We start from the raw sequence: 72,089 nt of genomic DNA on the forward strand, positions 1-72,089 counted from the left end.
TAAATAGAAAACTGTCCCGATATTTCACTCATTGTGCAACGGATTGTTGAATTTCAACTTTAAAAAGCAACTATCCTACGCGTTCACCTCCCCCGTTGGGCCTCTATCCATACACTTAGCAAACTAGAGGGAATAAGAGAATATTTTAGTCAAAAATGATATGTTATATCTGTCATTTGAATTCAAATATATTCAAAAGTTCCCTCATCCTCTTTAATTTACGTTTCCCCCGCTCGGTTCCTATCCACAGATTACGACTCGACATATTGGGGGATTGTTCGGAGTATTCCACAGAAGTGTGCATCAGATCGCTCTGTTTCTATTCTAAAATATTCGCAGTGTGGGAGCGATATACACCGCTAGAATGGATTATGCAGAGAAAGTCATCTGCTAGAAATGTCCCAAAATGAAAAGGTCATTATTGATTATTGTGACAATCAATATTGGAGGAATGCGTTTTTAAAGAGCTATCTCTATTCACCAAAAAGCACAATACCAATAAAATTATAATTAGCACTTAAGTTAGTATAATATATGCATGGTGTAGGGTGGCCCTTTTCATATCCTTTACACACTCTTCACTTTCAACTCTAATAACATTTGACGTGATAATGCTACTGCTTTGAAAGTTAGCATTAATTACGGACAGAATCCATTAATACGGCTTGCTAATTTCAGCATCACCTGATAATTCCTTTATTGATGATGCTCCAGGGGTTTACATCCTGCTTTTGGTCCCATTCATACTGCAGCTAGCACGGTTTAGTGAGGATAGATATCTTAAATAGACCCTGTACTTCAGAGCCTTTTTTCTCAGTTCAGAATTTGCAGAATGTTTGATTTCTTTCCATTTCTTACATAGGTTGGGAGAGTCCATCTGAAGTGAGTTGTACATCATTATTTTTAAAACTTTGAGTGTGCTCTTTCAGAATCTGTCAATAACTAAAAATTCATGTCCGGCGACTTTTTTGTTGGTTTTGTGGTGCAATGTCACATATGTACAGTGCTAATACAGTGTGTGTGCATGCACATAATAATTAAGGAAGTAAAAAACCAAATTAAAAAAAAACCCTCGCAGGTTACATATGTGTGACCCTGCACCTCAAAACAAACAAAAAGTCGCCAGACATGAATTTTTAGTTAAGACCATATTCTGTAAATGACTTTTGTTTTATTAATAATCAGCTAATCAGTGAAGTGAAGTTCTGGCCAAATCCTAGTTGCCTTACTCCAAAAATGAAGCCACCACTTCTTTTAAAAGGAAAGGCTCTTCCATTTGACACAGTGCATTGGCTACCATTATATTTTACTCTCGTGAACATTTGAAAATTCGTAGATAACGAAGTCTTGTCGCCCCTGACACGATGGTAGTTATCTCTCCCTCTCTCTCTCTCTCTCTCTCTCTCTCTCTATATATATATATATATATATATAGAGAGAGAGAGAGAGAGAGAGAGAGAGAGAGAGAGAGAGGAAGAATTTGTTTGCAAAAACCGATAAGTCCATATTTGTCAAGTGGAGATATTTGCGATTAAAGGTCGAGAAAAATAAAAAGAATAATAAGAACATTTTTGCTTCTTTTGACCATAACTTCAAAAATGTACCTTTATATGTAGTGACCAATATATCATTTTAAAGGTATTATTTTGTACTTTATGACAAATACCATACTTCAAAATCTTCAAAAATGGACTTATCGGTTTTTGCAAACAAACTCTTCATATATATGTAGATATATACATATAATAATTATACATACATAGATACATAGATGTATCGAGAGAGAGAGAGAGACGCATGTGTACGGGGTATTTGTGGTGTGTATGTGTAGGGGTTTACATGGCCTGTGGTATGTATGTGTGCGTGTTTGGTGGAGTCTTTGTGTTGATGGTAATGGTTCTTTCCCTCCCTCTCTCTCTCTCTCTCTCTCTCTCTCTCTCTCTCTATGCACGTGTTTACGTATGTTTGTATGTTAATATGTATGTTTGTATGCATGTATGTATGGATGAATGTATGTATGAAGGTATGCACACGTATGTGTGTGATTATGTATGCGTGTGCATCTTTTTGTTGGTGTTTTTTTTTTTTTAGCCCAAACGCCACAGGTGAGGGGAGAGTAAGGGATCTCCTGAGACGTTTTTCCATATACTGAGTCGTCGATCCGTCCGTTGTCTGTCCATGACGCTACAAAAACTTGAATAACTCTATACCCACCAAGGCTTCAATTTCAATTAATCTTAAAGGGCGATTATACAAGGTTTCACTTTTGATCAAACATAGAGGTCACACCAAGTCAAAGGTTACAGTTAAAATTTTCACATTTTTTTTTGGCTTATTGGGCGTTTCTATCATGACACATTACATAATACAGTCATCTCTCACGCACACATTCGGCCGATCCCATCCACACATCCACACACACACACACACACACACACACACATACACACACACACACACACACACACACACACACACACACACACACCGCCAGTCAAAAACCCACACCCTATCCATCCACTCCTCTCTTCTTCACGCGCACCTACACATACATACACGCCCACACAAACGGAAACTCAATTATCATGTGCGAGCGCAGATACACACTTCATCGAAAGACTTTTGACATGACTTGTTTGCATTGATGTAGTTGTATGAGTTATATGGTGGTATTATACGATCCCCGTATCAAAAATGATACTACCCACTAAATGTACTTCGAGGGCAGGTGAAAATTTGTGCCGCAACAACGGCTGATTAATTTGAAGAACTAGAGATTTTGATTTGATTTGGTTCGATTTGACTTGATTTATTGTTTCCTGCATCATTTCATCGCACAAGGGGATACATACACATGTGTAGACCTATATACATTGTTGTTGTCCTATATAATTATACATAATCAATAGTTGTAAACAAAATAAGTTCCTTCATTGCCTTTACATTATACAGCAAGCGACTTGACGACAAAACCTACAGCAACAAAAGGGTCACGTTAGCAATGCACGTACGTCAACATCTGATTTGCATACATTGCCATGGTAACGCTTACCTTGAAAAGAATAGCTTAAAAGGAATAGTTTCTAAGTGATCGCCACTTAAGCATGCGGTGCGTCTGTACCAGCTTTCACCCCAAGGCAAAATGAAACAAATCAGGACACCTTTTACGGAGAAGATTGAACAAAACGGAGGAAAAAATTGATAATTTCAAAGCTTATTTGTGACATGTGAACCGAGTTATACATCAGGTTAAAGCTAAGAGTCTGGCAATTCAGAATTTTTCCTTAACCTAAAAATTCATGTCTTGCGACTTTTTGTTGGTTTTGTGATACATGGTCGCATATATGTATGTTTCTAATACATGTAGTTATTACAATAGAGTAGAGCCATTATATACTACATAATATGAATATAAGGTGACAAATCAAGCTTCCTGAATACCGCAAGTCACATACTGTGAGGATAAGCAATTTGTCATGATCCACGAGACATGATTATTGAAAAATGGTGTCATCAGGCAACCGTGCTTCACAAAACCAACAAGAAGTCGCACCAATTGATATATTCTATAAGTATTCATTCTATACATGAATGATTGATCTCGTGTTGTCTGTCATTGTACTTTGTCACTGTGCGCTGCTGACGATACGTGTTTATACGTAGCGGCTAAAAATGCAAGTTATTACCATGAAACCTGGCACATGACTGCAAAGTGTGTGAAATGTTGTACCATGAAACAGGGCATATACCCTCAGAGTGTGTAAAGTATAACACCATACCATGAGACCGGGTATATACCAACGAAATGCCTGAGTGTTGTACCATAAAACCGTTTGTAGGGATATGCCTACAAACTGCATGTGAAGAATTATACTATGAACCCTGGCATATGCCCGCAAAATGTGCGATGCGTTGTGCCATGAAACCGGACATATGCCAACAAAATGTGTGAATGATGATACTATTTAAACCGACATTTACATGCCCACGAAATGTGGGAGTGTTAATGGCATGAATCCGGGTATATGCCAACAACATAATCCTGTTATACTATGAATCCGGGATATGCCTACAAAATGTGTAAGTATTAGTACCATGAAACCGGCACATGTCTACATAATGTGTGAGTATTATACCATGAAACCGGGCATATGCCTATCAATTGTACGTAATGTTATACCGTGCAGTCGGGCCAAGGCCAACAAAATGTATGTCGTGTTATCCACATGAAACCTAGCATTTCCTACACAATGTGTAAAATGCTTTGTTAAAGTCGAACGATCGTCAGTCCTAATGATGCGTTGTTTCGTAATCTCCCGAACCACCGAAGTTTGTGCATGCAATTCAGTGGATTCCAAATACGGTGCGCCACCTATCGGTTGTAGCGGACAGGCCGATTTTCAACTTTGGAGTCGACATCGCGCTATGCAGCTAGAGCTACGCTGCAGCGCAGTAGTCGGTAGCTGCATGCGCAATGCACTGTTTACTGTACAATAACTGTACTGGCCTAGCGCCTGGCGATCGGTATACGCGGTGACTAGAGGTACGCGTTACGGTCGCCACAAAGCACAGCGGACTTAAAAAAATGGCAGACCCCCAAGACCAAGCTGTCTTCCGGCGAATGCGTGTCGACGAACTGAAGAAATACCTGAATGATCGTGGCATACCTCCCGTGCAGTCAGGAGAGGCGGGCCAAGCCAGACCAGAAGGCCAAGAAGCACAAGGAGGCTTTGGCAGCCCTGGTTGAGTCTGTTTAGAACAGCAGCCAGGTAAGTAACAATTTGGCATGTGAGATGCCTTTTTTTCCAACCAGCTTTGGTGTCTTTTGCCAAAGAAATAAGTCACAAGCCAAGCCTGCATTTTGGAGTGTACATACGTCGTGTTGATCATGCAACACGGAAAAGCCAGTTTGCTGCTAATACCATACCGTATCGATCTATCTCTCGATCTCGCAATTGATATCCGGCCGGCCCAGCCCGGGCGCCCGCCCGCCCGGCGCGGCCGCGCCGGCTGAGCTGAGCTGCGCTGCTGCATGTGCATATAATGCGCGTAATTTTGATGTCGACTTTTTCCCATAAGGCACTGCGGATTTCGGCCTGTCCGCTACAACTGATAGGTGGCGCACCGTATATGGAATCCACCGAATTGCGCAATGCCAGACTCGGTGAGAAATATCCATAAACGTGTCGGACAATGCTGCCACTGAAACACGTGTGTGTGTGTGTTTACGTGTCATATACAAATATTGTGACCGCGAGCTGCGGTCATTAGAGGAGAGAGGCCAGAAGTTGGTGGCTCTTTTGGCCTCTCTTCATGCGCATGCGCATTGTGAGTGTGCTTCCATTCGGCAATGATCGGAAGCTCTCGTGGGTCGAACAGCCATTTTGGGTCAGGTGATTTAATAGACGCCCAGTGGTGTTCGCTGACCCATTGTCACGACATTTAATACAGAATAGGGGAAGCAGCGTGTTGCGTTCATCTCCGTGCCGCACAAACCACTTGCGACTGTAAGACTTTAATACATTATGTCCGGTTTCATCGAATAACGCTTCATAAAAAATGTGGGCATATGCCCTGTTTCACACAATATTCCTGATTTCATAGCCTACCTACCAGGACACATTTTTTGTATCCACAGTTACCTGTTTTTTTATAAAAAAATCTCAAATCTTAAATGATGACAATTTAGACAAAAACAAGCCATCATGGGTATCAGTGAACTATATAAAACATATTTTATCACATTGCTCCAAACTAATTAATTAGAATGTCCCCGTTTGAAGGTTAAAACAACATATCCCCGATTGAAAGTCCTTGCAAGAATGTGTGTGCGTGTTTGTGTGGGTGTGTGTGTGTATATATAATATGTGTGTGATTGTGTATGTGTGTGTGTGTGTGTGTGTGTGTGTCTTGTATAACGTATCTTCACCATTCCCTTTCCTTTAGTCCGCCTCGATCTCCCCTTCCCCAGATTTTCTTTTAGCGTTTGATGAAGTTCTGTGATCTGGCTAGCTTGGTTTCACTGTGATATTTGGTCTGCTTCAAGGAACACAACCGCATTTTCATCATCGTGCCCTGTGCCTCCAACTTCGTCCAGATGCACCCTCCCTGGTGAAAAAAAGAACAAAACCACAAATTAAAATCATTTATCACATGCGTATTAATACATATTCCGTTATATCATTCCATGTGTGACCCCGCATCACAAAACCAGCAAAAAGTCGCCAGACGTGGATTTTTAGTTTAGGGTAGATTCTGAAAGAGGACACTCTATGCTTTAAAATGATGTATAACTGAATTCAAATGAATTCCCCAAACCTACCTAAATACTGCGAAGAAAGCACACTCTCTGGAAAAAAAAAAATTGATCTGAGAAAAGAGGCTCTGAAGTACAGGGTTGCTGAGGGTTTTTGTTTTTTGTTTTTGTTTGTTTGTTTTTTGTTTGTTTTAACTGCGTGTATCACTCAAGATTAAGTATTTCTATTCAAGCTCATAATCTTCACCGAGCCGTGCTGACTGTGCAATGAAAGGGACAAAACACAGAATGTAAACCACCAGACAACAGTAATGAAGGGATTATCAGATGGAGGTAAATTGAGCATGCACTATTAATACATTATATCCATAATTAATGCCCAATTTCCAAGCAGTAGCTATATAATACACTTATATTCAAAATTTATTAGACTTGAAAGTGAAGAATGTAAAAAGAATTTCAAGACATTAACAGGGGTCCCTAAGACAAACCTGATAATTCTAGTCTTCCATACGAAAGGGTTGCAAAAAAAAAAAAACTGCTTAAAACGAATTTTCCCATTCATGTTATGCTCCCAGACTAAAGAATAATGAAAAAGACGAATAGGTTTTTCAGAACATGAAAAACACAAGATTGGCTTGGTTGAACCATTCCACCTTTTCTTGAGTCCTCATGGAAAAAGTAAGGGGGTGCGACGTTAATACGTGAAGAAGTAGTTCTCTCTAAACCACTTAAATCATGTGTTCTCCACCAGGTTTAAATTGATTCGGAGAGGCATATCGGTAATTTAAGGAAAAATCAGAAAAGGGGGAAAAATAACAAAACACTATCAAACGAATGTCTACATTTCTGTCGATTTGGCACGAGATATGGAACATGTTACTTCCATCAGCTAAACATTTTGCATTTTTATGGCCTGCAGTCCAAAAAGCTTCAGACGTTTTAATTGATGGTGCACTGCCTGATTAAATGGGCTGTGCAACTAATATCAGGAACGAATTGTATGCTTAACGGTGTTACACAATGTGCTTATATTGCTTTACCTACAATAACTGCGCCCTTCATGGCCATGATGATTTGTCTATGCATGCTATGAGAAATATATATTGCATAATTATAGTTATTTAAATGTATATAAGTATATGAAGAGTTTGTTCGCAAAAACCGATAAGTCCACTTTTGAAGATTTTGAATTACGACCTGTGTCATAAAGTACAAAATAATACCTTTTAAATGATATATTGGTCACTACATACAAAGGTACATTTTTGAAGTTATGGTCAAAAGAAGCAGAAATTTTCTTATTGTTCTCCTTATTTTTCGTGACCTTTAGTCGCAAATATCTCCATTTGGCAAATTATGGACTTATCGGTTTTTGCGAACAAACTCTTCATATATATATGTATATACATATATGTATATATATATATATATATATATATATATATATATATATGTATATATATACATTGTATATATATATATATATATATATATATATATGGGCCGTGACTCGAGAAAAGGGCCCTCAGCTCTGACGCGCACAAACGCCAGAAAACGGCGCGGAAGTTTGACAAATTAAGCAATACGCGCAATCCAAAAGATTTCAGCTCGTTGTTAAGGCCCCGTCACACTACAGTGTAAATCAGCGAATGCCTAGCGGATGGGCAAAATTCGGAAAATTTCAGATACGCTCGTATCCGCTCGAATTCGCAAGCAAAATGTGGTTTTCGAACGTTCGCCTGACGAATGATGAGCATAAGCTGACCGTGTAACGAGCAGATAGAGTAACAAATGAAAGCGAATGCGTACAGTCCACCCAACGGATGCTGAGCGGACGAAGCGAATGAGCAGCGAATGCCCAACATATGCAGAGCGATACTGCGGCAATTATGTGACGGATCTCGGATGACGCACACTTTACCAAATCATTTTGAGCAGTGACAGTGTCAAGTAATGTTGTCTCTCTAAAAAAAGAAGAGTGAAATTGTTCACTCATGAAGGAGTAAATAACAAAAAAGAGTGAGTTTCGAGTGAAATTGGAGTGACTTTGGAGTGAAAATGTTCATTTTCACTAATTTTGGAGTGACCTCAGGGATCACTCGAAGATTTTGGAGTGATCTTCTTTTTTTAGATAGTTGTGACTGTGAAAATGGCCCCCAAAAGAAGGAAGCCGAAGTAACCACCAAGTACTCCTAATGTCACTCATTCAAGATTCCCCTGAAAGTGTACTTCCTTCTGATGATCACGTGACGATGATGTTGGTAGTCCAACATCCTCCATTGCGTCTTGTGCCTCCAACTGGAGTCGAACTTTCACAATTCCCAATTTCCATTCAGAGATTCCCATTTACTACAGGTTGACTTTTATAGCAGTGGTTTAGAATAATGTTCTCTTATTAAATGTCAGAATACGTATTATGAAATGTCATGTGGGGGGCTGTGGCATAGTGGATCCGACTCCCGAACCGAGGACCCGGGTTCGAATCCCGCCCAGTGCTTACATCCTTGGACAAGATTTTTTTTTTCCCACGATGTCCTTCTCGACCCAGGTGTATAAATGGGTACCTGGCAACGCTGGGGTAATAATAATGGCAGGGCCCTCTGGTAGAGCAGTGACAACACAGAAGAGGCTACCCTGGGCACATAAGACCCTTTTTTCTTACTATTATAATTATTATTATTATTATTATTATATGTGCTATATATGAATATCTATTTTTTATCTACCTTTGATTAACGTGTGTTGCTGTGCACATTTGCTGTGCGAATTCTGACGATTTTTGACGAATTTTGACGAATAAGAAACGAATGCAGAGCGACCAAAACTTTCAATCAGCGGATGCTAAGCGAACACAGAGCGGATTGTCATTCCGTTCGTCATCCGCTCAAGATTTTGGACATGTCCAAAATCAAAATTTTGCTCCGGCGGATCTCTGCGAATCTCTGCGAACAGCTAGCGGATACAACGAACGTCAAGCGGGTCACGAACGACGAGCAACGGATGTGAGCGTATGTCCAAATTTTCGGATCCGCTGGGCATTCGTTGGGTCGATCCGCTCTAGTGTGACGGGGGCTTTACATGTTCACCTTTTGCTTCACGTGGAGTCAGCTCGAATCAACCTTATCAACCCGTCCACAACGTCTTTTTCTACGGCGCCTGCAGTATTTTGATTATCTAACTCAAGGGGAACATCAACATATTGGATCCCTAATGATGAAATGGTAAGAACATACACTGAATCTGATGTTAAATTAATGGAAAAAAAAATGTCTGAATTTCGTGCTCGGTCAGGCCTGTGCTCAGCGCAGTCCCAATCGTTCAATTTTTTTGTTGGGGATCTGCTGACGCTATCAAACGTTTCCGTAGTAGTGTTAGTAACGTGTTTAATAAGCCTACATTGTGTCTGACAATGCGTAGATGCATGACATTGTTACATTTATCTTAACTCTCCTTTCATAAAAAAAAAAAAAATGTCAACATAAGCTACTGCCAGTATTCACACTATCCTTAGCAATCATGTGTTTAAGCGGTGAGGATAATTTCGGAGTGCTTTAGTTCAGGCAACAACGTAAAACTGCATCATGCATGTGGTTCAGCTTATTTGTCTGACTTGTTCAAGTGTAACGTTGGGCATAATAAAAACTTGGCTGTGCTATTATTCCTGAACAAGCAGACAACCCTGGGCTGCACACAGAACTGGAACAGAACCATCAGATGGAGAAGAGACGTACTTGGCGTCTGGTAGATAAAGAATTTGGCAGGAGCAAACAACTACTTGCAGGGCTGTATTGTGCTGTGCATCAGCTAATTGCATTAATAGTATCGAATGTTGAGTTTAGTTACAACCTTATGACTGTAAAGTAGAACTATAACTATAATTTGAATTAAAAAAACAAGAAATCATTTGTTATCATGACCTATCCTTTTCATTTACTATGAATACCTGGATCTGTGAACCAAATCAGAAGACATAATCATACAGTCATAATGTATTTTTGGTAATTGCATAATATGCTTTGTATTAAGATGCATATTGCACTGGCTGATGAGGTATAGAACTAAACACTAAACAAAAAAATAAGTTTCCCCTAAAACAAACATCTATATATTTTTTTTGAATCAGGAACATTTGAGGAAATCTGAATACAGGATCATGTAGCTGTATATCTCGGCTACCTTTCATGTGAAATTCAGTGGATATCACTTGGTCACGCTTGAGTGAGCATGACTTAAAGTCAAAATGGTCACTTTTTGAAGTTCACAAGCCCAATTTTGCAACTTTGATTTGGTGATATCGGAACAAATTTCAATTTAGCAGGATAAAAAGGCATGCAACGGATAATTTATGTTCTTCCTTTCGTACCATGTGACTTGTGCACAAAATTTCATGGTTGAGTGAACACGGGGTGCAAATTACAAAAATGGCCGATTTGACATGTTTCTCGTGGTAATTTCTATCAATTGAGATTGAATTCGTGTGTTGAACAGTCTTTACACACAATTCACGTAATTTCACGGTTGAATGAGCACATTAAAAACAAAGAAAAATAACAATTTAAATTATGCAGTCAGAATTGCGATAATTTTGCGCACTGAAATCAACTGTATGATGCTTTTTTATATTTTGCTTATACCCAAACGCATATCAGTGACCACCTGACATTTCAGTCACGCTTCAATAAGCACGTGAGGCTGGAAACCCTTTTTTTTTAACCTACATAATGAAAAATTGGCAGTTTGGCCATAATCTCCATGGTAAGTTCATGTGAAGAGGAGGAATTTATGCCTTTGAAAGCTAACAATGGCTTTTGCATGCAATGTGGTTTATTTTATGGTTGGATGACCACATTATGAAACAATGATTTGTCTTATAAAAATCATCCAGCAGGTGTTGCATTTATCTTCTGCATTTAAAATCAACTGAAAAACATTTCATCATTGCGTTTACGATCGATATGTAAATGTCTCAGTGATCCTTGGCATTCCTTCAAAATTTTACACGTGAAAGGGTACATGGTGCCGGAAACCCTCCTTATAATCCATGGCTACCTTTGATTAAATATTGAAGTATTCGTGGGGAAATCGGTCTGCATTTAGTTTGATGAAATCCCCTTGTTGGAGCAGAGATGAGAAATTATGCAAATCAAATATTTGGGCCTTTGTTCCCGCTACTGAGTAGTAATTTTTGACATTAAGTTGTTGATCTTTGTAACGTTATGAAGTCATGCGATAACTCAAAGGGAAAATAAATGCAATTAATCATTGACATGATACCAAATTTCACTTTTGTTTAACATTATAAATATCCTCCCGTGCTGCACATATGCATGGAGAGTCTGGAGACAGATATTGATTGTGGTGAGATACATGTAGTGGCCTTTGTTGTTCATGTGGTGTTGATGATTGTGATGGTGATGATAGTTGCTTAAAATATTGGTTGACTATTATGCGATCGTTATAGCAATATAACACAGATTGGGGAGCATCTGCACTTACTTTTTAGGCTCTATCCACTAACACCGCTGAACACGTCTTCAAAACCAACCAAATGTAAATCTAATGGGAATTTCAGCCACGAAAATGGTTTTGACCTGCACACTTTGCTCATCTTATGTGCTCACTGAAGCATGTCACAATGTCATTTTTTATCGAAATGCTATTTTTTTATTGAAATCAGAGTAATTTCCCAACATTTCAACTAAAACATAAAAGCAATGAATATTTCTTATCATATAGAGTAAAAAAGGGTTTTCCAGACCCACATGCTCATTGAAGCATGACTAAGATGTCAGGTGATCACTGTATACCCAGTGGTATTAAACACAATACAAAAAGCATTAAAACAATTGATTTCAGTGCGCAAAACTATCGCAATTCTTACTGCACAATTTGATTTGCTATTTTTCTTTGTTTTTGATGTGCTCATTCAACCGTGAAATTACGTGAATTGTGTGTAAAAACTGTTCAACACACGAATGCAATCTCAATTGATAGAAATTACCACGAGAAACATGTCAAATCGGCCATTTTGGGGGTTTTCACCCCGTGTTCACTCAATCGTGAAATTTTGTGCACGAGTCACATGGTACGATAAGAAGCACATAAATTATACGTTGCATGCCTTTTTATCCCGGAAAATTGAAATTTGTTCCGATATCACCAAATCAAAGTTGCAAAATTGGGATTGTGAACTTCAAAAAATGACCATTTTGACTTTAAGTCATGCTCACTCAAGCATGACTAAGTGATATCCACTGAATTTCACATAAATGGTAGTCGAGAAATACAGCTACATGATCCTGTATTCAAATTTTCTCAGTGGTTCCCGATTCATAAATTACAGAGGTTTGTTTTAGGGGGAACTTACTTTTTGCTTAGTGTTTATTTCCTTGAGTTTACATTTCAAATCTAATTTAATCTGTTTTAATAATTATTCCATTTCTGTAATCTGCATGGTTCATTTTCTTCTGCAATGACACTCTAGTATTGAGTATGACCATAAACCTTGGAAGAAATAGAATAATATTAACATTCAAAATAATCATAATTGTCAGGTCTGACTGTGACAGCCTTGAGGAGTTTTCAACAGTTTCAAAAGTCGTGGACAAGTCGTCTTCCTTAACGATTCTGGTGGGGTTGGCAATTGTAAGACTGGAAAGCGTACCTGTCCCGTTTACAGGGAGCTGTCTGAGATCAGAAAGTTTTCGTACTTTCACTTCTACCATGTTCAGTCAGGAATTGTTTGTGTGAGGGAACACCTCTGGGATAACGGAAAAAAAAAGAAAAACTATAATTGGGTTTACTCAAGACAGTTGGAATGGTTCCTCAAAACAAGTAGTTACCCATCCAGGCTGATATCTACTGGATCAACACTGGGCAGAGCGCTATGAATATCTTCAAGCACATCAGACCTTTCCTTTTCCAAGATGTCACTTGCCCCCAGTCCGGGAGATTGAGGCCTCGTGATAGAGCTATGAAGTGTCATCCTGAACTTATTGGCATACTTCTCCACTTTATGTTTCCTACTGTATTTCACTCTTAGAGCAGATACTGGTATTGCCCTTTGGTTTGGAAACTTAGATCATGGATGACAATATGTTTCGCCCCATGCCTGTATGCAGCATATATACTGCACATTATCATAACCTACAAATGTACTTGAGTACAGCTGGTTTAGCCAAAACAAATCCACCCTATACTGAATGTCGTTGGCGAGAAGGCAGGTGTGATTATCATGCCCTCAAGACACTGTTAGCTGTGGAAAACTATCAATACTCTTGGCATATCAGTACTCTGCTATGAATTTACGGGTAACAATTTCAAATGCATCTTCAGATAACTTAACATTCTTAGGTTTTCTTCCAGTAGTTACAATATCCTTTATGTATTGTCTTTTGTTGACATGTGTTTATAAATGGCACTATGCAATTGCAAGTATTCACAGTTGACTTGTTCAAAAAAGTTATAAGCATAGAAGTTTCCTCTTCACTTACACTGTTTTGCTGTCAGCTTACCAATAATGTGCAAACGATATTGTGATTTAATTAGCTCATGTATTAGTAGACTGTGGTCGATATCAATGTGAAATTCAGTCTTTTTAGTGAGCCCAAGAGAGAAAAAACTTGTATGTAGCTATCCTCATCCTGAAGCAGTTGACATACATGTTTCTTCTTTTTTGTTTTTCTGTGTCTAATATCAGGGGGGAAAAAGGATACATATGATGACTATTCTTCACATGTAGCTGAGCTTGGGCTGATATTACTGTAACGTGATTACTGTAATTTCATCAGGGTATCGGAAGCATGGAAACCAACAGAAATCTCACTTAAAACTTTCCACTTGAGAATCACTGGATCTTTTTTTGTGAGTAGATGTTGTACTCTTTCTTAGGGGGTATGGCAACACGACATGATTAAGAGTTATATGTTTGTGTTTGTTTTTTTTTTCAGGGAACAGATGTTAACATTACCTCAGTTTTCATATAGCAATGGGAACAATTTGATTTGATTTGATTTGATTTATTTCTGCTTAATTCCGTTACATCAGATATGAGTATGTACATGTCATTTACAGTCATTTGAATATGACAAAACAGTATATCGACACATAGCTTTTAGTACAATTATACAAGACAATTAGGGTACATAGTTGAATTCCATTACTTTATCTATTGAATTTTACTTTTAGACTACTTCATTCTGTATCTGCTTTTGGTGGAAGTTGCATCCATCTTTCTGGAGTTCCATGTAAATTGTTCAGTGTGTAGGCATTCTCTTTTTTCTTTCTTCCATTTTTTCCATCTATTCTGTCACGTCGTGTCCCTTATTTGCAAATAAGTATTTCATAACATTTTTCTTTGAGTAGTTTACAATACACAAGCTTGCTTTTTAGTGGACCTCTCAATTTTTTTTTTCTCAGTTGAAACATAACTGTATTTTTTTTGCCAGTATGCATGCCTATATCTTTATCTGTATCAGTTATCCTCTGCGAAGCCGAATGTATCCGTTTATGATATAGTTCTTGATTTATTCTGTGTTGTGTTTTGTTGGAAAAAGAAGAATGAAGAAAAAGGAATTGAATTGAATTATCTACACTGCATCATGCATTGTATTTGATGGAGTTGATATCCATTAAGTGGTATAGGAGAAGAGATTAAAGTGTTGCAAGTGCAATAACTCTTTACTCCAACAAATTCCGTATGGAGCATGTGCCTACAATTCTTTATGTATTCTTTTTCATTTTCATTTTGATACTGTCTTGGAAGTATGTGTGAATATGTATGTTACAGTTTTGTTTGCATAGTGCATGCTGTGTACCGGTACTCCTTTGTACATAGGTGTGTATGCGTGTGTGTTTTTGCACATGTAGGCCTATGTTGAATGAATGAATGAATGAATGAATGTATAATTGGAGTACTCTTACCCCAGTGACATAATTCTAGTTTACTTTTGTAATGTAATTGTAAAAGAAGGGTTAAAATAGGCCATGATTAATTCCATCCTACATTGCAAGTATAAAATCCGCACATTTGCTACATCTAGATTGCATATTTTGCAAAAAAAAAACATTACATGTTGTATGTGTAACAGTGCCGGGATGTTCCGTTAGGCCTTCAAAAACATTGCTGCATTCATTTTTAACCATGGCCCTGTTCGTATTTCAGCTATATCACACACCTAGCCAAACACTCATGCATGCAACTTTTTAGAATATAAAGCTTGTTTATAGACCTTTTCACAAGCAGAGGAACACAATAATGGCTTAATATACATTCAAACACATTCGAACGTTATTTACATGTGTTCAAACATGCAAGACAAACGACATGGTCCTTTATCCTCTTCCTGTCTCAGTACACACATACACACACTCAAACACAGACAGACAGACACATAAACATACAATATGTGACCCTGCACCTCAAAACAAACAAAAAGTCGCCAAACATGAATTTTTAGTTAAGACCATATTCTGAAATAGCAGACTTTAACCTTTAAAATGATGTATAACTCAAATCAAATGGACTCTCCTAACCTATCTAAATATTGGAAAGAAAGCACAAACTCAGGAAAAGTGTAAACTGAGAAAAGAGGCTCTGAAGTACAGTGTCTATTCAAGCGCTTAATCTTTACCAAACCGTGCTGGCTGTGCGATGAATGGGACAAAAAACAGGAAGTAAACCACCAGAGTAACAACAATGAAGGGATTATCAGATTAAACTGAAATTAAGCATGCCTCATTAACACAATCTGTCCATAATTGATAACATCTTTCAAAGCAGTAGCTCTATCCTTTCAAAAGTTATTAGAGTTGAAAGTGAAGAGTGTGGACAAGGTTTTCCAGAAATGAAAAAGGGATTCTAAAGACACACCTAATCACACTATTCTACCAAAAATGTTCGAGGTAAACTGCTAAAAAACACACTTTCCTGCCCGTTTTATAATACCAAATTTTAGCATTATATATATATATATATATATATATATATATATATAATTATTGAACTCAGCATCACAAAACTAACAAGACAAAAATCGCCAGACATTAATTTTAAGTTATGTGCAGGTCATGACAGGGCAGCATTTAAGCTTTAAAAAGATGTATAACTCAATTCAAATTGACTCTCCGAATCTATCTTAATATTAGAAAGAAGGCACACCATCTGGAAAGTGTGAACTGAGAAAAGATGCTCTGGAATACCTAGAATACAAGGTCTATTCAGGTGCGTAATCTTTACCAAGCTATGCTACCTGCGCAATGAATGGAACAAAAATAAGACGTTAAGCACTGGGCAACAACAATGCAGTGATCATCAAATCACCCTGAAATTGAGCATGCTTTATTAATCCACTTTGTAGATGCTTGAGGAAAACTTTCTATAGTCTTAGAGTTGAAGGATGAGAGATTCTAAAAGGGGGTTTTATAAGACACACCTAATCACACTATTCTACCCAAAATGCAGTTCAAGAAAAGTAGAAAAAATCACAGCTTCCTGTTTATTTTATGATCCCAAAGTTAAGGATAATGTGGAAGAGGACTTGCTCTCTCATGAAATATGAAAAATTCTGAATTGGTTTGGTTGCTCCATTTCACCTATTTTCTGTTATCACACAAAGTCAGTGTGTGCGACATTTGTTGGGTTTTTGATGCACGGTCACACATTGACAGATGTGACTTTGCCAGATGCTAGACTTTAACTTGATACATGTGACAGTGCACCTCAAAACGAACATAAAGTCGCACACACTGATTTCGCGTGAGGACTGAAAATAAGTGAAATGGGTCAACCTAGCCGAACTTGACTTTTTCATATTTTCTGAAAGAGCGGGTTTTCTTTTACATTATGCTAAAATTCGGTATCATAAAACGGGCAGGAAAGTGTGTTTTTTAAGCAGTTTATCTCGAACATTTTTGGTAGAATAGTGTGATTAGGTGTGTCGTTAGAATCCCTTTTTCATTTCTGAAAAACCTTGTCCACACTCTTCACTTTCAACTCTAATAACTTTTGAAAGGATAGTGCTACTGCTTTGAAAATTAGCATTGATTATGGACAGAATGTGTTAATGAGGCACGCTTAATTTCAGTTTAATCTGATAATCGCTTCATTGTTGTTACTCTGGTGGTTTACTTCCTGTTTTTTGTCCCATTCATCGCACAGCCAGCACGGTTTGGTAAAGATTAGGCGCTTGAATAGACATTGTACTTCAGAGCCTCTTTTCTCAGTTCACACTTTTCCTGAGTTTGTGCTTTCTTTCCAATATTTACATAGGTTAGGAGAGTCCATTTGATTTGAGTTATACATCATTTTAAAGCTTAAAATCTGCTCTTTCAGAATGTGGTCTTAACTCGGCTTTATACGCATTTATCTTCCTTGTCACAACATTTGTTTTAATACGGGTAACGGTTACCAATCACGAATATCGTTTTATTCTGTGGAGAAAATTGATGAGTTTCATGTAATGTCAATAATATAAAAAAAACAGAATGGAGCTGAATATGGTACGGCACTTACTGTTTATGGAACATTCACGTCCCATGCAAAGTAAATACGACATTAAAAACCAAGACAAGAATAAGGCTGCAACGCAGAATCCGAAGAGCACTGTCGACACCCCTGCAGGAAAAAAGAAATGTTTCAATGACACCCAGTCTATACAAAGAACCTGAATTTGTGACATAAATTCATATTTATGAAACATGTTAATGGCTGGATTGTGTAAGTGAAAACCTTATATCAATGTCTATTAATAACTTATCACATTACTTATAAAAAGGCACATTACTTATAGAAAAAAAAATAAAGCTAAACCAAAACTAAAACCATAAAAAAGGGACAGCGTAGACTCACAGGCAGAATAAGTTGTTGCACACACCACTACATACCAATTTTTTTTTTTGGGTGTGTGTGTGTGATAAATCAATTGATTTGATATGATATGTTAATGAAATGAAAGGAGATACATGGCATTGTTTCATGTTGTACAAGTTGGTATGTCTTCCGCGCTTATAATATATGTTTGTTTGTTCATTCATTCCGTCATTAAATAGTGCTTTGCAGACCTCGTCCTCTTGGAATGAAAAAGCAGGAAAAAACAACATATTCTCATCGACGAAACATATGCATGTACCGCTAAAGGATATACAGGCTCTTTTATCTGATTTCCACAATTCGTATCTTCTTAGAAATTAAGTTGCGAAGAAGCATTAACCTTCTTGAAATGTTTATATCAATTCTAACTGTCTGAGGCAGACACTTCCAGGAAATACATTTGTGAGACATCGTCACATTAATGCTTAATCACTTATAAATGACTTAGCGTGATCACAACGTTTAAAAGTGCTACACTGGCGCGAATAAAACATTACAGAAAATTTGATGTTAATTACAAAGAGAAGGGCTCACAATGTGTAAAGTTTGTTCATCAATGGAGTTGTAAGAATATAGTAACTAAACCATGTCGAATATACACAGAAAAAAAAAAAACAATGCATGTATGATCTTCTAGGCTACTGACATAATTATGTCACTAATATGCACCGATGTTGCAAGCGTTCTAAGCATGACAAGGGAATACAATTAAAAAGTATAATCAACAATGTCTTTTTTCTAGAACTTACCATGAAGTTCAGATGAACAGGCTGGGTGTGTAGTTATTTCTGTGGAGACGGTACTTGTTGATACTGCCCTTTCCGTGGAACGGTCTAAAGATATTCAAAAAAGAAACACCAATTTGAAGTAGCATAAGCACAGCAGACACTAGGTCATGGAATTTGGAGCAAAAATCTTGTCATGCACAACCCTTCCCCCTCCACACACACACACTTCAGAAGACAGAAGGGACGAACAGAAAACGATTCGTGTTTTTGATACTCCTTACACCAATGGTGTCGGAAACGATATCATAAAGACATGGTAGCGTGGGGATCCATGGTCCAATGTTCCTTGGCAGCAGCTATCCGCTGGTTTACGTACGTATACGTAAACCACGAATAGCCCCGGCCGTGCAGGGAATAATTAATCACCACCGCGACATACATAATGTTCATCAGAAATGGTCGACTGTACTTGAGATTATGCAGCGGGTAGTGTATTATTACATAACAATAACTAATAAAACTGTCCAGTCAATACGTTACGGAGATTCTCGAATGTATATCCAAACCCGGTCGGCTCTTCCCCTCCATAATCTCTTACGCAGTTCATACATGCCTTTTTTAAGAGTAATTAAGTTGCCTTGATGAGTTCTTCACGGATATGTTTGAGGAAATTTTCTGTGGAATTCCAAATGCCACTACTTTTTATAACACCATTAAATTGTATAGACCTACTTTACGTGTTACGATACATTTAAACTAACCTATAATAACTGACTTGATATGCACAACGTTTGTTTTGTCGATTCCTTCACTGTTTCTTTACAAAGACCACAAAGTATTACTGTAACCATATACTTATTAGCAACTGATCAGGTTATTGTGTTTACTCAATCAGCGTCATAATAATAGACAGAAACGGGGGAGGGAAAGGGACTTTTTTTTTTAATCAGAAGAGTCCGTACCATCCCCCTTCTTATTTAAATTGTTTGAAGGAGAATGCAAACGTGAAAAAAAAGGAAAACAAATAGAAGGTTGAATGAAGGCTTATTGACAACGAAGTGTTTATCATATAACAGTGACATTATAAAGGTGACATTGCATGAATGGCAAATGAGTGGAGGTAGCGTCAAATTTTAAATCATCACAAAACTTAATAAGGGTCAATAAAGAGTTCCCACCTTAATTTCATTATGTCATTAAGACTAAGACTTTTCCTACAACGCACAAATTCTCCCATTCTATTTTAGTAAATATTGCGATAAGTGGTCACCACTTAAACATAAAAAGGTCGGCCTTGATGTCTAAATTCAGTCAGGCACACAGAAATGGTTACATGCTACTTAACAATCTAAACAATTCAATGTATTCGTATAATACTATACTTTTGCAGAAAATTTGTTGAGACGTCCGATTTCACAAAAGAAAAAAAAAAGCCCACTATTGACTTTTCAGACCCATGAACGTATCGTCAAAGAAAGCATACTTTAGAAATAATAGTAATAATAATGCCCTGCAAATATTCATAACCTAATTGGGAAGCACGTAACGGAAGAGAGAGAGAGAAAAAAAAATGCCGTACCTGTAGCGTTAACGAATACACGTGTGACGTTGAAATATCCAGCGTCGTTACCGTAATCCATGACGAAGCACGTGTACAGCGCCTCATCTTCGGGTTTGACATTCTTTATGATCAGGGAAAAGTCGTCTGTAATGTTGAACAGTCCGGCTCCATACCCCTGACCACTCCTCACAGGTGGGGTGCTGTACAGATGGAGTTTTGCCAGTTTATGGTCAGGAGGATCGGTGGATCTAGTCCATTGCACATAACCTACATCCCTGTTAACCCTACAGGGAAGCACACCCTTCTCTCCTTCGTTAAATTCTACGGACGCCTCAGTAACAACGTAATCACTGGATGCGCCGGCATCAGCACCTAGAAAAAAAAAAAAGAAGAAATGATAGTGATATGAATAGTAATATCATCTTTAATTCAAGAGAGATTCAACTTTATTCAAGAGATTCAACTTTATTTTCACTTCCATCAAATAAACAAAGAAATTATATACATTGCATATGTACAGGATATTTGTAATACTTGCAGAACATAATTTGACAAGGTACATATGAAAATGAGAAGTAGATGCGATTACATCTTTGTTAATATATACATAAAGCGTATAATACAAGTCAACTAAGGATGAGGATGGAAGTGGAGGGTCGCACTAAGAAGCAGAGCTTGTACGATATGTGACCCTCAGAAAATACACAAGACAGCAATATAAAACAAAATAAACGAACCGATGTCAACTGACGTCAAGATGATTGGGAAGGGAAAAAAGAAAGATAAGGAAAAAAAGAGAGAATAAAGAGGAAAAAAGGAGAAAAAGGGGAAAAAATACAGCACGTGCCATCGTGGACGCAAGCAATGTAGATTCCATAATGTAAAATAAGTGATGAAATACAAGCTGGACTGAATGTAATGCAAAACATTTTTATACGTAATTATGTCGGTAAGAATGCAAAAAGAAAGAGAGAATAAACATATCGTTATATTTAGAACACAAACAGGGACATATAATTAGAAAGAGGACTTATGTAAAAAAAGAATGACTTGACTGAGATGATAAAGGGAAACTAACTCGGTTGGATGTTGTAAAATTTCAATAAAAATGATTTTAATTTATTCTTGAAGGAATTCGGAGATTGAGCTGTTGTAATATTGTTGGGAAGTGAATTCCAATACTTTGGCCCATCGTAGATGAATGTGTTTTGAGCCAACAAAGTTCTCAAAAATGGCAAATGGAAATCATTTAATCGCCGTGTTGGATAGTTATGAACGGATTGATTTCTTTGAAACATTGTTTCAAATATATTTGGGGGTTATTTTTATTATTATTATACATAAATTGTCCTAGATTAAACAAATACAAATCATTAATTTTCAATATTTTATGCTTATAAAATAGTGGGTCAGTATGGGACAAAAATGGAGTATGACATATGACACGGAGTGATTTCTTTTGCAATAGAATTAATATTTCTAAAAATGTTTTATATGTATTTCCCCACGCGAGAATACCGTAATTTAAATATGGCAATATTAAGGATGAATATGATACAAGCAGGGACGACAAAGGAAAACTAAACTTAAGCTTATCAATTATACCAATATTACGTGAAATAAATTTACATAATATACTGTCAATATGAAATTTCCAGGAAAGCTTATTATCAACTGTTATTCCAAGAAATTTTATTTGGGAAACATTTTCCCATTAATGATTAAAACATTAATGATAATATAATAACAAATATGATACTTACTCTAATTATATCAATAATAGTAATACAGATGAAGTATAACTAAAATAATGTTGAAAAATGATACAAATACAAAACGTTAATGGTAGTGATTGATTTTCTCGGTGCCTCATTGCCTTGAGTAGTTTTCTACTACTGGTATACACTTGTTCAATAGCAACACTTCTGATTCAATATGATATTCAAAAACAGTTTTAAAAAAGGCAGACACGCACATTCTGCTTAGCAAATCGGATTTTTTTATTCATAGATGTTCGTAAGATTTCACTCAGGAGGGGTTATCATAAAAAAGGGAGTCAGTATGCTTGCGGTATTAGGAAATTTAAACAAGAGTGTGCTTTTGTCCATCAAAACAGGGAAAATTAATAGATGAAAGACGCAAAACACTATCTACCGCTGATAGTGACCACAGCGTTTGGGGTATGATTTATAAACATTAGTGGCAGCCTCAGAAGTCCATTGGTAAGGAGGATTACTGCCTTTAACTAGCCATTGGTCTCATTATCTAAAAGACGTCCAATGTCAGTCATAATATTGCTGACAGACTCTCTGACGAGCGGAGTAATTAAAAAGGAACAAACATACAAAAAAAAACAATACTCATGGGCAATAAAAGACCAAGGTCAAATGCACAAAACTACCATTTTTTTCGGGGGGGGGGTGGGGGTGGAGGTTATTGATTTGCTTTAAACCGGACATTAAAGATTATCTCATATACATTATTATAAGCACTTCCTTCCAAAAAGGTCTAAATTCATTTGCATATCATTTTCGTAGATCTCCCCATGCATGGTTACTATGGTCATTTCGGAGTGCCTCGTAATTCATTAGCAAAACTTCAAACATGGCAAAATGCAGCTGTCCGTGTTGTAACCATTTCCACACATTCAAGTCACGCCATTTCTGAAATTTTCTCATAGGTTTTCTGTTCAATACGCATATTCTTTTAAGGTTCTTTTACATTTATTTCACTGTTTAAATGGATCTGCTCTACGGTCTTACATCGGCCTGGTCAATCAAACTATCACCCTCGATATGTATTTTACCAGACCTCTCAATGGCTTCCTTGTCATTATACGGCTCCAATTCTTTAAAAGCTTCACTCCCTCATTCCATAAAGAAAAGTAACTGTGTTGAAGTATTTACGAATAATCTCAAGCAGTTTTTGTTTAATTCGGTTTACAATAATGTATAGGTTTTTCGGTCAATTTCATACTTTTGTCATTCAAGTTCCAATTCCGAGCATTCTATTTCACGCATTCCACGTTCAATGAAGTAAATTAACAATCAACTTCCACATTCGGCCAAGTTCGAATTCACTATCAGGGCATTCAATTTAAGAGAGGAGAGCGCAATTCAGGATTGAACATACAAAGTCATGTCAAGCTGGCGTCGCAATGTTGGCAATTCAAATTAGTGAATAGGCAACCATTTTCCAAATTACTACATTCAATTAAAAAGAAAGTTACTTAAGTGCCGTGTGAGTATGTGTCGTTTTAATGCAGCTTTGAATATATTGTAATTTGTGATGAAAATTATTTATTTTTGATCAGAGGTACACCTGTTCATTGACAAATTTAAACTCGGGCTTAACTTGAACGAATAATTATAAAAAAAGTACTGTATAATGGGTGTGGGGCACTTACCCCACTGGGCAATTACAGTCTTAATCCGGCTTTCACGTGGGACGGTAAAACCACTACACTTTTATTCTCATGTAAGATATAACTGAATAAGCTGAATTTATTTACAATTTCATAACAACAAAATCTGGATCAAAACTTGTAACGCAACATCTTAGATAAAGACCCCGATAAAAACTGTGATGAAGACTGTCAAACACGTGAACTGCTAAACGCTGTGATATAGTCTGTTTCGGAGACTGCAATGGACCGCTTAAACATTGTGGTAAAACGTTGACCACTAAAAGAGATGAACTGTGATAATGACTGATAAAGACGATGTGCACTGCATTAAACACGACGACCACTGTCACTAAAAGACGACGATCACTGAAAGATGACGTCCATTAAAAGACCGCGTCATTTAAAAGACCGCGTCCAATAAAAGACCTCTCGTCCTTTAAGAGAGACGACCTCTACAAGAGCAATTACCGGGCAATATTACCCCGGACCATTCACCTGGCTCTAATCCTAATCTTAATTTTGAAATTAATCCTAATCCTAACCCAAACCCCTAACCCTTCAAACAATAATTTCAAAGGAAAGGGGATGGCTAGTACAGTACTAGTACAGTAACTGGCCGATCGTTAGCGGCCTGTTTAAATATGAGACCATTCTGAAGCAAATATGACCCTGCACCACAAAACAAACAAAACGTCGCCAGACATGATTTCTTAGTTAAAACCATATTCTGAAAGAGCAGACTTTAAGCTTTAAAATGATGTATAACTCAAATCAAATTGACTCTCATAACCTATTTCAATAATGGAAAGAAAGCACAGATTCAGGAAAAGTGTGAACTGAGAAAAGAGGCTCTGAAGTACAGTGTCTATTCAAGCGCTTAATCCTTACCAAACCGTGCTGGCTGTGCGATGAATGGGACAAAAAACAGGAAGTAAACCACCAGAGTAACAACAATGAAGGAATTATCAGATTAAACTGAAATAAAAATGCTTCATTAACACATTTTGTCCATAATTAATGCCAACTTTCACAGCAGTAGCATTACCCTTTCAAAAGTTATTAGAGTTGAAAGTGAAGGGTGTGTACAAGGTTTTTCAGAAATGAAAAGATGACTCTAAAGACACACCTAATCACACTATTCTACCAAAAATGTTCGAGATAAAGTGCAAAAAAAAAACCACACACATACTTTCCTGTCCGTTTTATGATCCCAAATTTTAGCATACTGTAAAAGAAGGCTTGAAAAAAAAATCGGCTAGGTTGACCCATGTCACTTTAATATTTTCAGTCCTCACGCAAAATCAGTGTGTGCGACTTTTTGTTCGTTTTGTGATGCACGGTCACAAATTAGTTTCACACAACAGTAGATATATAATGTACTCTTAAATGTATCCCACAAGGATTGGAACAATCATCCCCTAGCCTTCCCATTGATTCCCACTGATCAGCTACTAGCTATTCCCTTTAAACCTAATCTTTACTCTAACCTTACCACTTATCAGTATTTAGCCGGGGGTAACTGCCCTCAGGAGGTAACTGCCCGGATACGCTGTATAATATTCCTACAGACTATCACAATAGGGAAGGTTGATTGACGCCTTCGGGTTAGAAATTAAAAAAACAACAACAGCAATTTCGACTATACATCTCCCCTAGTATACTCTGGACTCGTCCTCACTCAACAGATTAAAGTCGTAGTACACAAATTAAGGGCACCAGCATTCAAAATGATAGACTGTAGCACCTTGTTTGTTTGTTTGTTTGTTTGTTTTTATCACAGAATCATAAAATGCTCAGGGAAATTATTTTCTGGATAAACAATTTCAAAAATGTTTTACACAATTGCTGTTACTATCTGGATGACTATTACATTCATCAGTTTTGTTTCTCTAAGTCTGATGGATTTTTCTTTAGTCAATAAGACAAAGTGTTTCATACCTTCTGAATGAACGTAGGCAACTGCAGTTTTGAGATATTTGATTTTGTTTACTGTGTCAGTCGCCGTACAGTGATATGCCCCCTCATTATCTCGTTTGACTTCATTGATGATCAGAGAGAAGTCGTCAGATATGTTGTACACACCGGCCTCATATTCGTGACCAGCTCTCACAACTTCGCCGGAGACATGAAACATCTCAATGAGATATTCAATGTTCGGACCCCTGTCTCTCCACCAGTATACGAAATCGGTCCGCCGGTCTTCTATGCACGGAAGGACACCTGTTTCTCCTTCCACTAGTTCCACGGACACGCTGAACACATCGTATTTGTTATATCCTTCCGCAAATGAACCTGTGATGAAAGACAGGAGAACGTTTACATGGTTCCTTTCGTATATTGTGTTACATTGTACTATATTTAAATGTAAGCATACATCACAAAACAAACAACAAAGTATCACGTCATGATTTTGCGGGAAGACTCAATAATCTTTATAATCTCAATACTTTCACAAATAATACCTCTTCTACGTAGTTTTAAAGACTGGGGATATAAAGTGTTGATTAACGATATTGTGCAGTTTAGGGTTTTTTTTGTTTTAATTATACAAAACGTATATGAATTGATTCTACATTTTCAACATTTAAAAAAAAATGTTAAAACAGACAAAGTAAGGGCATGTTTTAAGCCTGTTCTGAATTTCACTGATTTTAAATGTAACCTGTTCTCGCATGTTCCAATGTATCAGATTTGATTTCCTTTTTAACCTCATTCGCGTGTTATCCACGGAAACGTTTTGTTATATATATATATTTAGTTTTGATCTGTTTTGTGCTTACAGAGAGATCATAGAACTTATGTGAATTGTACCATCAGGACATGTTTTAGATACTTCGGTCGTACTTATCTTTCGGCATGGAATAATTCTCATGGGCAATTGGTAACTGTAAAAACGGCTATGGTAAATTTCAAATAGAAAAAAAAAATCTAGAGAATATTTGCTTACGAAACACTTTGATCTTACGCACATTTTGCGTTGATTGATATCGCGTCCTCAAAACTCCCTTCAAACTTATTTTGGACAAATTATCATATTTTTTTCTTGTTTGGAGAATGGAAAAAAGACTTAGCAATAATAGCTCAGTAAAAAAAAGCATCAACCACCGTGTTCACCAGCAGTACGAACAATGGATATCTAAATTGTTTAAGTTAATCGAAAAGGGTTGTAATTATATCATAGATTATGTACCATGGTGATGATTGACGTTTCCATCTATCTTAACATTTGTTTTAATTGTCTGCCATATCAGTATTCTACATTCAGAATGTAGAAATGAAAAACACAGACGTATGCTGTACATATCTAATAAAGGAGATTTTGAAGCAAAGCAGATTTAGTGGTTCACATTAAAAAAACAGGGCATACTACCAGAGGCGTTATGTAATGCACACCACTGTATGAAACATATAACATCATAAACAAGGAGAATTTACCTTTGAAGTTGATTAAAAAAAAATTATGCTGCAGGTAAGACGTTGGATATGCAATTCAATGTATGATATAAGCAAACACAATACATGCAAACATCTATCTTCATAAAACTTCGGAACCTTACCCCCTATCGGAGTTAACTTTCTGAAAAATAAATGATTCGTTACTTTCATCTAAAAGGATATCTACACAACATCCAGTCACCATCATATCCATATCTGGCAGTATTTGCAGTTGTCATTTTCATAAACTATGATTGTCTTTCTCTTTACTGCTATATGATAACGAAAGTACGGCCATCTGTGCCGAAAGAAGACGATGATATGTAGATGTACAAATTTAATACAACTTCACATTGTCGTTTCTTCTTGAACTTCTATAAAAATAAAGTGGACTCTGGGTGTTAGTTACTAGTATACTTTTATACTCACAGAACAAATTGACGACTAGTAAGAGGATAACTACGGCCTTCCCATCATATACGAGTTGAGTGCTTCCCTTTGCCATTTTTTCGAACGGAAGCGCAACTCTTCGGACACCGTTGCGCTTTGAAGGTAAAGGAATAGTGCACATATGCAGTAATGCACAAGTGGTTTTGCATAAAAAGCTAAAAAAAAAAAATCACGACTACGGCGCAGTGGCTCTGTGTACAGTTAGTAGGATTTCCCAATCCGTCAACGGTAAGTGACGCATCGTTCAGATAGTACGCTATGTACAACATAGTTGAGCGTTGGTAGATGATGATCTCCAATGAGGTTAGCGTCCAATGTTTTCTGTGATCTTTGGCTCCAAAAAATAATGATGTTTGGCAATTTTATAAATTACCTCAGTGAATATATTTAGGGATTGTCAGGTTTTCAGTATTTCATGGTTCTTTCAGTGATTGTTTTAATAATTTTGGAACGAACTAAAGGAAAAAAAAAACGTAGGAAATGTTTTGAAATGAAGATGTGTGTGGGTGAGTGTTTGTGTGTGTGTGTTTGTGTCTGTCTGTCTGTGTGTCAGTGTGACCTTGCATCATAAAGTCATCAAAAATTGGCCAGACATCAATTTTAACCTAAGGGTCGTGATGGGGAATTAATTTACATGAACATTACTAATGGATCTACATAATGGAGAGAATGCACAACCTTTGGAAAATTGGTGACTAGAAAGAGAAAGTTATCTTAATGAACGCAATCGAACCCATTTGGTGCTCTGTGTGACTCGTATGAATTTTAAACACATATGAAGGGATTATCACATTGCAGTTACACAGCATTAACAACATTTTCAAGTTCAAATTTATTTACTTCTATTTCCACCAAACTATCAAAGAGAATGATATAAAATGTGTAATCACAACATACTTGTAATAATAATATAAACGTAAATTAACAAAATGCATGTGATAATGCGTACCAAAGGCAGAAAATATCATCATTTTTTTTTCAAGATATGCAGAGTACAAATCAAATAAGGAGAAAATGGAAATGCAGAGTACTACTAAAAATCAAAGCTTTGGCGATATGTTTTATGCGTGATTAAAGCAAATCTTCAACCCGATATCAACTCCATTTAAAAGTTATACAGTTGAACGTGAACTCAGTGCAAACAGTTTTAGATATCAAATGGAGCTCCGTCCGCATACCTTATCACACAGATTGAAGAAAAAAGTGAAAAAAGGAGAAAACTGAAAAACGTAAGCACTACTCGTCTTATGAACCACAAATTAAAAAGTGTAGGCCTATTCCTACCGAAAAACTACATAGTATGCCTTTTGAATAGATTGTGTTCGACAAGGGAAGTCGTCACTGTTAAAAAAAAAAAAGTATTTTATGAGGGTTGTCCTGTACTATTAACTAGTTAAGTTAAGAAGTAAGATTCTCCTCAACCGGAGTCAAGGTTTCCATTTAGAAATCCCTCTACTTTTGTCCTTTTTTATGTCAACCGTAACTTTCGTATCGTCTGTATAGTCATTGCTGAATGCAACATGGCCCATATGGCAGGGATGCCTTTTTTGCCTTTAAAGTCTCAGTGTTCTTAGTTTAATAGCGTTGTCTATTTTTTTCTTTGTTGAAGATAAGCAACAAAGAACGATTATGCGCGAGGAGCAAAACATAATGCACGTTATGCACGTTCATTGATAGCTGGGAACAGTTGATTCACTGCTTTTCTCCTGCTAATGTTTTTTTTTTTTGTGAAAATAACGTTATCGTTAGATAATGGTTGAGTTGAATTTGTTTATGCAAAGTCAACACAATTCGAGCTGGCTTAAAAAACACTATCGTCATAGATTTATAATATAAGAGAAATCAATACGTCGACCAAATACAATGTTAGCTGTATCTCTCATTGGCGTAACAAAAATTATTCACTATCGTTCCATTACTTACCAGGTACCACATTAAGACGTGTATATTGTCGGAGATGTAATGTATCTAAACTGGAAAAAAAAAAATGATTGTTCATCATGTGCATGCTGTCAAGTCTTGTCCATACCTGACTTGCACAACCCTTAGAGAAGTCATTTACTTCAATGAATTGTTATTTTTTATTATTAATTGTTAGACATTGGAGTTTGTGTGCGTCTGTCTGTGTGTGTGCTTATGTGTGCGTGTGTGAGTCTATTGACGCTTTATGTCTTCCTACTGTACTACTATCTCATTGTTTCGATGCACCCCTGAAAATAAGGGTAAGAAGAGAGAAAACAAATAAAGCCATTACTTAATTGTGTTAATACAGAAACAACCTAGTCTTATAATAGTTTAGTTGAATTGGTAAGGTTGCCCTAAGAAAATACAAATACAACTCTGATGGAGAAGTATTCAAGTATAAGTTAACAAAAAAATGGTAAATTTTCGAGTTAGGAATGTGGATTGATCATTTTTGTTTCCTATGTTCCGAAATTCGTCTACGATTATATTATGTGACCGTGCACCTCAAAACGAACATAAAGTCGCACACACTGATTTTGCGTGAGGACTGAAAATATGGGAAATGGGTCAACCTAGCCGAACTTGACTTTTTCATATTTTCTAAAAGAGCGGGTCTTCTTTTACATTATGCTAAAATTTGGTATCATAGAACGGGCAGGAAAGTGTGTTTTTTAGCAGTTTATCTCGATTTTTTTTTTTGTGGAATAATGTGATTAGGTGTGTCTTTAGAATCCCTTTTTCATTTCTGAAAAACCCTGTACACACTCTTCAATTTCAACTCTAATAACTTTTGACAGGGTAGTGTTACTGCTTTGAGAGTTGGCATTAATTATGGACAGAGTGTGTTAATGAGGCATGCTTAATTTCAATTTAATCTGATAATCTCTGCATTATCGTTACTCTGGTGGTTTACTTCCTCTTTTTTGTCCCATTCATCGCACAGCCAGCACGGTTTGGTAAAGATTAAGCGCTTGAATAGACACTGTACTTCAGAGCCTCTTTTCTCAGTTCAAACTTTTCCTGGGTTTGTGCTTTCTTTCCGATATTTAGATAGGTTATGAGAATCCATTTGATTTGAGTTATACATCATTTTAAAGCTAAAGTCTGCTATTTCAGAATATGTGACCGTGCACCTCAAAACGAACATAAAGTCGCACACACTGATTTTGCTTGAGGACTGAAAATAAGTGAAATGGGTCAACCTAGCTGAACTTGACTTTTTCATATTTTCTGAAAGAGCGGGTCTTCTTTTACATTATGCTAAAATTTGGTATTATAAAACGGGCAGGAAAGTGTTTTTTTAGCAGTTTATCTCGAACACTTTTTGTAGAATAGTGTGATTAGGTGTGTCTTTAGAATCCCTTTTTCATTTCTGAAAAACCTTGTCCATACTCTTCACTTTCAACTCTAATAACTTTTGAAAGGATAGTGCTACTGCCTTGAAAGTTGGCATTTATTATGGACAGAATGTTTTAATGGGGTATGCTTAATTTCATTTTAATCTGATAATCCCTTCATTGTTGTTACTCTGGTGGTTTACTTCCTGTTTTTTGTCCCATTCATCGCACAGCCAGCACGGTTTGGTAAAGATTAAGCGCTTGAATAGACACTGTACTTCAGAGCCTCTTTTCTCAGTTCACACTTTTCCTGAGTTTGTGCTTTCTTTCCAATATTTAGATAGGTTAGGAGAGTCCATTTGATTTGAGTTATACATCATTTTAAAGCTTAAAGTCTGCTCTTTCAGAATATGGTCTTAACTAAAAATTCCTGTGTGGCGGCTTTTTGTTTGTTTTGAGGTGCAGGGTCACATATTTATGTGACCGTGCACCTCAAAATGAACATAAAGTCGCACACATTGATTTTGTGTGAGGACTGAAAGTAAGTGAAATGTGTCAACCTAGCCGAACTTGACTTTTTCATATTTTCTGAAAGAGCGGGTCTTCTATTACATTATGCTAAAATTTCGTATCATAAAACGGGCAGGAAAGTGTGTGTTTTTAGCACTTTATCTTGAACATTTTTGGTGGAATAGTGTGATTAGGTGTGTCTTTATACGAATCCCTTTTTCATTTCCGAAAAACCTTGTCCACACTCTTCATTTTCAACTCTAATAACATTTGAAAGGATAATGCTACTGCTTTGAAAGTTGCCATTAATTATGGACAGAATATGTTAATGAGGCATGCTTAGTTTCAGTTTAATCTAATAATCGCTACATTGTTGTTACTCTGGTGGTTTACTTCCTGTTTTCGTCCCATTCATCGCACAGCAAGCACGGTTTGGTAAAGATTAAGCGCTTGAATAGACACTGTACTTCAGAGTCTCTTTTCTCAGTTCACACTTTTCCTGAGTTTGTGCTTTCTTTCCATTATTTAGATAGGTTAGGAGAGTCCATTTGATTTGAGTTATACATCATTTTAAAGCTTAAAGTCTGCTCTTTCAGGATATGGTCTTAGCTAAAATTCATGTCAGGCGACTTTTTGTTTGTTTTGAGGTGCAGGGTCACATATGGTTCAAAAGTAAGGTTCTTTTTCGACAATGTTTCAACTTAACAGTGCAGTTCACTCGTATCCCACGAGACAAGCATCAGATATACATTTAGTGAACCCCGGTACTGCACTAGCCTATAAATCAGTCAGACATAGCGGTCCTGATGTCTGGAATGCGCTACCTCAGCATGTTCGTAATTTACTACAAATAGTTACTTTCAAAAGGTCGATCAAACATATTCTATTATCAGCTTCACGCTGAACTCCTGGATACTATTAACTATTAAACTTGCTGTGATCATATATTTCCCCTGAAATCAACATTTGAATGGGATTTATGAGAAATTTAATCAATTCAATCAGTATAATTTGCTTATAATGATTTGACACTTTAAACTTTTTCTTGCTCTCTCTTGTCAATGTCCGACAGGACAAATAGGCACCACACATGCATTTCTTCTTTCCCCCTCATGTTCCCATGCTCTCTTTGTAAATACCCCCCCCCCAACTCCTATCAAGTATCGTTTAATCTATTTGCAAGCATATATAGATTCAATTCAATTCAATTCAATTCAGTTTATTTCCACAGTTCAGGTAAAAACATATAAATACACAATCAATCAGTTCTAACACATACATACAAACCAAAAATTATTTTGGATAAATACATAATCACAGTTAAAAGTTAAAAAGTGTGTGTTCCAGATTGACATAACAATTAAAATAAATGGTGGAGGAGATCAGCAGTAGGCCATTTGCCTTTCGAGGCTGATCCCCTGAGCAAATATACAATATTAAAACTGTATGTCGTTATACACTGTTACATAAATCATGAGTCGCATAAAGAAGAACTGGATTTGCAATAAATAGGGGCAAGAAGAAGAAGAAGAAGAAGAAAAAAAAAGCACATCCAAAAGGAAGGAACCACGACATACCAAAAACAACCATAAAAAGGGTGGGACAAAAATGGGCAAGAATTATCATTGAATGCAATTTAAGAAATATATATATGGTTTGAGCATATAATATTCTATAAGAATCGACAAAGACAAAAAAAAAAAAAATATCATCATAATACCGAGTATCATTGAATATGGTGTGCAGCTGTATAATCGTGATTCTTCAGTGTGTACATTTATGCCAAGCAGATTGTGTGCACGGGGGTTGCAACGATTCTCAAGCTTTAAGCTTATGTTGCGATTCCTTTGCGTCTTTATTACCTTGAATAATGTAGCTCTCTTAGTGGAGTTGTATACTATCCTGTATACTGCTTCTTATCAATGTATACTTATTGTATATATTCTGTCGTGGCTATATGAGATGTACTTGCATACATTTGTATGCATTCCTGTTTTGTGAACACGCATGAAATCTTGAATAAATAAATAAATAAATAAATACATGTGCAAAAAAAGAGAGAAAAAAGATATAAAATAAAAAAATACCCCCAACATATATACAAACAAACGCAAACACATTTTGGCACAATTTCATCAAACTCGCAAATACGCGGATCTGCGTTTAATACCTGGCATTATCAGGGAATAGAGTGCTTTGTCTCTAAAATAGGCACACAAATGATGCGGTATAAATGACATGGGCTTGGTTTGAGTGCATGAAAACAGCTATATTACACCGATTTCAAGTTGTGATTATAATTAAAAATCCATACCTGGTGACTTTTAAGGGTTTTATGATCCATCACTTCGCATTATGAAAATACCATGAAGTTACGAGGGGTAAAACAGAGAGAAAGAAAAAACATCAACAAAGATCCGGAATGCAGAAAGTGAAAAAGAACGAATAGGATACATCTGGGACATTGGTTACCTGATAACTCGAATGAAACAAGTTAAATAAACAAAATAAGTCACACTAAACCATAAAGCCAAGAAAAGACAGCACTTTTTAATCTTTGTTTGTTGGTTGGATTTTCTTTTTGCTTTTTTTTGTTTTGTTCGTTTATTGATGTTGTTGTTTTGAGGTGTTTTTTTTTTCGATTGAATTTATGACAGAATATTAAAACACTAAAAAATTACTTCTCCGGAGATTTGATAGCTTTCTTGCAGGCCAAACTTTAAAGAGACCCACATTTCTCTCTCTTTTTTTTAGCATGAATAGAATGTGTTGATAGAACAAATTTCGCTGAATTTGTAGTTTCTTCATTTCGAATATGCTGTTTTTGATTTGTTTGCTGTTGTTCTTGTCCCGTTCTCTGCACAGGTCATAGCTGAAAGCGATCATTGACTTGAAATGACAATTAAATTGATAGCTTCTTCTGTCAGTATTGATTTCCAGTGTTTCTACATTGCTTTCAAACTTTATACAGGTTAGGAACGTTCATTCATATTGAGTCATAAATCACAATCAGAGTATGCTTGTTCAGAATCTGCCTCTAAATAGAAATTGTATATCCAGCGACTTATCGCTTTTTTTTTCGGGGGAGGGGCACATATAAACAGAGAAATTTGTGTAATGATAATGACCGTTCATTACAATACGAATAAAAAGTCGCATGCAGTGATTTTGTTTGAAGACTTAAAATAGTTGAAATTGGTCAACCGGACCAAGCTCAAGTTTTTCATATTTTCTAAAAGAGCAAGTCTTCTTCTACCTTATGTAAAAGTTTGGGATCCAGGGGCGTCATCAGCTTGTTTCCAAGGGGTTGCGTTTTGACACTAAATGTAACGAGAGTTTTTGGACAGACATTTGGAATTTAGGAAGCTCTCAATCCCCAGACTTTTAGGGTTTTTTTTTAACGGAAACCAAGTGGGGAAAGGACACCGGCGTAGCTAGGATTTCATTTATTTATTCATTTATTATCTATCATTATTATCAGTATTATTATTATTATTATTATTATTATTTATTTTTTATTTATTTATTTATTTATTTATTTATTTATTTATTTTATTTTATTTTATTTATTTATTTATTTTTTTTTTGGGGGGGGGGGGGGGGGGGGGCTACTAGTATGCGAAGCGACCGAGCCCGAGACAACTGAGCAAGCAAATGGGGGGGGGGGAGGGTATGATAGGGGATGTTCTCCCTTCCCACGTGAGAACTTTTTGCATTTTGTTGTTGTAAATGGTGCAATTTGATACATGTTTTTGCTTGTTTTATCGACTTGAAACAGTCCCTCTTGTTTAAGGTAGCAGTATATTTTGATGTCGATTATTATTGAACAATTTTCCTATAAGATGGTTTCATCAAAATAAACTTCCTGTTTTAATATTTACACTGAATGTCATGGACGTGACCAAGCAAGAGCGAGCGGAGTGAGCAAGGGAGAGGGTGTGGGAGGGGCTGTCCCCTCCCACGGTGAGAAGTTTTTGCATATTGATGTTGTAAATGGTGCGATTTGATGCATGTTTTTGCTTGTTTCATCGACTTGAAACAGTCCAACTTGTTTAAAGTAGCAGTATTCTTTTATGTAGATTACTGTTGAACAATTTGCCTGTAAAATAGTAGGCCCTATCATCAAAATAAACTTCCTGTTTTAATATTTACACTGAATACCATGAACGCGACCAAGCAAGACCGAGCGGAGTGAGCAAGGAGGAGGGTGTTGGAGGGGGTGTCCCCTTATGGTGAGAAGTTTTTGCATATTGATGTTGTAATTGGTGCGATTTAATGCACTAATTTTTGCTTGTTTCATCGACTTGAGACAGTCCCACTTGTTTAAGGTAGCAGTATATTTTGATGTAGACTATTATTGAACAATCTGCCTATAAAATAGTATCATCAAAATAAACTTCCTGTTTTAAAGGCACTCAATCGTAGCGAGTGGTTCGCACGGCACGGAGACGAACGCAACACGCTGCCTCCCCCATTCTGTATCAATTGTAGTGACCCCGAATGAAAATAGCGCTGGCTCAATGGGTCAGCGAACAACACGCTAGACTACAAGAGCTCTGTGCTACAAAATTCCTAACCCAAAATGGCTGTCCGAGCGAGCCACGAGAGCTTCCGAATGGACGCACACTCTCAGTGCACATGCGCATGAAGAGAGGCCAAAAGAGCCACGAGTCTTCTGGCTTCTCTCCTCCAATCACCGCAGCTCGCGGTGACGATGTTTGTGTATGATGCGTGCACACACACCCACACACACACACGTGTCTCAGTGGCAGCATTGTCCCACACGTTTATGGATATAGCACCGAGTCTGGCATTGCGCAAGCATGCACAAACTTCGGTCGTTCGGAGTTTACGTACTATTAGGGATGACGATCGTATGTCTTTAATATTTGCACTGAATATCATGAACGCGACCAAGCAAGAGCGAGCGGAGTGAGCGATTGGGAGAGTGTGGGAGGGGTGTCCCCCTCCCACACCCCCTCCCATTGGATTGAGCGAGGGGGAGGATTGGGGAGGTGTCCCCCTCCCACAGTGAGAACTTTTTGCATTTCGGTGTTGTAGATGGTGCAATCTGATGCAATTTGATGCAGGTTTTTGCGTGTTTTATGAAACAGTCCCACTTGTTTAAGGTAGCAGTACATTTTGATGCAAATTATTAATGAACACAACTTGCCTATAGAATTGTATCATTAAGATACATTTCTTGTATTAATTCTTACACTGATGTCATGAACGCGACCGAGCCCGAACAAGCGCAGTGAGCGAGGGTTTAGGGTGTGGGAGAATGGTTGTCCTCCTCCCACGGTGAGAACTTTTTGCATTATGATGTTGTAAATGGTGCAATTTGATGCAAGTTTTTGCGTGCTTTTATCCACTTGAAACAGTCCCACTAAGGCTACGGTCACAACTCAGAGCGGCGACCGACCGATTTGTAGCCTGCTTGATCTCCGCTGAAATCTTGGTACCGCCCCGCAGTTTTTGGAGATGTCGAGCAGGTTCAACCTTAGCGGTGTCCGAGCGATGCCCTGTCGATTTCCCATCGATCACCGGTCGATTTCAGATTAAAAAATTGCGAAATATGGGAATCTTCTCCGCACAGAGACTGAGCAGTCACCGAGCGATGCCCAATTGGCAACTGGACGATCTCCCACCATCCCCCGGCCGATTCTTACGAAATCGCGACCAACGGGTGATGGATAGGTCATCTACCGGTGTCCCGTAGGCGTACCGGCAGCCGCCCGCCGGTCTCTGCCGGAAATTTCTCACGAGCTACCTGGTTTTATTCATGCAGCCATATAATATGTGATTTGTGAAGAGAAAATCCATTAATTGATAAATGAAAATAAAATTCCAGGCTAAAGATTTAAGAGATAAATTATCAACTACCAATCCTCGGTTATGTGAAGCCACAGATAAGTAGAAAAATTAGGAAATCAAACAAATTACAAAAGGGAGGAAAACCACAGATGGAACAAAGATTAGAATGGATTAGAATTGCCCAAAATATTTCTGATTGCTTCTATACTTAACAGTATTTTTTTCATTCTTATTTAATGTCATGTTTTCATTTCCACATCTCTTGTCATTCATGACTTCTTCATTCAATATGGTTTTTGAATACGATAACCAAACCATACATTACTACCTGTATTACACTTGCTTTTAACTTTCATCTCTTTTGCCCCCAAGCGGTTGTCCCTATCTTCCACGTCCCTCATGTTGGTTGCAGAGATGTTGAGATGCTGAGATGTCGGCGGGGTTTCTTTACATATTTCCCTCCCTCTGCTTCTTCCACATTGCCCTGGATTCTCTTTCCCATCTAGCACCTGGTTTTCTTCAGTGCTTCTGTCATTTTTATCTTTATCATTTTAGTCCCTAAATCGCTTGACGGCGACCGCTCGATCTATCCTTTGGTTTTCTTCTGTGCGTTTGTCATTTTTGTCTCTATTATTTTTGTTCCCTAAGCGACAGCTCGATTAGGTTAGTGCCTGGGCGGTTGCCGCTCTGACACCGAGCGTATTTTGGGCAACGAGTGAAAACTGGTCGGTCGCCGCTGATATTTTAACTCGGACCGATGCCCTAAAAATCAGTGGTGCCTGGTCGGTCACTGGTTGATCACCAGTCGTTCTCCGATCGAAATTGGCTAAAAAACTCGTCGACCGGTCGCCGAGCAGGCTGATTTTGGGGGTTCTGACCGTAGCCTAAGGTAGCAGTACATTTTGATGTAAATCATTATTAAACAATTTGCCTATAAAATTATGTAATTTAAATCAACGTCTTGTGTTAATTCTTACACTGAATTGAACGCTGTCTGTTAAGCTATTAAAAAGAAAAAAAGTATGCACACGAGGGTGTACTAAGGGGCATTTCTCCTCCCAAACGAAGATGAATTTGTATTTTCAGAACCTGATTTTCAGCGATCTGGTGCAAACTTTTGTTGCAATGAATACAACTGTACCTGAATTTTTGCAGCCTCCTCCCAAAAATAATGATTTAAACAAATAGTTTTTTTTTTCATTGAGGTGTTAATAGCTCTTATTCCGAGTGTGCATCCTCTTTGTGTATGTACAAAGTATAGTGAGGTAGAGCTTATGGGGAAGATGTGGGAGGGGGCTACCCCATCCCTCTCGACGGAGCTTTTGAGTTTTTAGAATTGAAATAAAGCGATCTGAAGGACACTTTTTGTGGAAAATCCGGAAATTGTCATTCCCCATAGTGTACTAAGTCTATAGAAGGGACAAGGCAATGGGAGGGTGGTAAGATACCTATCCCATATTCAATTATATTTTCTTTCCGCCTTTCAAATCCCCGGTCAAAATCTTGGGGGGCCGACTGCCTTATCGCCCCCCCCCCCCCCCCCCTTGGCTACGCCATTGGGAAAGGGTTGATTGTTAATTGAAAGGAGATAATATCCCCTCCCCCACGAGGGAACTTTTGCATTTCTTTTATTAAGTTAAGTGACAGATTTGGCGCACACTTTCGATGAAACATTTACCTGTCAATAGTTGTATTAAGTCAATGGAAAATAGACCGAACGGGGGAAGGTATATTCCTCTCCCACACGAGAGAGACTTTGCTTTATTAAAATTGAAATTCGGCAACCTGCCATCTGGTGCACACTTTGGGTAAAATAATTGGACAAATTTCTAACAAACAAACAAGAAAATATTTTCATCTCGGCAATTATAATCATGTGGGGTGGGGCAGACGTGGTGCGCTTGCCCCTCGAACATCTTATGGAGACAACTCTGTACAACTTCTTTTTTTTTTTCGTCAGAAAGCATGACAATATTCTAACCACACTAATTATTAATTCTAGGGGGGCAAAATTATAATATACTTGCCCTTCCAATGTTTTTTATATCAGTGCTGACAGAGCCCAGGATGAGAATCTTTTTTTTGCCCACGATTTTGTTGTCCGTGGTACAAAAAAAAAGTTAAAAAAAAAGAAAATTAAAAAAAATATATATTTAGCGTCCGGCGTTGAGGTCGCTCGCAGACTGAAGTTTTTATTTTTCTTTTTTGGTATGAAGGAGGGTGCGTCCGCACCCAACGCACCCCCCCCCCCCCCCCCCCCGTGACGCCCATGGAATCATAAAACAAACAATAACTTGTGTTTTCTGCAATTTCTCTCGAACACTTTTGGATGGAATAGTGATATTAGGTGTTTCTCATAGAGCCCTCTTTTAACATGTCCATACTCTTCACTTTCAACTCCAATAACTTTTGAAAGAATGATACTTCTTCATTGAAAGTTGGCACTATTCATCTACAAAATGTGTTAATGAAGCATGCTTAATTTCGGATAAATCTGAAAATACTTTCATTATTGCTGCTCGGTAGTCAACATTCTGTTTTTGTGTTCCATTCATCCCACAGCTAGCATAGCTTGGTAAAAGGTGAAGCGCTTGAGTAGGTCCTGTACTTCAGAGCCTGTTTTCTCAGTTCACACTTTCCAAAGTGTGCCCTTCCTTTCCAATATTTATATAGGTTAGGAGAGTCCATTCAAATTGAGTCATACGTCATTTTAAATCTTAAAGTCTTCTCTTTCAGACACTGCTCTTAACTAAAAATCCATGCCTGGCGACTTTTTGTTGGTTTTGTGATGCAATGTAACGTTTTCTTCTTCACCCGTAACAATGTACATCTTAGGGGTATAATTCTAGTCATATTTGATTGAAGTTATTTACTTTTTTTATTTCGCGAATGATAAAGGGACTTTTCAAATTCTTCATTACTATATGCTGTTTTTATGTATGAATATACATCTAATTGTCTTCCAAAAATTTTTGATGGCTTCTTCATTCCAAATTCCACCGTTCATTCATATCCAACACGTCAGTCGTCCGATTACCATCTCGAAAACCCAAGAATCATTTTAGCTCAAAAATCATTAAAACATAATGGACCAAATATTTGGAATTCTTTATCCTCTAATTTAAAACAATGTACGTCGTTGAACATTTTCAAAGGAAAACTAAAAAACGCCCTCATAATCCAGTATACTTCTGACAAATAAATATTCATACCACCTGGTCAACAAACGGCCATAACTGAAGTAATATTCACCTCATCACACTGATACACAAAATAACACTCAACGTACAAACCAAGATTCATCCCAATACAATGCACACCGCACTGCACCGCACGTCCTTCGCACAATTACCTCCCACTCAGTGAGTGGCAAGATTTTCTTTATGTATCTCTTTACCTTGGGCCATCTTCCTCGTCAAGCTTAGCTTATGATGATGGTCCCCTGCATTTCATTTTTATCACTTCCTATTGCTTCCTTTCATATATGATATTCGTTCTTGAAAAAAAAAAGAAAATGTATGTATGATCCAAACGTTACGAATATTAGCTCTGTAAATGACTATGTAAGTATTCTGTTGATTTGTTGATTTGTATTGATTTTGAAATGCAGAAATAAAAGCTGAACTGAACTGAACTGAACTGAACTGAATATATGCACATGTGTATTAAGCCCGCTGCCGAGGGATGATTATAGTAGCCTATCATTATTTCAAATATAAAAACAACAACAACAACAACAACAACAACAAAATACTGATACACTTATCATGGCAAACAAAGTGGATGTACCTCCACATAGACTAGGAAACACACAATGACAAATTACAGGACGATATCAGTCCCAAAAGCGTTGTGTGTCACTGCTGTACCTTGTATTGTACTCTCTCATTTTTTTTACTGAAAAAAAAAATACAGAACACAAACAGATTCAGGGAATTTCCCGTATTTCGCAATCGAATAATGGTGCTTACCTAACAACGCGAACAATACAGCGAGATAACAATGCAGATGCATATGCTCATCCTTAAACATGACAAATCAAGGATTATTTCTTTCGCTCTCACGCATACAAAGGGCTTACACAAGCATCTAATCACATGAATACTGCTATATTGGCGACTTAGACATGTCTTGACCAATATCTCTTTAGAAATGTGTAACATCATCTTAAAGTTTGATTCAATTTTTCCCCATTGCCTCTCAATTACAAAGAAAAACAATGACAAAAAATTGCAATTAAAATAACTTGAATTAAGCATAAGAAAAAGTTTAATGTTCAGATTAGCAATGCTTATTCCTGGCAAAACGAGTTATTCAATTTCACACAATTATATGTTTTCCCAAAAGATCGCCCACCATATCCAAGATATATCACACACAGGACTGAAAAGAAGAAGATATTTAAAAAAATGCATTATTCAAAATTCATTATCATTATTGTTAGTGTTAGTAGTTGTAGTAGTAGTAGAGGTGGTGGTTGTAGTGTCATTTTCATAAATATCTATCATGGCTATTAAAGAAACAATATCAATACAAATATAATACAATAATAATAATCAAGAGTAACACATGACAATTGAGAAAGAAAATGAAAGTATTCAAGCCCGCTATGAATTTCACATTATTACTTATATTAGCCATCATTCCTTTGTTTCTTTTTTGAGCCCTTTTGCATGAACAGATTTGAAAGGTTATAGCTGCACACACTTAAACGAAAGTTTATCATGGACACGTAAGGAACCTCTCTCAACCCTTTCCCTCTTTCGTCTGTCATTGTTACTAAGGTGTTTACTTGGCTTGCCCGATATATCAACAGCTTAAATTCTTTTAGGATTTGAACTTCTGTAGCCACCCCAGCCTAATGTTGTAGTCGTTTGCTGCCAGTACCTAAACAACATTTATCCTTATGTCCGAACTTCAGAAAGCAGGCTTGCAAAACATAGCAGTGGTCTCTGCATGCTGTATAGCATGCTGCCCTGTTGTTTTTTTATGTTTTTTTTTTCAGCATCGATATTTGTATTCTTTAATTCATCAACACCATCATCATCACCATAACAATTGTTATCACTATCATCACCATCAACATCATCACCACCACCACCACCATCATGATCACCACCATCATCGAAATCACAAATGTCTTTGAGTCGATTTACGTTGCCTTGTCTCCAGTTTTATTCTCTATCATTACAATTTCTATTATATGATTTTGTTGTTTTCATAACAATCAATTTATATTCTATTATTGATGTTTGTTTTATTGTCATAATCATTTAAGTATTTCCTGTAGAAACAATGTACTCTACGTCTACATTATCATTATCATTGTTATTATTATTATAATTTTCATCATCATCATTTCAGTATCAATTTTATCTGTGACATCATTGATTTAGTAATTTTGAAACACATCTTCACATATATCATAAATCGGGTGGTTATGCTTTGATTTCTTAACCCTAATCCCACCGGGTTTTTGAGGGACTTGAAACCACGGGGGGGGGGGGGGGGTCGTGGATTGCGCGATCTTCGCGAAAATTTGCACTGAGGTAGAAGCCAATGAAGCCAGAAGGCAAAATGCCCCCACCCCCCCCCCCCCCCCCCCCCCCCCCCCCGCGGGAATAGGGGTAATGGACAGAGAAGCCCATAGAGGCGCTCATTCGGGCAATCACGATAGAAAAACATATAATTTGTTGATAAAGTCGTCTCTGACAAAAAGTGATACATTCCCTTTTGAAAGAAAGAAGGAATCATATATTATATACTGTATTTTTTTCTCCCTACAATTTATTTTTAATAAAGTTATTTTCTGGCAATACATTCTTTCCAAAGCAGCCTAAATGCAATTATTCGACAGATGACAGCAGGTATAAATTTTCGATGGCAGAAGCGTAGATGCATATATTTGATGATACATATTTAGAAAAGCAACAAATAGGTTTATTCGCCTACTATTTGTATATTAAATTAAAGAACCTATATTTATTCTGACCTACACAATACGAACAAAAAGTCGCATGCAGTGATTTTGTTTGAAGACTTAAAATAGTTGAAATTGGTCAACCTAACCAAGCTCAAGTTTTTCATATTTTCTAAAAGAGCAAGTCTTCTTCTACCTTATGTAAAAGTTTGGGATCCAGGAGCGTCACCAGCGTTTTTCCAAGGGGTTGCGTTTTGACACTAAATGCAACGAGAGTTTTTGGACGACAGTTGGAATTCAGGAAGCTCTCAATCCCCAGACTTTTAGGGTTTTTTAACGGAAACTATGTGGGTAAAGGACACCGGCGTAGCTAGGATTTCATTTTTTTTTATTTATCTATGTATTTATCATTTATCATTATTATCATTTTTTTTTTTTTTTTGGGGGGGGGGGGCTATTAGTATGCGAGGGAGCGAAGCGACTGAGCCCGAGACAACGGAGCAAGCAAATAGAGGGGGGGGGGGGGGTATGAGAGGGGGATGTTCTCCCTTCCCACGGTGAGAACTTTTTTGCATTTTGTTGTTGTAAATGGTGCAATTTGGTACATGTTTTTGCTTGTTTTATCGACTTGAAACAGTCCCTCTTGTTTAAGGTAGCAGTATATTTTGATGTCGATTATTATTGAACAATTTGCCTATAAGATGGTTTCATCAAAATAAACTTCCTGTTTTAATATTTACACTGAATGTCATGGACGTGACCTAGCAAGAGCGAGCGGAGTGAGCAAGGGAGAGGGTGTGGAAGGGGGTGTCCCCTCCCACGGTGAGAAGTTTTTGCATATTGATGTTGTAAATGGTGCGATTTGATGCATGTTTTTGCTTGTTTCATCGACTTGAAACAGTCCAACTTGTTTAAAGTAGCAGTATTCTTTTATGTAGATTATTGTTGAACAATTTGCCTGTAAAATAGTATCATCAAAATAAACTTCCTGTTTTAATATTTACACTGAATACCATGAACGCGACCAAGCAAGAGCGAGTGGAGCGAGCAAGGGGGAGGGTGTGGGAGGGGTGTCCCCCTCCCACGGTGAGAAGTTTTTGCATATTGATGTTGTAATTGGTGCGATTTGATGCACTGATTTTTGCTTGCTTCATCGACTTGAGACAGTCCCACTTGTTTAAGGTAGCAGTATATTTTGATGTAGACTATTATTGAACAATCTGCCTATAAAATAGTATCATCAAAATAAACTTCCTGTTTTAAAGGCACTCAGTCGTAGCGAGTGGTTTGCACGGCACGAAGACGAACGCAACACGCTGCCTCCCCCATTCTGTATCAAATGTAGTGACCCCGAATGAGAATAACGCTGGCTCAATGGGTCAGCGAACAACACGCTAGACTACAAGAGCTCTGTGCTACAAAATTCCTAACCCAAAATGGCTGTCCGAGCGAGCCACGAGAGCTTCCGAGTGGACGCACACTCTCAGTGCGCATGCGCATGCAGAGAGGCCAAAAGAGCCACGAGTCTTCTGGCCTCTCTCCTCCAATCACCGCAGCAACCACAAAACCAACTTTTGTTGGTTTTGTGATGCAGTGTCACGTTTTCTTCTTCACCCGTAACAATATACATCTTAGGGGTATAATTCTAGTCATATTTGATTGAAATTATTAAATTTTTTATTTCGCGAATTATAAAGGGACTTTTCAAATTCTTCATTACTATATATACACATTTGTATTAAGCCCGCTGCCGAGGGATGATTATAGTAGCCTATCATTTATTTCAAATATAAAAGCAACAACAACAACAACAACAACAAAATACTGATACACCTATCATGGCAAACAAAGTGGATGTACCTCCACATAGACTAGGAAACACACAATGACAAATTACAGGACGATATCAGTCCAAAAAGCGTTGTGTGTCACTGATGTACCTTGTAATGTGCTCTCTCATTTTTTTACTGAAAAAAAAATACAGAACACAAACAGATTCAGGGGATTTCCCGTATTTCGCAATCGAATAATGGTGCTTACCTAACAACGCGAACAATACAGCGAGATAACAATGCAGATGCATATGCTCATCCTTAAACATGACAAATCAAGGATTATTTCTTTCGCTCTCACGCATACAAAGGGCTTACACAAGCATCTAATCACATGAATACTGCTATATTGGCGACTTAGACATGTTTTGACCAATATCTCTTTAGAAATGTGTAACATCATCTTAAAGTTTGATTCAATTTTTCCTCATTGCCTCTCAATTACAAAGAAAAAGAATGACAAAAAATTGCTATTAAAATAACTTGAATTAAGCATAAGACAAAGTTTAATGTTCAGATTAGCAATGCTTATTCCTGACAAAACGAGTTATTCAATTTCACACAATTATATGTTTTCCCAAAAGATCGCCCATCATATCCAAGACATATCACACACAGGACTGAAAAGAAGAAGATATTAAAAAAAAAACTGTATTTTTCAAAATTCATTATCATTATTGTTAGTGTTAGTAGTTGTAGTAGTAGTAGAGGTGGTGGTTGTAGTATCATTTTCATAAATACCTATCATCGCTATCAAAGAAATAATGCAGTATATCAATACAAATATAATACAATAATAATAATCAAGAGTAACACATGACAATTGAGAAAGAAAATGAAAGTATTCAAGCCCGCTATGAATTTCACATAATTACTTATATTAGCCATCATTCCTTTGTTTCTTTTTTGAGCCCTTTTGCATGAACAGATTTGAAAGGTTATAGCTGCACACACTTAAAAGAAAGTTTATCATGGACACGTAAGGAACCTCTCTCAACCCTTTCCCTCTTTCGTCTGTCATTGTTACTAAGGTGTTTACTTGGCTTGCCCGATATATCAACAGCTTAAATTCTTTTAGGATTTGAACTTCTGTAGCCACCCCAGCCTAATGTTGTAGTCGTTTGCTGCCAGTACCTAAACAACATTTATCCTTATGTCCGAACTTCAGAAAGCAGGCTTGCAAAACATAGCAGTGGTCTCTGCATGCTGCATAGCATGCTGCCCTGTTGTTTTTTATGTTTTTTTTTCAGCATCGATATTTGTATTCTTTAATTCATCAACACCATCATCATCACCATAACAATTGTTATCACTATCATCACCACCAACATCATCACCACCACCACCACCATCATGATCACCACCATCATCGAAATCACAAATGTTTGAGTCGATTTACGTTGCCTTGTCTCCAGTTTTATTCTCTATCATTATAATTTATATTATATGATTTTGTTGTTTTCATAACAATCAATTTATATTCTATTATTGATGTTTGTTTTATTGTCATACTCATTTAAGTATTTGCTGTAGAAACAATGTACTCTACGTCTACATTATCATTATCATTGTTATTATCATTATCATTTTCATCATCATCATCATCATTTTAGTATCAATTTTATCTGTGACATTATTGATTTAGTAATTTTGTCATATCATAAATCGGGTGGTTATGCTTTGATTTCTTAACCCTAATCCCACCGGGTTTTTTTGAGGGACTTGAAACCACGCGGGGGGGGGGGGGGGGGGGCTTTTTGCCCCCCCCCCCCCCCCCCATTCAGATCTCGGTCGTGGATTGCGCGATCTTCGCGAAAATTTGCACTGAGGTGGAGGCCAATGTAATTTACAAGACTATGTAATTTGATTTTTTCACATTTTAATTTATGCTAATTTATGCAAAATATTTTTCTTTGCCTATAAATTAAAAAATAAAGCGACAAAACTTTTAATTTTTGGTGAACATATTCATTTCAATATCCTCAACAATAATATTGAAGCAAAAAATCGGCTTCATAATTATTTCTTATGTATTTCATTGTTTATTGAATTTCTCATGTTTTTCTTTGTTCTTTTACTTTTTGTCCTTGTTGGTTTTTTCGTCAATATTTGTTGCAGAACTTTTTTAAAGCATAATCAGGCTAAAATAAATCATTTTCAGCCATTGGAAGTTGAAATATTTGTTTTTATACGAAGTGATTGCAAAAACACAATTTACATTGGGTTTGTACACAAAATCACGTTTTTGAGCAATTTTTTGGGTCGACATTTTTTTTTTCAAAGGGACGTGGTTTCAAAACGGTATGCCCGGGAACAACGAAGTTGGTCTCAAAAGTTGCGCGATATTTGAAAAAAAAAAAGTCATAAAATGTCGCAGCGAGAGCATCTTGCGTTGCGGAATAATCACGCGAAACGTCGAGGGTGTGTGTGGGGGGAGGGGGGCAAAATGCCCCCCCCCCCCCCCCCCCGTGGGATTAGGGTTAATGGACAGAGAAGCCAATAGAGGCGCTCATTCGGGCAAATATGATAGAAAAACATACAATTTGTTGATAAAGTCGTCTCTGACAAAAAGTGATGCATTCCCTTTTGAAAGAAAGAAGGAATCATAATTATATTATATACACTATTTTTTTTTTCTCCCTACAATTTATTTTTAATAAAGTTATTTTCTGGCAATACATTCTTTCCAAAGCAGCCTAGATGCAATTATTCGACAAATGACAGCAGTTATAAATTTTGGATGGCAGAAGCGTAGATGCATATATTTGATGATACATATTTAGAAAAGCAACAAATAGGTATATTCACCTACTATTTGGATATGAAATTAAAGAATCCTATATTTATTCTGAGCCACACTACTTTGTGTGAATTGAACAAAATTATCTCATGTACCAGCATTATATCATTGTTAACACATGTTTCATTTTAATACAAACAAATGAACGTGATAACAATCATGACAAGTTTTCGCACTGGCAACATGCCAAAAATCACGGGCACTCAGAATTGAAAAGGGCGAGAATGATGTATTTACCATTTCAGTCATTATGCCACATAATTACTGGGAACGGCCTGTGCTTTTGAATCTGCATTGTCGTGCTTGGTTGAGCATGAACTAAAGCCATGTCTGACAGAGCTTCAAACGTTATGTTGAAATTGCTTAAAGGAGCAAAAGCATGTGTGAGTTAGAAATATTACTGGTCTTTCTTTTTATTTCTACTCAACATCGATCCTATTGTTACATATCATGATGAACCATAGCTTTGTGACACATCACATGCAATACTCTCTGTAGAAATTTACTAGTTAATCTCTAATCTCATCGTTATTGTCGTTCCAGCTTGACTATCACTATATAATTCAATGGAACTTTCGATTAGCAGACATTGAGTTATGTGAAAATAAATAACAACACACCAAAAAGGGAAACTCCGTCGACGGGTGCAGCATATTGTCAACAAATGTCCGTGGGGAATGAATTTACCCAGCATGCCTATTGAGGGGTATATTGTAGTCAATAAATGGGACATGACAGTATTTCACGTTCACATATCGAAAGATTCCCACACAGCAGTGGGACGAACGTCAGCCTTTTGTTGCATACAGACAAAGACTCATCATAACATTCGTGGCTACGAAGGCCTTCAGCAAACCACCGTCAGTCGTGCAGAAATTTATTGACACAAAGATGTTTTTTGAACCACCGGTAATAAATGAGATGAGGTAGATGTTTCCTTTGTATCTAGCACCATACATAGGCCTACCCGCCAGCATATCCAATGGAGACATTAATTCCATTCATGTTTTAAAATTGGAATAAAAGCCATTATGGAAGCAATTAATACATTCATGATTTACGAGTTCAATGGAGAAACCTAACCAATCGGTACCAAGGTGGCCATCATTAAAGTCTATAGGAGATACACTAAAAACCCAAACACAGTAGCCTGTTTTGTATGTGGTGGAGTTGTTATGTCAAAGGCAAACGGGAATTCTCCTGGAGGAGAATGGATTGCATGAAAGAAAGCAGATACCTCAAGCTTAATCATGAATCATATAAGACCTGAATATAAGAACGACATAAGTCCAATTTTTGGCCAAATTCAGTTTGACATGGGAAATTGTAGCTTATGCATGGACTTATCTTGTGTATAAATGATAAATCCTAATTACCCCCGGAAGTGCCTGAAATGAATGCGTTAAATTTTATATTAATGTAAGAATGAAGGACTTGGGTCATTCTTACATTCATATAATAGCGCCCTCTCTCATCCTTCTCCCATCTCTATAGCAAAATACCATGTATATGAATCAAAGATCGACCCAAGTCCACCACACAAAATGACCTCCCCACAATTAATGTAAATGTTAATTGTCATAATAATATATGTTCTAATTTGCATATACAATGTTGCCTTCCAGTCACTGTTAAATAGAATATTATTGAACAAATAAAAAAAGATATGAAGTTTGTTTTGTTTTGTTTTGTTTTTTTTTTTTTAGTTTACGCGAAATGGTCTTTCATGGACTTGGGTCGTGTTTATATTCATATACTCAATTTAAAGTAGCGTTTGGTCGCTTGTGTTTTGTTTGCTCTGACGACACAACAAAAATCGACCTTCTTACAAAAAAAATCTAAAAATCTAAATTTAAATCTAAAATCTGAAAAATCTATAATCACAGTTGACCAAATTCGATATGAATGTCTCATTTTACTTATCATCAGGTGATTATGATTAAGCGCACTTTATACATGCACTATGATGATGCATGTTTCATCTGGGTGCACGACATGAGCTTAAAGAGCATAAAGAGTCATATCATAGCATAGTAGAATCATGCAGCAGCCCAAGATACAGACACTAAATAAACACGGTAAACACGGCACATCAGTTCGACAGCAAGTGAAATATTTCAGTGAAATTAAACGCTAAAAATAGACACCATCATCCATTGACCTCAACACCCTTGAGAAATAGAGCCAACAAACTACACACTCTAAAGTAGTAGTAAGTAAGAAAGTATGGAGTGTGAGAAAGTATGAAGTAAGCTGGACACAACAATATGCAAAAAAAAAGTTAAAACAAATGCCAACGTCATTGACACTAGAAAAAAACAGCCCACGACTTTTATACATTTACCGACATCCACGAGTCATACAGTTCACAAACAACGCCCACTAGATATACAACCCACGAGTAAACTGTTCCACACTGAGTAAATAAATCCCACGAGTTCGACATCAAGCAAAATAAGCCCACGAGTTATACAGCCCATGAGTTTGACACTACACACAAAAGGCTCACAAGACCCACACCTTGCAAACAAAGCTCACGAGACCGACACTACGCTTGAAAGGCTCACGAGAACGACACTAGGCAAACAAAGCTCATGAGACCGACACTAAGCAAAGAAGGCCCACAACAGCGCCCCCTATAGACCAATTAAGTGTATAGGGTGACCAGCTAATGGCATCATTTCACAAAATGGTGAATGTTGCAGTGCACAATTGCTTTATATGGTATGGAAGGGGAGTATAGTCATCTGCAAAGGTGCTGATTTAGTACAAATTCACAGAAATGATGGTTTATTAAGGTAGCTTGAAGGATTAGGAAGAAGATGCATCCATTAAAGCAGCTATTCTATTTCACGAAAATGTACCGTTTTGAGGAGAATAACTTTACAAATACAAGTCACAAATCGAGGTGAATCGCTGCGATGAAAACGTTTTTTATCCTTTGAAATGTCATACATTATAGTTACAGAAAAGAATTACAAATTAAACTCTAAAAGTAGGCGGGTATAAGCAGGAGGACTGGATATCTAATAAGGAATACTTAACTACTGAAGCGAGAGAGAAAATGGCGGGAAAAAAACAAACAAATTTTGTCCTCGGTCTATCTAGAAATTGGGTAAGCCTATTAGAAAAAGCACGATGGCATCTCCCCATGACCATTATAGCGTCGGAAGGACAAGTTTGAAGGCGTTTTTCTCGAAACTCTGATTTCCTAAACCACTTGACATGCGCCAATAAAATCATCGATATCCCCGCAACCGAGTTTTTTTTTTTTTTCAGGAGTTGTGCTATATGAAATTAAAGTAGAGGAGTACGGGAATAATATCATGCCATTTTCAAAAAAAAAAAAAAATGTCCTCCCCCCCCCCCCCAAATTTTGGATCCTTTTGTTGTAGCGGGTCACATATATGTGTGTGTATATTGGTTTAAAACGAAGTGCAGTTTCACGTTAAATGAATTTCGAGAATTTTTCAATCAGATTTTCAAAATGCATTTCAAAGGTGTACAAAAAAATTCCATGGTGGATGAAAAGTAAATTACACAAAATAACGTAACCAAGGTTTGAATACAATACATAACGAATGAAACTGTGATATTATGTTATTAAGACGAAACTGGCTAAAAACAACACTTCTCAGTACCTTCAGCTGAGTGCGTCTTTAAATTTGGTAAATGAAAAAAAAAAAACATGAACGTTTTATTATGCATTTGATTCTGCAGCGTGTAAACAAACATTAACTTCCTTCCTGGCAGTCATGCGACACACAATAATGGCAAAGATAAAGAAAAATAGTTTGTTTTTGTTTTGTTTTTAATTTTACCGTGAAATTAATGTGATATTGATGCAAAGGACACGCAGATCATGTGCGATCGTGCACTATAGACCAGAAAACAAAAGTCATACGCCCTAATTTTAAGGAAGAACTTTGAACTTTACTCGGCTCAGCAGAGGTCTTTCCTTTACTGACGCAGGATAGTTAAAAAGATGAATAAAAAAAAACAAATAACCGCAAAATCTCGAATAGAAAGCAAAAACAAAAAGAATGAATGAATACAAGGAAGAAAGGAAGAAAAAAAAGGTGCTGGTGGTCTATTTATCTGATGGCATGTTGTTGTTGTTGTTGTTATACGCTACCTAGTAACGTCAGATAGACAGCAAGTTGGCGCTGTTTGTCTTTACTTAACATGAACATACACAAACAAGCTATTGAAAATTATTTCACTCTTTGCTGTCAAATGCTGATCGGCTACTTAAGGATGTCTTGAAGCAAAACATGGGTGAATTTTAATGTTGTTGCTTGTGTCTCCACGTTTAAAATGTGTGGATCCCTGAATCTGTCCTAATGGCTATATCTCTTGAAGAACAAGCACACACATACACAATTCTCACATAAGCATGGCTTAAATATTGAGTGAACAGAAAGGCAACCTCAGAATAATTAATCACAAAAACTGAGAAAAAAAAATGCATACTCCATGCATTGTATTATAACCGTGCATCATAAAACCAGCCAAAAAAAAAGTCGCACCGTCGCACTAGTAAGGATTTAAAAAGGTGAAAAGGGAAAACCAAGTAAACGTTCAATATTGTCCATATTTTCTGAAAAAAAGGGTGTTCTTCCTCTACATCTTTTTGAAAGGATAATGCTACTGCTTTGAAACTAGAAATTAATCATGGACAAAATGTGTTGATAGGGAGAGCTTAATCTTAACCCGTTCCTTCCGAAATTCTCTGAGTGCCTCAAATGCCCCCAAACGAAATTCTTTTTGCCCGTTGACAGAGAGGCAGACAGGTTGGTAATCCACCTGCGTGAAGGCAGTCCAGCGGTACGTTGTATCCCCTTTCACGGTCAACTACATAATGTGCCAGTAAACAATGGAAACTATGAATAGAGCTCAGAGCTCAGAGAATCTTCTGTTCTACACAAAATCAGTCACCTCCTTAGGGTGACTGAAGTCAGCGAACGCAGAAATCCAACTGATCTCAACCTTGATTGCTATGTACATGTTCGTACGAATTTACAGCAGAACGAACGAAAACTAATTCAGGAAAAAAGGTATATTATACTGTCATATACGCATTTTTTTTTCAAACAGAATGAGAACACTTATATTAAACTCTGATCTGTTTATCGAACCCACTTTTCTAGGCATTTTAACACAAAGAAACATAAATTTAGACCACAAAAGCGGGCACTCTTGTCTTCATTTTTGGAACCTGGTATTCCCGTATATCAGTTGTTCCCACGGGAACCTGGTATAACGGGTTCCCGTAAGGAACGGGTTAACTTTTGTCTGTGTGTGTGTTTTTTTTTCCTATCCATTGAACAGGTAGCGCAGCTTCAAGTAAAAATGAATCATGGACAGAATGTCTTTGATAGAAAATGTTTAATTTTAGTTTTTTGTTTGTTTGTTTCTTCCCATTCATCGCACAGGTAGCACAGCTTATAATAAAGATTAAGCGCTTGAATAGACCAAGCACTTTAGAGCCTCTTTTCTCAGTTCATACTTTTCATACCAAAGTGTGTGTTTTCTTTCCAATATTAAGAAAGGAGAGGAAAGTTCATTTGAATCGAATTACGCGTCATTTGAAAGTAAAAGTCCGCTTTTCATAATCTTTCCTTAACTAAAAATCCATCTTTTGTTCCCCCCCCCCCCGAATTTAGAATATTCTGGCCGATGTGCAATGCCAGTGCCCAATGCCAATTGATTGAAGTATTCTAATAAATGTCAATTTGATACAATATGAGATTGTGCATAAACAAGCAAACACACACACACACACACACACAAACATACATGTACACTTAGAAATTTGTAATTCCCCCAAGCACTCATACTCACGTGCGCTCGCACACACACACACACACACACACACACACACATAGTATATAATATGTCAAATTTATCGTAACCTTTTAATACCAAGAAAACAAAATGTGTTTGTTTTTTTTTCTTTAGAGGGGTGCGAATCCCCCTCCCCTTGTATTTTTAGTCATTGCATGTTTTACGTATTACAGGCAAGATCAGGGTAATATCTAAAAATCTCACATGTATTCTTTTTGAATACACACTTGAGGAAAAACAGGTAAATGTAAGTTTCGCTGAATACCAGTTCAAGTCGAGGCTGAATATCAAATGATCAAAAAGAGTATTATGTGACCGTGCATTACAAAAGCTACAAAAACTCGCCAGACGTGGATTTTTAGGTACTGAGTATAAATTCTGGAAGAGCAGACGCTAATCTTATAAATTATTTATAACTCAATTCAAATGGACTTTGCTAATATATATAAATATTAGAAAGAAAACACACACTCTAGAAAATGTGATTTGAGAAAAGAGACTCTGAAGTACAGGGTCTATTCAAGCGCTTAACCTTCACCAAGCCGCGCGGGTGCACATCACGAGACCAACATCCACGAGTCATACAGCCTACGAGTCATATACAGCTCATTTTAAGTCAGACAGCCCATGAGGTATACAGATCAAGAGTCATACAGCCCATCAGTTCGACACTAGGTAAACAAGGCCCAAGATGCCGACACAGTGCCCCGTGTTGTATCTGACCAACACGTGGGCTGTTTTCGAACTCATAGACTTTATTTGCCTAGAGTCGAACTCACGTGTGACTCGTGAGCCGTATGACTAATGGACCTGCTTTCATTATTAAACTCGTGAGCTGTATGCCTCGTGGTTGTCTGTCTAGTGGGAAGACCCCCAGCAGTGCTAGCTGTGCGATGAATGGAAAGAAAAAAAAATATTGTTTTTTTTTTTCTTCGGAGCAACAACAATTGATGGATTATCAAAAAGCTGAAATTACACATATCATACTGACCATCATTTTGAAAGTGAAGAGTGAGTAAAGGATTTTTAAGAAAGAAAAAGGGCCCTCTAAGACATACCTCATCACACTACTCATCACACTTCTTTTGCTTCCCATACAATAGTGACCCCTCAGAAATCAACTGTTGCACTGTTTTTTCTCTTTTTCACCCTTCCATTTTGGCTCATTTTTCTTATTTTTTTTTCTGGGGTTATCAGTTATCGAAAATCAGCAAGTGTATGTCTATCACCCATTATTAGATATTGCTAGAAAACAGTAAAAATATTATTTTTTGATGAAAAAAAAAAGTGTGGCTGAATAATGCAAGCTACCGGTCTGATGAGAAGGTTTTGTAAATTATAGTTCATTCATGTCTGTCTGTGTCCTGCTTCTTGATCAGTCAATACATTTCAGTCTAGAAAGAATGGGTCATTCATAGCAAAGGCTAATTAGTAGATTGTATCAAACAGCTTTTGCTGGCAAAGTACCAATAAATGTGTCATGTTTTGCAATAAGATATACATTCGTTATCAATTTCTATCATATTTTCAAAACAGTTTTTAGGTTCATATAGGAGTGGAACATGCAAATGGGAAATATATATTACAAGCAATCAATAAAAACATGCAAAATGATAAGAGTGGATTAGGATGTTTAGCATGCAAACTTTTCAGATAATGTGACGTCGTGATGGGCTGGCAACGTCTTTATCATTAAACATCAGTATTTCTGTAGCGAAGGGGGCACTTTAGGTTGGAGCTCTATGTCAAATGGAGGTATTTTTGTTTTTAAAGATAAGTTTGAGGTAATAAATTTTGCTCTTCCATTTTGCGATGTGTGGATGGAGTCAAATGCCAATTAGTGATTGCATAACAAGATCTAATGAAATATGTAAATTTGTATGTAAGAAAAATCAATAAGCGTCCTCGAATATACTTTTCATTTGTTTTCCTCTGCGGGGGAGGGGTTAGTAAGTCTTGAATTCGGAAGCGCACTTTATAGAGCACGGACGACCTGGGAACCATGTACATGTCATCGTTCTGCATATTGTGCTGCTTTAATGCTAGAACATACAAATAGTTGAAGGTAATTATACGCTGTTTTAGAACTCTTTTGAAAATATATTGCTGTTGCTTTGTAATATATTGGTGTTCGTCATGGACAGAATTTGTTAATATAGCATGATCAATTTCATCTTAATGGAGTAACCTTTTCATTGTTGTTGCTATGAAGTTTTACATCCTCTTTTGTCTCACACATTGCACACAGCCAGCTCAAGGTCAGACTAAGCACTATAGAAGAGACCCCTTTGCTTCAGAACCTCTTTTTGCAGTACACACTTCCAGAGTGTGTATTTTCTTTTTCAATATTTAGATATGGGGAATACATTGAAATCTAGTTAGACATCATTCTAAAGCTTTAAGTATACTCTTTTGGGATCTGCTGTTGACTAAAAATTCATGTGTGGCGACTTTTCGTCGGTTTTCAAATTGTGATGCACGGCCGCATAATGTAGTTACTCTGGAGGTTGTCTTTTTGTTATTATGATACTCTATCAAATCATGTTATTTTCTTTAAGCTAGCTACACTCCTTCTTATGGAGCCTTTGGAAGGATATTCATAAGGACCAAGTATAACCTAAACTGGTTATAGGCGCATTTCAAACACTCACATTTTAATACCTTCAGTCGGGCGATGAATATCGATTGCACTACAGACAATTCGTCACACAAATGAAGGGGTCGGTGCAATATAGTGCTAACCCACACTTTTGTCAAAATTGAGTTACATGCATTTTCATAATCCTTACCCTTCACTCTAACCCCCGTGAAAATATCATATTTGAATTCAACCAATAAGATGGTAAAGAATTCATGCATTCATGTTTAATTAATGTACAATGTATGGACTTTCTAAACATTCAACAGCGATTATCTCAAAATAACTATTGTGTGGGTTAGCACTATATTGCACCGACCCCTTCAAATGTACTGGGATATGGGCCCCAGCTTTCTCGGCTTCTCAAGTTACACTTTGACCCAGATTCAAACAATAAATAAAGGGGGGAGGGGGGCTTCCAGACAATCATACGCAAATGTCAATTGTATTTCTTCTGATATTTGTGCACAAACAAAGGGCTTGCACGAACATTATACTTCACACACCCTTGTACTTTGTCCTGAGGAGTGTGTTGTGTGTATGTGTGGGAGCATGTCTTCTGTTTCTTCTCTCTCTCTCTCTCTCTCTCTCTCTCTCTCTATTTGTGTTCAAAGTCATATTTTTCAGTGAACAATACAAATGAGAAAACTGCACGCTCGTTTTGTGCCACATGCATCCTCTGTTGGTAAACAAAATGTACGGTTTGACCGACATTTCCATCAGTATGGTGATATTCATAAACACAAAATAAAAATGGACAGAAACAAACGAAAAAAGAGAAAACGAAAGAGAAAATTGCACTTGGATCATTGGAATAGTTGCATAAGAAAACGATATACTTGTTACCATTGTGGTATGATATTATTCTCCATCTCCTCTGACACGGTATCTAAAATTGTAAGTAACAATAAGTATGATAATAATAGTGGGGTAAATGAAACCCCACTTAATTCATTTTATACATACACCAAGGTGCGACAGAACACACCATTAGATGCTTGCATATATGCTAACCCCATAACCCCCCCCCCCCCCGGGGGGGGGGGGGGGGGAGGAGGGGGGCGTGGGGCTGCTCAACTGCTCAACTGGTCAGGCAATAGTTCTTGTTGAATTTTGATTTGATACAGTCATTTTTAACAACTTATCAATCTGAAATCGCATGTCTGTAGTTTGAAATGCAAATTTACAGCGGCATAATACTTCAAATGGCATAGCACATAAGATGTTTCGTTTTTCATTTTCACATTTCTACACGCAGTGCAAGCAATAAGTGCAAGCAATACGCATTAATTCGATATAAGGGCATTATTGCATTACCTTCTCAAAAAGAACTTTCCTGCTTTATAACCACTTAAGTCCATTCTGCTTATATAGATATTTGATTTCTGCCTTTCTATAAACGGTTTATTTTCACATGGACATTTGCATTAACTATGTTCATGGCGCAAAGAGAATGTTATGATACTTATCATGCCCATATCCATGGTTTATTGTTCACACGCCTTCCTCAGTAGTAGGATTAGATAAGAGAATGAAAGATAGATATGCTTTACTCATTTCCTTTTCAGAACCTAGACAAAGAACGATATAGCCGAAGAACGTATTTTTGACACACCAAGTCGAAAAATATTTCACAGCTTCTCACATCCGCAAAGTCGTCGTCTAAAAAGATTTTTTCTTCCATATTTGGAAGTTATCATCATCGATGTGGAGGAAAAAAAGAAACATAAACTCATACTAGAATAAATGTCGAGGTGAAGAGGAGAAAAACAAAATGTATTGAATAGGCGGGTTATTATGTTCCAATGGCCTTGCGAAAAAAAAACCAAAAAAAAAAAAAACGTAAATGAAAACTATTGTTGTGCCAATGAGGAGACATAGGTCTAACAAATGGATATAGGTAAAGCACGACAACAAACTCCAGTGTATCACAAAAACGCACGATAACACAATGCGGATAGAAAGAACTTCGGGTGGAAAATTCCAGTCACGCAGACAGTACTTCACAGATGTTTTTTTTTTTTTTTTTTTTTTTTTTTGGGGGGGGGGGGGGGGCTTTAAAACTTCAATGTGGTGCATATCAATACAACTTATCCTGGCTGCAGAATATAATATCGTTAGCACGCAATCTTAGGTCAAAATGTAAAGGACACAATGTAGATTGTGCTCTTGTTTCTCTAACAGTATGCATGTGTGCAAACAAATTCACATACGTGCAAGCAAGCACAAATACATAAACTCCCATGTTAAAGCATGTTATGGTAATAAGTATTGTCATTAAAGTAACGAGAGATAATTGTTTACCTGAAAGGAAGATTGTTATCATTATTGCTTCTTTAGGGTCCGGCTTGGACATCTATGGTTGTTTGAGGATTTAAGTTATCCATGTTATTGTGTACTAATGACTGACAAATAGCTGTTGAGTCTTCATGGCCATTATCTCAACTGCGAGATAATCCAGTTAAGGGGCTAAACACGAGCTTGACGTATTGTCCAGAGTTTTCGTTGCAATGTGACATTAATGTTTTGTTAATATAATACCGTGTTATTGATGACATTTTGCAGATTTTCAATAACAGCACATGTTTCAATAATTTGTTACTTCGTTTGAGGTCCAATCTACTCGTAATGTATAAACCACCTCTTTATGTACATGGTCCTTCTTTCTTGCACAAGGTATAATTATGTGGATCACTTTTCAGTGACAAGGAAAAACGCTGGAAGCAAAATACAGTCCATCAAGTTGCTCAAGTTTGCCCGACAAATTTTCATTGGATTTATTCATTTTCTTTTTTTTAAGGGGGGGGGGGGTGGTGGTGTGCAACAGAAATTATGACAGGCGATTTGAATTGGTGCAGACGACACTGATGCAAGGAAACAGTGAGGTGAGTCAGCACACATTTTAGTAATGAGTCATTGCATGACTGGCAACGCCATCGGAAAGTATTATATCAATGCATCTTACAACATGTCTCATTTACACACGTCCAACGTGGGACACTTGAGGCTGGTACCTAGGTCAACATGCTTGAAGTTAAAGGGAATTCGGGGACAACTTCTTAGGTCTTTTGTTGCGTCGTGGTGTTTATTCACACGAGACAGCTGCGGTGGTTTAGGAGAGCCTTACTCAAAAGTTGCTATAGATGGCGTGATTCCTAATCAAACAGTGAAGTTTTTAACAAACTGGCGTTACACGTCAGTGTCCCTTTACCTAATACCGTAAACATGAACCATCAAAGTGTTACAATAAAAGACTCCAGATTTAATAATAACAATAATTGTGGTAACAATGATAACAATAATAGCAATTAAATTAATAACTGGTAGGACCTTGTTTTTTATGCTGTGGTACAGCAACAGAAAGTCTCGAGATGAAAAGCTTGTAAGCGACTTGAAACAAGAGTACAATCATTCAAAGAACAAAAGGCAAAATGCTAGCAAAGTGCAAAGGGAATTTGTAAAAACAAAACAGAACAAAAACAAAACAAAACAAAACAAAACAAAAATTAGCAGTTATTTCACTTTGTTTCTGTTCTTAAAAAAAAAAAAAAACCCGGGGGTTGTGACCAGGCTTCTTTGAATATTGTTATAGATGGCGTGATTTTGATCAGAATAAACAAACAAACAAACAACCAAGTCTCGGTTCGTGGTTTGTTTCCCTTTCTTTTTTCCTAATACCGTTAAAGAATCATGTCTATAATTGAATGATGTCCATCAAAAAACAATGATTTGTTTTACTTATTAATTACACGTCTTTTAATGTGTCATCATTTGGTATAGTTTATTAAGAGTTTTTAACTTGCATAGTCACATAATGTCTTAAGATGAAATTGGTATTATATTAATCGACAAGAGACACGATTTGTATCATTCATATGAACATAAAGCAGTATAATGGTAATGTTATATCGTCTCCATATCATCAAATCTGTTAGTTAGATTGTGAATGTAACGGCAGCTATCACTGCCATGTAAGATGATACTTACAGCTCTTAGAGCGCAAATGTCTTATGTTGTTAAACCACAAGACAATACTACTGTGTGTAAAGAAAGATGATAAATGAAACGGACAAAAAGTTGGAGAGCAGGATCCAATTTTTGTTTTGTTTTGTTTTGTTTCTTTTTGTAATCGTTTACGATAGAATGTCATGGAATTCTTCATCATTTTGTTCATTATCCTGATGTGTAAAGTTACAAAAATGATCACAAGTGAGAACACGATTAATCTGCAAGCAAAAACATTTTTGGTACGCAAATGAAAGAACGTGACAAGAGTCATGATAAACTACAGCACGGGCAAAATGCCAAGAAACCCGCGCACTCAAATTTGTAAACAGCGAGAATGATGTATTTACCAGTCCTATTTAAGAAATTCTCCCCCTAATTCCTGAGTCCATGCTTTTGAATCTATAGAGTGTCTTGTCTCAAAGAAGTATTAACCAATGTCATGTCTGGCAGCTCTTCAAACTTCATCTCGAAGCACCTCGATAAAAGGAGGAATACAACGTATGAGTTGGTATATTGTGCTGGTATTCTTTTCATACATTTCTCCTCGACATCTATTTTGTTCTTATCTAGAATGTATGAACCGTAGCTCTCAGAAACATGGCGTAGATATTCTCTCTCTATCAATTTACTGGTCTTTCTCACGCACGTTTATTTCAGCACTGTGCAAAACGAGGAAATGACACGTTTTTGTGCTCCATTAATTTTCAATGTAATACACGGGCAGCGGGATTATTATCTGATCTTTGTCTGATACTTTTCCACCAAGCCGAGGCGTCAATACAAGTCGCGATGCCGACATTTTCGTCCTATTGAACGATGATACACAATTCCTCATCTTTCATACAATTTTTGCTTGCCTGTCACTACAGTTCCCTTAAAGACTTGAATAAAATGTATTGAATTATGTGAGAATATAATGTCGCAATACTAAAACGGGAAACTCCATGGACTGGTGCAGCATATTGTCAACCAATGTCCTTGGGAGAACAATGTACCCATCATGCCTATGGAGGGGTATTGTAGTCAATGAAAAAACACATACCACTATTTCATGTTTGCAAATCGAAAGATTCCCACATAGCACTGCATTCAACGCCTGCCTATTGTCGCGTACAGACAAAGACTCACAATAACATTCGTGGGTGGGGAGGACTTCGGCAAACCGACGCCAGTCGTGCAGGAGTCTATTGACACAAATATGTTTTTGAACCACCGGTAATGGTTGAAAAGAGGGTGAGGTTTTCTTTTTATAGACACTAGGCATACCCACCGGTCTATCCAGCGGAGATGTGAATTGAAAGACTTGGAACATACCGCGTTCCGAGACATTAATTCCATTCATGTTCTAAAAAAGGGGATATATCTAAGCCACCAAACCCATGGAAGCAATGAACGAATTCATGTTTGACGAGGACAATGGAGAAAGCTCGCCAATCGGTACCATGCAGGTGGCCCTGATTGAAGTCTATAGGAGACAAACAAACCCTAAACAAGGAATTGTATAAGTATTGTCAAACTTGGATTTTGGAGTTGTTATGTCAAAGTCATACGGTATTTTCCCTAGAGGCGAATAGATTCCATCAAAGAAGGCATATAGCTCAATTGATGTAATTATAAATCATATAATCTGAGATAGCGTTTGAATATTTGTGCTTCATTCGCCCTGGATGTACATCAAATGTCATGTGACCATCTGACAAAAAAAAAGATAAGGTATCGGCACAATTATTATTGTTACAGTTGGAAACTGGAACAACAAACAAATTCAACCAACCTCATTCTCAGCGATAATCGGGGTAGTTCACTTGATATTTAAGGCAATTCGTACAAGGCATGCATGCAATATCATGCATGCAATCTGATGCATGTCTCATTTGGGTACACGTCTCGAACCCGACACCTAAGAGTCTTACAGCCATTTGAATAGTCATATAGCCCACGATATAGACACTGAGTGAATATGGCCCATAATGAACTCGACATCAAACAAAATCTTAAGGATAATAAATGTGCGTGCTAAAATGATACGGGTTCATGCAACAAGCTCAATACCGTGGGTTATACAGCCCATGAGCTTGGTAGACACCATTTAAACAGGCCCAGCTAGGCAGCAAAGCCCAAAATCGACACTAAAATATAATACCTTATGTGCCTAATCTTAATAGGATGAACAGCGCCATCTCTACGTCCCTCTAAAGAGTATAGAAGCTACGCTAAGAGGGCTTACTCCCGCGATTTCGCGTAGTACGCTCATGGGCGAAATACGGACGCCATTAGCTAATAGACCGATAGAGGGCGTATATTACGTGATTTTAACTGTGCCGATATAGTAGTGATTTCTGTTTCCCTTTCATTTTTCCCCTTTTTAGGGAGCATAGAGGGGAAGAGATGTACTTAGGATCTCGTTTTGTCGTACAGAAGTATCATTCCTGTCTAACCATAAAATGCAATTGAAGAAATGTCATTTATTTTCCATTGTGCAGTCCCAAAAAGTTTGAGCTAAAGTAGCCCGAGAGAGAAAGAGATAGACGGCGTTTGTCAGCTACAACACAAATTAATTTTAAGGACTACAGATTGGAAAGTAATGACATTACTTCAATTTTTTTTAATGTATCGACAGAAAATATATTTTTGCTGTTCTTTTGAGGCAATGGCCGCCGTTGGGCTCCATGCGGAGCTCCATGGCGCACTACACCCGTTTGCGTGCGAAATCGCGAGAGTACGCCCTCTTAGCGTAGCTTCTTTACTCTTTGCTCATAACTGCCGTGAAATTGTTAATTAAGGACGTTTATTCAACATTCAATTTGACAATATCGGCGTGAGGAAGAAATGATTCACGGAGAGGCTGCTGCTTGGTTACTCCAGCTGATGCAATTAACCGCGTTTTTGCCCATGCCAGCATGCTTGCCTCTATAATACGTGAAAAAATAAAATCTTTCATAAGTGTCTTTTGTGATCTGTGGATATGAATGTTTTTGCAGGTTGCAATATTATTCGTTAATGTCATATTTATATATTCATCTATTAATGCGCAGCTAGTCTCATCGGAAATTGTGATATTCATGAAAGAGGAATTCTACCATCTTTTTTTCACTATCATTATTATTTGTGACCCTGCACCTCCAAACAAACAAAAAGTCGCCAGTCACGAATTTTTAGTTAAGACCATATTCTGAAAGAGCAGACTTCAAGCTTTAAAATGATGTATAAATCAAATCAAATGGACTCTCCTAACTTATCTAAATATTGGAAAGAAAGCACAAACTTAGGGAAAGTGTGAACTGCGAAAAGAGGCTCTAAAGTACGGTGTCTATTCAAGCACTTAATCTTTACCAAACCGTGCTGGCTGTGCGATGAATGAGACAAAAACAGGAAGTAAACCACCAGAGTAACATCAATGAAGGGATTAACAGATTAAACTGACATTGAGCAAGCCTCATCAACACATTCTGTCCATAATTGATGCCAACTTTCAAAGCAGTAGCACTATCCTTTCAAAAGTTATTAGAGTTGAAAGTGAAGAGTGTGGACAAGGTTTTTCAGAAATGAAAAAGGGATTCTAAAGACACACCTAATCACACTAGATACCAAAACTTTTCGAGATAAACTGCTAAAAGAAAAATTTCCTGCCCGTTTTATGATACCAAATTTGAGCATAATGTAAAGGAAGATCCCCTCCTTCAGAAAGTATGGAAAAGTCAAGGCTAGGTTGACCCATTTCACTTATTTTCAGTCCTCACGCAAAATCAGTGTGTGCGACTCTATGTTCGTTTTGAGGGTGAACGGTCACATTTGTTGTTGTTGTTTTTTGACGGGGTACAGAGCTTGATCCGCCATATTCCTTCACCAACGGGTACAATGTTTACGAAGAAAAATATGAAATGATGGTGCAGACCAGAAAAAAAAAAAGTACATCGCAAAATAAAGTTTGAAAGGGAGTGTCAAAAAAATCTAACAAGAAGTCAACGATGCGTTTTGAAATTACATCAAAATCTTTCATCGGTTGGCAGGACTTCAGAGTTTCAGAGATGGATATAAGAGATGGATACAATTTGTTTGTCTGAAAACATGGTTCCTACATATTTCTTTACAGCGTTGTAGAATAACTTGCTTGTAAACTATTTCACTTATGAAGGGATCGAGTAACTAGAGGGGTGGGGGGGGGGGGGGTAACTAGCTAGGAAAAATGACCAGCTTAGAGGGATGGAACAATATTGGTGGAGATGTCAAATTGAGCTTTTAAGTTTTTACGAGATACCAAGAAAACAGTTATAAAATAATACAGAGCATACCATTTTTAAAAGGAATTCAAAGTTTATTCGCTGAAAAACGGGTGACTGAAATATCCAAAAACAAATTAAACAAAGCGATCGTAATAAAAGGTGGGTCCCACACTTTATCAGAATCGGACTGTTTTGGATACCTTGGCCAACTTCAAACAAATGTTCATCAAATAAATGGATTCCACGTGGAATTGCATGCTCTTCATATTTCACAAGAGGTTTCTCATTATCTAACCAAAAATGTTACAAACCTGACTTTAGGTCTCAACCAAAGCTATACTACCCCTTTAATTACCACGATGACATTATCGAAGATCCAAACTTTAAGCCGTTGTGCTATATTTGTGACCCGCTAAAACAAAAGGATCCTAAAGTCGCTGACGGGCGAGCCCATCATGGCCCAGAAGAATGCTATTTCCAGGCCTTTCCTTTGATCATTTAGCTTCGAAATTTCGGAAGATGATAGAAGATACATTACACTACAAAATTATGTGGAAACATAAATCGGAACGTTTTGACAGATTTTGGTGATCTGACTTCAAACGCGATTTTCTCGGCTCACCCATCAACGACTAGGATCCTTTTGTTGTAGCGGGTCATATTTATTTGTCAACAATTAAAGGGGTGGGGTCCATGAAGAGCAATATGTTATTTGCAAATGAAATAAAGAATACTCAAATTAACGTCATGAGAATGTCCCTCCCATGATTATCTTTCTTTCGTATTCCATTCTTGCAACGCCCTTTGCAAATTTGATATGTACTATGGTTGTTGATGGTACACAGCTGGCGCTGTTCATATTGTCGAGCCTTAATTGCATAGTGTCCATCTCGTGAGGTTTATTTGCCTATGTAGTGTCTAGCTCATGAGCCTTATGAAAAAATAAAGTAAGAAAGAAAAAAACATGATGCCGCCAATACGAACATTGTGCTTACCCAACAATTTGTTTTGCTGTGTTTTGGTATGTACATATTAAAAACATCATAGGGAACATATTATACAGAACGCAAATCATAACATTATCTCACAAAATATCTTGCGGTGACGAGGTCTGGGAACTTGCAGTAAAATACAAATGAATTGGAAAATATGATTTGTCGAAAAGTAAAATACTCGAAAAGTGAACCTATAATATGAAGTGCAGGTCACATCATTTCTAATATTTAGTAAAATAAAAGGCAACATTGAGAAAAAGAAAACGAAGTCAAGTTTATTCAATTGAAAAAAAAAATCAAATACGGTTCTAAAAACACTTAAAAACAATAACATTCATTAAAGGAGAAGAATTTCAATAATACCACATGCGTACACGCATAACAGCAAATCCTTGTACCTTTCATGTACATATGATATGAAAAACAAAATACGAGTTGAGATTTAAGAGTCGGGACGTACAAAACTATAGATGCGACAGAAAAAAAAAGTAAATGCTAGGAGGCTTATATAGCTATGTTGACAATGTGCAATTTTATGGCACGTTCGAATAAGAGAACGTTAGCACGATATGATTTTAATAAATCCTGCCACGTTGGAACACATCAGGAGGGGTGTGAGTGACATCGATAATCAATTCAAAAGTTTCAAATTTCCGAAGTATCGGTGTCGAAAGGCCGTCATTACTAGATGAAACGTGTGCAACCACAAAAACAACAGAAATAGAACAAAAAATAAAGTCTCAGTGGTGGAAAAGAAAGTATCAATGTTATCTATCAATATATCTTATATATCAATGGCGGCACATTGATTCAAACAGGTTTTTCTCGTATTCAAAAATTCAGTCAGTTAATGAACAAGGTCACTCCGCTCACGCGGCAGCAAGGTTATTAGCAGGAAAACGCAGATGGCGCTACATTGACTTGAATGAACCGATTGCCCTATCGAGCTTGAAGGAAGAGTGGTTCTGATTCTAAACTTGTTGGCGCTAATGATGAAAATTATAGTTCATTGAGTAACACTTATTTTCGCGTGCCAATGGAATTATTATTATTATTTTTTTTTGCAATCAAAGCATTTTTTATAGATATTATCCATCTTTGAGATTAATATCATCTGTGAAGTGATCGCATAATACGTATTTGTATGCATATGGATGTTAATGTTTGTGTCTTTGTGTACCTGTGTACGTCAATGTGGTGGAATTATAATTACAAGACACGCTATACGAAAGTCATGTCTTTGCACCTCCTCGTTCTCCTGTTTAATAAACATAGCTCCATGGTGATATTTTCTTACTTCCACTCTACTGTTTGCTGATTTGATGAGGGCGCTCTTTAAATCTATTCCTGTTCGAATACATTATGAAAAAGTGAAAGGGTGAACGAAAGATTGTGATTTGAGTCAATGCTACTTTTTTCTCAGTTTTTCCCTCCAGTTATCTGATGGAACATTTGTTTTCATTCCTTTTTTTGTGTTTTTTTTCTTTGCAGCATCTTTGTCGTACCTCAACATCAATATCTTTACCAATATCGTTAATACGGCGGGCAAGATCACAGGATAAACAGATAAACAAACAAAACCTGATTACTTGTCCTCTAATAGAACAGACTGATGCATGCACGGCTGATAAATATAAAAATTGAGTAAGATATATATATATATATATATTGTATAGGTAGAGTTCCTTTGCGAAAGATGCTAAATCAACTTTTAATGGTAAGGAGAGTTAAAAAAAGATTCTAGTAACTATTAAAATGTAATTAGTCTCAAACAAAGACCTCCGATGGTGTTGACCGACACTCAATGCAATACTGCAAATCGCCGTAGTGGTATTATTTACGTATATATATTTTTTTGAATGTTTGTTTGTTTGTTTGTTTGTTTGTTTGTTTGTTTCCTTTTTTATATCATAGAACTTGGTTATGTTATTATTTATCATCAAAATATATATTTTTCTAATTAAATTGAGTCCTTGATGAAAGGGTCTACGAACAAACCAAATACTTGATTGTACGTGTAACACCGTACCGTTCCCTGACTGCTTACTGTGCAATGATGGTCAAAGTCACACCCTACACGCTGCAGATATGCGCTGCGGCTAGATATCGGGACAGCAATTACAGAGAAATAAGGGAGCAAAATCGCGGATATGGGTGCTTACTACACGATTTAGTACAAGGGTGCAATTTTGCCTCTTGTCAGGTACATTTAACATTTAAGCCTGGCTATTATATGTATAGGGTGCAATATCGTAGCCTTAACAAGTCGCAAACAAAAACTTCCTAAGCGCAACAACGTGTACTGTGTGCTTACTTTGCGATCCCGGAGACACACTATACCCTGCATATTTTCGTTCTGGTGACGGCAACACATGCACACACACGCAAGCGCGCACACACACACGCACACACACACACACACACACACACACACACACACACCTTTTTTTTATATAATTCTGTATTCGAATTTTGTTCAATGCCACAAAATACACAATCATAGAAAAAAATACAAAACACTGTACAAAGATATGTCAAATCTTATAGATTATGCATCATGACTCCAGTTGATCAAAAACGAAATTCATTCTTTTTTTAACACAAATACATTCTCACAAACTGCCCAAAACTGGGGACACAATATTTTGCTCAAGACAAAATGGGCACAATCCACCAATTGTTTCTGAAAAAAAAATACTTTTTTTTCTTTATTGAGATAAACTGACCAATTGAAACTTCCAAAACCATAAAAAGTAAAAGCTAAATTCAGGTTACCTCATACAATAAAAAAAAAAAAAAAAAAATCACCATGCTCCTTGCTGTGTATAGCCGCAGACACAACTATCAATTAATACGTGCGAAAATGTCCTAATTTCACCTCCTAAACAGTCTGAAGTTACTTTTTGCCCACGCGTGTGTTTCAAGCGTGCAAAAACAGGCAGGTGCACCACATAACTCCAAAGCGCCCTAGGACCCCGAAAGGGGGCACCCCCTCATTTGCCTTAGCCACTCTGAGCAATCGGGCATACGGCCAACGTGAAATGCATTCCCGGCCACCCAGAGCAGAAAAGAAAAGAACTACCACACTATCCCCAATCGAAGGCGTTTGCGAGAACACAAACACACATAATATATGAAATCAACATTTGCTCACTCTCTATGTTTACTCAATGGTTTTAGTTTGAATCCGCTCTTTTTTTTTAAGAATTCATCATTGTCTGCTCAGATGATTCAGAGTTATAAATATAATAAATGAAAACCAGATAACAGCAAATTCATCTTCCTACGGGCTTCGGTCAATTTACTATAACAACAATACCAATCAGACAAATGTTATCATAAAGCAATTTGTGCAATTTGCAGATTTTTTTTTTTTTTTTTTTTTTTTTGGGGGGGAGGGGCCTTCTGTTATGGAAACCAACAGTTGTCATTAATGCAACTTTAGCGTAAAGTACATCATTCAGATAAAAGGGCCAGGATAGGACTTCAACAAAAACAACAACAACAGCAGCAGCAGCAGAAGCAACAACAACTTCAACGACGACGAAGACGACGACGACCCTTTCAGCCCTTTCAGCCCTCCTCCCCTCTTGACATTCTGGGATTTACAAAGCTTCGGTATAGGTACCTACCCCCCTTATTTCATTTTGTATTCGACGATCCTTCAGAATCACGGATATCATTTGATTTTTGGGGTTCAACAAAATCCTTGAAATATCGAGCCTTCGGTATTCCCTCACAAAGTGTTAGGATTAACGAACATTATTTCCTCGTAGAATTAACGAATGTCTAGGTGTAGGGACTTTGTATGTTTCGGAATTACGAACCTTCGGGGTAACAAACCATACTTCAATTTCGCATCAACGAATTTTTGGAATAACGAACATCACCAAAAAAGACACCCTAACCCTGCATACCATGTATTGTTCTAATTTCTCCAAAAAGCTAACGTGTGTTGTGTTCTGCAGGTTTTTTTTTTCTTTTGGTCAATGTCTGTGTTTTGTTTTGTTTTGTTTTTTTACCATCACAATACTTCAGCAAAAGCTTCCGATGGTTCCACTGCCGTGTTTGCAACAATTCGGGGTGTCTTACGCCCCCCCCCCTCCAAAAAAAAAAAAAGATGTACATTTTAGAATGAATCGGATTATCTCTGTAAAAGGAATACCGCAACCTTAAAGAAGATGTATGAGTTCTTTTTCATGATATTGGAACTTAGAGTGGAATAAACCAACTGTGACATTTTATTTCATTTATGCTACAGATTTATAACGTGAGCCGCATGTTATTTCATTAAACTGTATTCCATTATCTCCATTTTAGAGCATTATTAGATTTACAAAGTACAATCAAGTCTGTATGAGATATGTTTATGATAATATCTTGAGAAGTACGAAAATAGGCACATTGAAAATGATCTCTTAACAAATAGTATAATTGAAATACATGAAATAGAATATAAACTTTTTAAGTGCGTTAGAAAAATATGCAACATAACGCAATACAATACAATGCAATACAATACAATACATTACATTACATTACATTACATTACATTACATTACATCACATTACATTACAAAACATAAAACGATTCATAAAACGCATTGATTTCATATTAGCAGACAAAGAGCAGAAAAGGAGAAAAACTCTATTTCGGGCTATTAACTAAGATGTAAGTTAACTGCATCAATGGTACTTCTGTTAACAGTTTATTTATTTTTTTTTTTGTTTTACGGTTGTAATATGTATTTTTGACAATACACATCACTACTACAACAATTTAAAGAAGGTCCATAATGCGAAGAGAAAGATCGTGCACCTAGTAACGGCGAGCAAGCTGCTTGAACACAAGCATACTTTAGTTGAGAGGCCCAACAAGCCCAACAAGCTCTTGTCAATATATATATATATATATATATATATTATATACATACATATTGTATATTATATACACGTTGTATATATATATATATATATATATATATATATATATATATATATATATATATAAAATCATATTCGAGCACTATAGAATGTACAAGAAAATCAACACTAACAGCAACCATAAAAACGTAACGTTAAAACACAATCCATGCTTTCGGGTTGCTTCCTGCTGCCACTATGTAAAATCTTCTACTTATATACAGACGTCCTCGGGACCAGTGGTTTCTAATATTTCCGTTATATCCAATTTCTATCAAGTCGAACAATCACGTATCTAACGATGTATATGTATGCATATATATATAAACAATGATAATTCCAGGAGGTAAATTTTACTTCGTTATCACCTTGTTCGTTATGACGAGAGTGCACTCTATACATAATGTGTGGATTCTTTATTTTTGTTCCAAAGGATCATGTCACTCAATATGCCCTGTCAAGGCTACAACGTCTTCATCAATCTGAGTCTCTTTGCTCATCTGAGTAAAGCCATCGGCGCCTTTTCTGTTTGAGACTGTATCTCTCCTCCACGATGCTCTTTTGCCTGTGTGTAAACAAGTGTTTAAAGAATCAATGTAAACTGAGATTCCGCTTGCATGTTGATGTTATGTATATGATATGTTATCATAATACCATTTCACCAGTTGTGTTATTTTTCATGACAATTTCTGAATAATACCTCCTTGATCATCTGAATAAAGCACTAACCGAAAGAGTCATGTTTATGTGAATAACCAACGCCTAACCAGAATATATACTTCCAGATAAAAGGATTTGTTAAACTATCAAAGCTATCGAAGCAGATGCTGTGATTATGACTCATCATGTTATTTCAAAGTTCAATGATGACACATGCGCCTTCGGCGAAGATCAAGAAGTTAATTCGAAGACGATGTACAGTGTTTTGGGATTTTTTTTGTTTTGTTTTACTTTGTTTCTTGTCGTTAACATGTCCTTGCTACTTTCTTGATTAAGTGTATGTTCTGTTTGGCTCCTAAAATCTTAAATTCCAAAAGAAAATAATAATAATAATAATAACAACAACAACGTAGCTGCCATGAATGTCAATTCTCCCAGTCTTTGAACGAAATGAACTACTTCATATAGCTTTCAATGATATTTTTTTTTTCATCGAAATTACAGCTCATTTAATCCACTGATATTTCCCCCTCATTTTACCTCAAATGAGACGCGAGAATATGATGAATAAGTAAAATGATAAATAAGTGCGTTAATGATTATCATTATTCGTGCATGACAAAATGATAATGACAAACATGCACTTCCGAGATTTAAAGCGGTTTCATGGGTAAACGAGATGTTGCGATTGTTTTATCAGCGGTAAGATATTTTTTTCTTTTATCAAATTTTCATTTGATTACTTACTTTATTTTTTCTCGATTCCATTTCATTTCTCTATAATGTCATTGATAAAAAACCAATCTGGAAAATAAAATATATTCAAGTTCTATATCTACAAACAACGGGAATAAAAATGGTACAACTATTATGTACTGTCACACAGATAATTTATTCCATGCTTGC

At 37.0% G+C, this 72,089-nt stretch overlaps 1 protein-coding gene across 1 annotated transcript; it reads right to left on the reverse strand.

The window, feature by feature from the left end:
- Positions 1-5,853: 5,853 nt before the first annotated feature.
- Positions 5,854-37,738, reverse strand: LOC139728296 (uncharacterized). Its single transcript, XM_071639245.1, has 6 exons — positions 37,666-37,738; positions 25,762-26,115; positions 20,436-20,789; positions 18,878-18,961; positions 17,772-17,873; positions 5,854-6,108 (listed from the first exon to the last, which is right to left on the reverse strand). The coding sequence occupies exons 1-6, from the start codon at positions 37,736-37,738 to the stop codon at positions 6,020-6,022; spliced, it is 1,056 nt and encodes a 351-aa protein (XP_071495346.1). The 3' UTR covers positions 5,854-6,019.
- Between the last annotated feature and the right edge of the window lie 34,351 nt (positions 37,739-72,089).

The sequence above is a fragment of the Diadema antillarum genome, unplaced genomic scaffold (assembly GCF_040938485.1).
Source record: "Diadema antillarum isolate AM-2024a unplaced genomic scaffold, OU_Dant_1.0 seq00000172_RagTag, whole genome shotgun sequence".
In the NCBI taxonomy this organism is placed as follows: Eukaryota; Metazoa; Echinodermata; class Echinoidea; order Diadematoida; family Diadematidae; genus Diadema; species Diadema antillarum.

Coding starts and splice junctions, on each gene's coding strand:
- LOC139728296 (XM_071639245.1), bottom strand. CDS start 37,738: ATGAGGGACGTGGAAGATAGGGACAACCGCTTGGGGGCAAAAGAGATG. Junction 26,116..37,665: donor TAAAAGCAAGTGTAATACAG/GTAGTAATGTAT, acceptor CTTTCATCACAG/GTTCATTTGCGGAAGGATAT. Junction 17,874..18,877: donor CTGTTCATCTGAACTTCATG/GTAAGTTCTAGA, acceptor TTTTTCCTGCAG/GGGTGTCGACAGTGCTCTTC.